The sequence below is a fragment of the Sorghum bicolor genome, chromosome 5 (genome assembly GCF_000003195.3).
Source record: "Sorghum bicolor cultivar BTx623 chromosome 5, Sorghum_bicolor_NCBIv3, whole genome shotgun sequence".
Taxonomy (NCBI): domain Eukaryota; kingdom Viridiplantae; phylum Streptophyta; class Magnoliopsida; order Poales; family Poaceae; genus Sorghum; species Sorghum bicolor.
Window position 1 is genome coordinate 69,435,870 of NC_012874.2, and position 72,089 is coordinate 69,507,958.

The 72,089-nt window shown below is 40.6% G+C and overlaps 4 protein-coding genes and 3 long non-coding RNA genes across 21 annotated transcripts; 5 read left to right on the plus strand and 2 right to left on the minus strand.

Annotated features, from left to right (window-relative positions):
* LOC8082077 (putative disease resistance RPP13-like protein 3) lies at positions 3,740-8,233 on the minus strand. Its single transcript, XM_002451188.2, has 3 exons — positions 7,252-8,233; positions 4,701-6,729; positions 3,740-4,224 (listed from the first exon to the last, which is right to left on the minus strand). Exons 1-3 carry the CDS (start codon positions 8,082-8,084, stop codon positions 4,123-4,125), a joined length of 2,964 nt encoding a protein of 987 aa, XP_002451233.2. The 5' UTR covers positions 8,085-8,233; the 3' UTR covers positions 3,740-4,122.
* Positions 8,750-9,296, plus strand: LOC8082078 (platelet glycoprotein Ib alpha chain). Its single transcript, XM_002449905.2, has 2 exons — positions 8,750-9,133; positions 9,237-9,296. Exons 1-2 carry the CDS (start codon positions 8,750-8,752, stop codon positions 9,294-9,296), a joined length of 444 nt encoding a protein of 147 aa, XP_002449950.2.
* Positions 14,982-27,762, plus strand: LOC8070195 (protein NSP-INTERACTING KINASE 3). Its single transcript, XM_021461803.1, has 8 exons — positions 14,982-15,247; positions 15,389-15,880; positions 18,579-18,640; positions 18,837-18,934; positions 20,286-20,550; positions 20,638-20,854; positions 20,927-21,080; positions 27,284-27,762. The coding sequence occupies exons 2-8, from the start codon at positions 15,738-15,740 to the stop codon at positions 27,494-27,496; spliced, it is 1,152 nt and encodes a 383-aa protein (XP_021317478.1). The 5' UTR covers positions 14,982-15,247; positions 15,389-15,737; the 3' UTR covers positions 27,497-27,762.
* LOC8070196 lies at positions 35,132-41,072 on the minus strand. Of its 5 annotated transcripts, XR_002453445.1 has the most exons (9): positions 40,564-41,072; positions 40,145-40,457; positions 39,462-39,546; positions 38,617-38,759; positions 38,399-38,481; positions 38,187-38,322; positions 37,085-37,152; positions 36,524-36,571; positions 35,132-35,447 (listed from the first exon to the last, which is right to left on the minus strand). It is a non-coding gene; the product is annotated as an uncharacterized LOC8070196 (long non-coding RNA). The 5 variants fall into 5 exon arrangements; XR_002453443.1 differs by lacking the exon at positions 36,524-36,571 and having other exon boundaries at positions 40,183-40,457; XR_002453441.1 differs by lacking the exon at positions 36,524-36,571.
* On the plus strand, positions 48,725-53,153 carry LOC110435667. 11 transcript variants are annotated; one of them, XR_002453476.1, is made up of 6 exons: positions 48,730-49,221; positions 49,288-49,426; positions 49,549-49,667; positions 49,801-49,855; positions 50,430-51,169; positions 52,702-53,153. XR_002453476.1 is itself a non-coding variant. In XM_021461510.1 (6 exons), the coding sequence occupies exons 1-5, from the start codon at positions 49,398-49,400 to the stop codon at positions 51,139-51,141; spliced, it is 354 nt and encodes a 117-aa protein (XP_021317185.1). In that variant the 5' UTR covers positions 48,735-49,397; the 3' UTR covers positions 51,142-51,169; positions 52,702-53,153. The 11 variants fall into 11 exon arrangements, 1 of the variants encoding a protein (XP_021317185.1); XM_021461510.1 differs by having other exon boundaries at positions 48,735-49,426; positions 50,508-50,584; positions 51,068-51,169; XR_002453482.1 differs by having other exon boundaries at positions 48,744-49,221; positions 49,316-49,426; positions 51,068-51,169.
* LOC110435714 lies at positions 56,801-57,558 on the plus strand. Its single transcript, XR_002453560.1, has 2 exons — positions 56,801-57,020; positions 57,171-57,558. It is a non-coding gene; the product is annotated as an uncharacterized LOC110435714 (long non-coding RNA).
* On the plus strand, positions 64,946-69,025 carry LOC110435558. Its single transcript, XR_002453293.1, has 4 exons — positions 64,946-67,880; positions 67,974-68,149; positions 68,236-68,343; positions 68,782-69,025. It is a non-coding gene; the product is annotated as an uncharacterized LOC110435558 (long non-coding RNA).

The window sequence follows — 72,089 nt, forward strand, 5'->3', positions numbered from 1 at the left end:
TGGAAAACTTGAAACCCTTGGTGATGCCAGTAAGCCTTTTGCTTCTTCTTACCTCTGATTCCACAATGGCTAGCTCCTTTCTGTTCCTTTTCTTCAGGGGGAGCTTCTTGCTGCACCCTTCCTCAGCCTTTTGCACCTCCTCCACTGTAGTTGACAAGCATTGGAGGTTAGCATTAGGGCAAGAGGATGGGATGTTAATGTGACAGCAGTCTTCAGGGTTGTCAAGGAGACACACAGGTGCCTTTGAGGAGAGAAATTGTTTTGTCCACACAAAGTTTGAAGGTGATAACAGCAACTTGATGAAGAAAGGGGCCCACTGTTTGGAAATGTTTATTACCAGCTCAGAGCCATTACCTGAGGGGAAGAACTTCCTCATCAGCCTGCCTGTCTCAGCTTCAATGTCATGGGCCATCTCTTGTTGACCAAATGGGCCAGAGCTGATTGAGCCCATTTGGGTTTGAATATTTGAATTCTGGAGTTGGGCCTGAATTCCTCTCTGGGCCAGAATACTCTGAATAAAATCATCCTCTTCAGGGAGATGCATGTGCAGGGCCTGCTGCTGTGCCCTAGAGTGAAGAACCGGGGTAGCTTCAGACTGGGCTTCCAGTTGTTGAACAGAGTTGCCCATCGTCTGGCAAGTGACTGAGAGATTGCATTCTTCTGGCATCTTCTGAAGGAACGAAACAGCTTCATCATTCTGTTGGTGCTGCCCCATTTCTTGCAGTATCAGAGGTGCTGTGACAGTTCTTTCTGAGTCAGAGCTTTGGTGAGCATCACTGACTAACTCCAACTCGTTTACTAGCTGGTCTTCTGGAACTTCTGAACCAAACCAAAAGTTGGCCGATCCATGAAGTGGTGTGGGGAAAAGGTGACCCACGCCATCACTCTAAATCACATTCTCAGCTTCAGCAACCTGGGTGACCTGATGATCAAGATTTTGGACAAAGACCTCTCCATCCTCTTGAAGGAGATACTGAATCTGCTCCTCCTGTCCAGGATAGGCAAAGGGATCCCCAGGCTGGATGGGATGGACGAGAATAGGGTCTAAGTCTTGCTCATCTAGAGGGATATTAAGGTCTGGAATCAGAGGTTCTGGATGCAGGATCTCCACAGGCCCTTGGGCATTTTGCATCAATGCCTCATCATCTGCATTCATCTGCTGAACTTCAGGTGGCCAAGCATCCCAGCCATCTAAATTCTGCCCTTCCTCATCATTGTTCTGCTCAGCTCCCACTGGCCAAGGTTCCCAACCATCCAAATCATTTTGCTGCTGCTCACCTTGAACTAGTTGCAGAGGCTGACCCAAGCCAATGAAATCAAAAGGGACCCCAATCTCAGGATCCAGGTTAACTGGGATCTGCTCCTCCGGTGGTGGTGCATCCCCCTGATGGTTAACTTGAAGGATTTCCACCTGGGTTGTCCAAGACTCATCCAGGGGGGTGTCAGGATCTCCCATGACAATGAACTGCGGGACCAGTCGAGCTTCCTTGATTCGGACCTTCAGAAGTAATCTGGTTTTGTGCTTCGGATTTGCCACAATCAAAAGGATCCTAGCAAACGTCCCAACTGCACTATGTATTAACCTCTCAGTCCAATAGTCATTGGGGAACCCCAAGAGCAGTAGCCAGCATTCCTGATTAAACTCTGATCTACGCCAGTTTCTCCCTTGATTATGCCTAGTGAACGTTAGCAGCACATCCCCAAATACATGCGGGCTCTCAGCGACTAGAACATCTCTGTGATAGGGATGAGTGAGCTGAACCAGGGCTTGCCCGAGACTAGAGGGCTGAATGTCCTCAAAGGGAATATCTCTGACCATTCGCAAGAAATCTCTAATGACTCCCCTGACATTACCAAAGAGCATGGGGTTACCCGGAAGAGGCTCGATGGTGACGATGGCCAGGTCTTCGTTTCTCGGCGGCGGGTGCATGGGAGCCACTGTCCTGACCATAAAGACGCGGTCAGGCACCTCCTCATACTCCATCCTCGTCGGGATGAAGGGGGTTGGATCAGTCCTCTGGAACGCCATGGCAACGCCTTGAGCAGCAACACCTTCTTGAGCTTCCAACGCCGCAGGGTGCTCCAAAGCACGGCGGTTTCTACTGGGGTTTACTGTAGCTGGAGTGGGAGGAGGTGACGAGGAAGACGGGGGGTCGGGAGCAGGAGAGGGGGTAAAAGCCTCCTCAGAAAACCCAGCAGCAATAACAGCCCCTATTGAGTGAGAGGCACCAGCATCGCCCGCTCCCGAGGCGAGCTGGGCCGCCACACCAGCCAGAACGGCTTCCGAAGTAGATGGGCCGGGCTGAGGCGACCCTACGCCAGACGGGGCGGCAGCATCCCCCAAAGGGAAGGGCCTAGAGCGAAGAGAAACCTGCGCCACGGCAGCCTTTCCCTTCCTAGCCCAGACGCTCCCGGGATTTCGGGTAGCCTGCCTAGCTACAGCGCGATCCAGGCCCGCACGATTACCCTGGTCAACCGACCTCTTAGGGGCCGATACGGGAGGATCCTGTCTCCTACCCATGACGACAGGGGCCATGCAAGACGCAGCGACGTGACCAAGAGTGCCGCAGGCTCGACAGCGAATCGGCCAAGAGCACTGAGCGCGGGAGTGGGAAGAAGAAAGGCAGCGAGAGCACGACCTGGGCTGCAGGCCCACCTGCAAGCCAGCGCGGGAGGGAAAGGTCAGGCGGTCGAAGGCAGACCTCCTGGGCGGCAGAGCAGACTTTGAATTGAAAACCAGCAATGGAGGATGGCGGCGGCGAGGCACCCCAACGGGCACGGCATTAGCACCAGAGAGCGGCGGCGAAGATTTGACCACCTCCGCGAAGGTCTTAGAGGTAGCCCGGGACTTGGACGACGCCGGAGTCCAGGACAACTCTTCAACACGGAGGTAGTCCTCAAGCTCGCGCTGCCAGTCAGGGCCGCCATTACCCCAGAAGTTGAAGTGCACCACGAAGGAGGGGCAAGAAAAGTAGCGCAGGCGAGCCACGAAGAACCCCACGGACTTGGAAGAGACCCAGAACTTAAAGGACCGATCATTGAAATGAACGACGGCAAACTGGGCGGCAACACCCCCCAGAGCGGCTTGCAGAAGGAAGCCCACCGAATCAGCAGAGAGCTTGAATTTGGAACGGCCAAAGGAGGCAACCAAGGCGAAAGAGAGGCGGTCGACCGAGCAATGAGTGACAGAGGCACCAAACTTGGCAAGGATCTCCGCCTGGACGTCCCGGCCAGGCGAGAAGGAGAGACCAGGGAACTCCATGGCGAGAACGCAAACAGCATCAAGGGAACGCACCTTGTAGGAGGGCCAAACCCCCGGGCAGGAGAAGGAAGAGCGGCAGCAACTCACACGCCACCCCCCCCCCCCCCCCCGCTAAGATCGGGCGGCGGCGAGGCAGCACCATCGCGCCGCCTTCCGGCGGGGCGGACCAGCGGGGCGCTTCATCCCCCGCAGCCTCTTCTTCCTTGCAATCTTCTTCTGTTTCTTCCTTTCTGATATTATTCGTGTGTTTGTGTTCGGAGATTTTATTTATTGCGGTGTATTAATATAAAGCCGCTAGAATTGTAAATAACATTGTATTACCTGAGATTGTAAATGATCGATGCATTCAATCACGGCTTGTGAGGTTGTCGATTGTCTGCAAAGTATCTGCAGACGGTGTTTACACCCGGTGATTGTCATATACATGCGCTACATTTACACAATTACACTCATACAGTCCATCTAAATGGTACTACGGATTTCTGGGCAATAAAAATATACTGTAATATGGAGTTCCGAACAAATTATATAATCTAGCAAATATACTGTAATATGAAGTTCCAAACAAATTATATAATCTAGCAGCTGTGTGTATGTGTTCAAAATGACACAACCTTATTACAAGCAATACAAGCCACAGATGAGGTAGCCGCCTCAAACGTGGCACAACATAAATATGTTGGGCGCTTATTAGCAAGTAGGAACCACAGAATATGAAAGTGGAGAAAAAAAATGTAGCAGGCTTTGAGCAATGGTACTCCAATATATAGATCGAATAGCTCGGGTGGAGATAAGCCGACACACTAGTCTGTGAAGTCACCATCTGATATAGTCTCCGAAGTCATCATCTGATGCTGTCTCTATAAGTCTTCATCGGGGAACTGTTCAGTCACAAACTTGGCTGGCAGATTCGGCCTGTTCGTCATCTGACGCAGCCGGTTCATTATCTCCAAGTCAACAGGCTGTTGAATCAGAAACATTAGAGTTCATAGATAATTCTTTTTAATACAATCTTCAATTGATACTAATCATCTCACAGACATAAATTATCTCACAGGCATGTTAATTTTCCTAAAGAAGAACCACAAAATTAAGGATATGTTGTAGGTGACAGATTAAACAAAGTAAATGACGACGTATTGCAATCAAACCAAGGAAGCAACCATCAGCGGTCGAGAAAGCACACTACATATATGAAGATAGGAGACTAGAAAACAGAGTCTCCACTGGAGGCCTGAAACAGAGTTGATGCAGCCACTAGGACTACACACGGTTTAGTGCCTATATATATGGCTACGTCTGGTATATGTATAATGGACTAAACTGAAAAGTTAATATCAGCAGGCGTGGTTTGAATTCAAATTTAAATCTCTTTACAAGACACAGGAATAAATAAATAGGGATATATAGGAGTAACTTGAAAGGAGCAAGTACGTACATCATTAATCGTGTACATCTCAAACGTGGGATTGTTGGGATGGAGCTTGCATGCGTTTGTCAGTGCAGCCAACGCAGCATCCACCTCCTTGGCTGACACGCCTTCACAGTTGATAGGCCCACTAAGTTCCCGAATGGAAGGCAGGTACTCCAAGCCAAAACTGCCATAGTCACCATTGTTATCCTTTATAGCCTTCAAAGAGATGTCAAATCGAAGTATTTCAAGATTTGGCATCACTCCACGGGGTACAACAGATTTGTTGTTGTCATTGCTTTTTCTGGAGACGAACGGCATTGCATGTTGTTTACTATAATTCCACATATGGAACGAGACACTACCATCCTTCTCGTTGGGCTGTTCAAACAGCACCATTATTGATTCAGTCAAGAAATACCTCAACTTCTGGAAGAAGCAGCCATCACCGGCATTGATATTGCTTGCTGTCACTGTGGACTCTGTTCTGAGCATGAGAAAACAGAGAGCTGGCAACCTAGCAAGGAGCTTTAGATCCTGCTCATCCATAGTGGTCACAAATAGGTCCAAGTGGAACAGGAAGCGAAGACTTGAGGGATCTATGCATGACGGCATCTTAGAGAATTTAACTGGCAACACCAAATAACAGAGAGACCGTGGAAGCACAAAGCCTGCTGCCTCCCACATGGGTCTATATGCACAAAAACCATCATTCACACCTATATGCTGGATGTTCTTGAGATTGCATAGGGACTCCACGAAATCTCTCTGTATGCCCATCTTCTCAGTAGGAAAAAATTGTAGCACCCTCAGTTCTCGCAGCCTGCCCAGCTCCTTTATAAACCTCTTGGGAATGTCCCACCCACCAGGTCTACGTTTTATTATTAGCTCCTCTAGGGATGTAAGGTTTCCAATCCCGTCTACTGTATCCATTGGTGGAGCACATAGCCGCACTAGCTTTGTTACCTGGAAAATGCTTTCAGGCAACACTGTGTCAACATCAATTGTCTGGAGCAACTTTAGATTTCCTATTTGTTTCGGGATCTTATAACCTCTACCTTGACATCTTTGTATCCCAAGATACCTCAAGTGAAGTAAATCACCAAGATGATCAAGATGGCAACCTTCCTCAAAGCTGCAGTCTACTATGTCTAGCACACGCAGAATTTTAAATCTCAAAAACTGGTCCCGGTTATTAATACAGCACAGGAATGTACTAAATGACCTAACTTTTGTCATCTCAGTAACTGTGGCTTCAGAATTCTTATGTTCAGCTCTTCTATTTTGTTGTACTAACCGACGAACACTGCTTGCTGCATTTGTTGCTTCAACATTATCACTCAGTAGAGCAATAAAGTTTTCTTCAAATGCAAGCTTACGAATCATATCAAGAACCATATCATGAATACGACAGCCTGATACTCTGCCATCCCATGCCTCCACTACCTGGATTAAGCTTCTATTAATGAGATCATTGAAGTATTTTTCTCCAAGCTCAAATAATGTTTTTCCTTTTTCTGGATTGATAAATCCTTCGGCTATCCATTTCCATATCAAAGGATCCTTTTCTATCTCATAGTCTTCAGGATATGTACTTAGATATAGTAAGCATGTCCTCAACTCTGGAGGGAGATCATAGTAGCTAAATGAGAGTATTGTCATAGTATCTTTGACCTCATTATTATCTTCATCATGCACAAAACCAATAGAGTCGAGCAACACTGGCCATTGGTGTTTTTCTTTACCAGCAAACAAACTACCCATTGTGATGATTGCTAATGGTATACCGGCACATTTCTTTAGAATTTTCTCAGAAATGTCATCTGGTTGGTCACCAAGGAACTTTCTGTCTGCACCAAATATCCTTGTATAAAATAAATTCATGGAGTCATCATCGGAAAGTGGTTTTAGGTTGTAAACCTCACCAGATGCTTTGGCAACATCAACACTACGAGTTGTTGTGATGACTCTACTTCCACAATTATTCTCAATGAATGCCACTTTGATTTTTTTCCATTTCTCTACCTCCCATACATCATCAACAACAACGAAATACCTATCCACATGAAAGTGCATGAACCATGGTTAGTAATGATGTTTGGAACTTCTACAGGAGCAATCTGGTAGCATTTAAAAGTAGTCTCTCCATTGCACATCAAACTCATGATCACATTAGTACAATTTAATGTGTTGATGATTCAGAATATTTGTGACTAGCAATCAGAGTTGAAAGTAACTATAGAAGAGTAGATTCAAAAATAAGCTACATGTATTTTGGCATATGAATGAAAACTACACACCAAAGGGTCTATTGGAGATAATGAAGTATGTATTTCAATGCTCTAGCAGATAAAGTAAACCTATTATGTTCGATAAGACTGAATATATCGTTTTTCTTATATGTGTGGATGGGAGAAAATCAGTCTCAAGGAGCAGTCTGGCATAGATGATGCGAAGATAATATTTTTATTATAACCTTTTCCATACAAAAAACTAGAATTATCGACTGACTGTGGAACAACATCGTCTTAAAAGGCACTCGCTAATTAAAATTTACAATTGGGTGTCTGATGTGTACCTCTTCTTCTCCAGGAATTCTCGGACTTCACGGATTAGGAACTCCAGGCCTCTTTTAGTTTCATGAATATCCTTATACTCTTCCTTGTCAAGATCAAAGAGTATGTCCTTGAAAACTTTTACCAAATCAAGATCCCGTCCAACTGAAACGAAAGCCGCACAGTCAAACTGCGACTTTAGGTTCTCATAGACCGCTTTGGCAACAGTGGTCTTACCCAATCCTCCAACTCCAACAATAGAAACCTTCTTGGTGATCTTCTTGTCAGGTGCATCATCATCTGGTTGCAAAAGATTCAGCATAGATATGAGGTCGTCCCTTGACTTGTCGACGCCAATAAGTTGGGACACCTCTTTGTACGTAGCAATAAGGCGAGGATCAATAATAGTGGGTGCTGCTGCAATCTTCTCATCGAGTTTGTACCTCTGCCGCCTTTCAGCTATGTCGTCGAGACGCTTCTTGATATCCTCGATGGCACCTGCAATACTACGGCGTGCCTTGGCCTTGCTGAACACCTTGCCCATCTTCTTCAGGGTACGCTTGAGCCTGCTGGGGTCGGCAGGCGCGCCACCATCAAGCTGCACAAGGAAAGTATCGAGGACATCCTCCATGTCGTAGGATGCTTCCCTGATCTCGCGTGCCCACAACTTGACCAGCTCGTCGAGCCGGTCCCATGGCACTGCCGAGACCTTGCGGAAGAAGGCGTTGATGTTGTCCAGCTCGATTGACACCCATTGCACTTGCTTCTTCACGCCCTTCTGGAGCTTGTATTCGTCGCCAAGCAGCTGAAGAAGCTTTGGGGCCAGGCTTCCCAGTGCCCCGGTCACCACACTCATGCTTCTTCCCTTGCCTGGTTCAGATCTTGCAATGGATTCATAGAACTCGTATGGTGGTTGGTGTTGGTGGTGGCAAGGCGTCTAGCTAGATGGAGGCTGCTGTAGCTAAAGAGTTACTGCAAGCCGGAAGGCCCGGAAGCATTCAGGGCTTCAGGTAGCCATATCCATCGATTGGCCTTGGGTACCTACGCTGCTGCCTGCTGGTAGCACGTGAGTTCACGTGAGACCGCGCATGCATCCATGCGGCTGCACGCCATCCATCCTCGACCTCGATCGATGCATGCACGCCGTGCACTTTGTCTAAATTTTCTAATTCTTTACGATGACCAAAGACTGTGGTCGGTCAAGAGTGTAAGTTCTGAATGCCCTGCATCAAATATTTAAGAAATTTTTCTCGATACCTTTCATCCAAATTTAAAGTCGCGCGCGCGGAAGGTATGGACCACGCGTTCTGCGGATAGAGACGACGAGTGTGGTTTCTCCTTTCCCCTCCCAGCAGCCCCCTTTTTCTCCCTCCGCCGCCGGTCCCCTGTCCTCCTCGGCGTCCTCGCCGGCGGCAGGACAGGTGAGCCGGCCCCCTCCCTTCATCTCCTATTCCCCTCTTCCTCCTTCTTGTAAGATTCTCTAGCCAAATAAAGTCCGTATAGAAGAAGCCTTGGAGAAAGATGGAGAAGAAACCGGCCAACGCGACAACCCCGCCGCCAGCGCCGCCGCCGACGGAGCCCACCCCTCCCATGCCTATGTCGTCCCCCGCAACGCCGCCACCGTTGTCGACCCCCTCCGTCCCGGCTCCCGCGACCACCGTCGTCGACCCCCTCCATCCCGGCTCCTGCGACCACCGCCGCGTCTCTGCCCGCGCCGTCGTCCTCCACCCCGACAACTCCCTCTGCGCCCTCCCCTTCCTCCCTGGGGAAGACGCCCGCCACACCGTCGTCGCCATCGGACACCCCGTCTCCGCCGTCGACGCCTGCAAGCTCCGTTCCATGGCGGTGGTCTACATCTCGAGATCCAGATCTCGTCCGCCGTTCTCAGCTTGCTGCGGGGACCGTGTCCTTCGTCCTTATCTGTACCAACTCCATCTCTTCTCCTTCCTAGTTTATGTTCTTATTTTTCTTTATTTATTACTTTCGTACCACACTTGCATGGCTACAGGTCTTCATTCGGATAGAGACGCTCGGCTCTCTTGTCCCCTTCCTTTTAGTGCCTGCATAGTGTCTGTGGTCCTTGTTACCTATGTTCCATTTAGACAGCTACTTCTTCGGCGTTGGATCGATGATGTTGCCTTCATCTGGGATATCGGTTCAAGCTTCTACCTCCGGCAACGTCAACAACATCATCTTTCGGTTGCTGGAATGTGTCTTCTTCGATGGCTTATCCGTTTCCCCATCAACCGTCGCAATGCGCGGTCAATCCATCTGGGTGCACGTGTCCTGGACGCCTCTGCGTATTCCCCTCGCTGGCTCGCAAGTCTACCTCGACGCCTTAGTCGACGCTGCTGTCTTTATTTCTGGTCACAAGACCTCGTTGTATCAAGGTATCCCTTTGGAAACCTCATTGTATTAAGTCTGCTTTAATATATATGTTATGTTGTTGTCAAAAAAAAAAGTCGGCTTCAGATTGAACACAAGTGCAATATATATACATATATAGTACAGAAGCGTGCATTGCTTGCCAACGGCTACAACAACTCTGTGAGTTTTATTAACCCACAAAATACCAATGTTTTAATAAAAACATATCATAAACTAAATTTCAAAAATTGCCAGATGGGAAGAGACCATGGCAGGACTCACCACTGCGGTCAGGCCATACACTTTAGCATGATTTAATGGACACACTTGCATTTTGGTGAACACTTTCCTATTTACAGTGACCACGGCATCCTAGTTGACTTGACACACACTGCACATCATTTCTTGTCGATCCAAAATAAATGACCTATAGTAATCTCTAAACCTTAATCTTTTACATAGATACTAAAAATCATGGTGGATACATTTTGTTTGGAATATATACCTTTTGTAGTTTCGATTTTTTTTTTTGAGGAATAGCTATAAGTTGTTATCTATCCAAAACGCTGCAGGGACCCCCAAAAATCTTGTAATTTTTTCAAATAAATGCTAAAAGTCAAGCATGATCCATTTTTCTTTTTTTTATCTCACATCATACATTGTGTAGTTTTAAAATTATAATACTTCCTGTAATGCTTTGTTTGGGTTTCAGTTAAGCCGTTTTGATCCAAAATGATTTAAAAACATCTAGAATAAGTGAGTAGCATTATCTTGTCACGTAAATTTGCAGCATGCATGCTCAAGTAAAATCTAAAGATTTTTTTTTCCAATGTGCATGTGCAAAATTAGTTTTTCACATGAAATCAGATTTTACAGAGCTCAAAACCTGCACAAAGAATGAAGCTCTCTAAGCCGAAGACCGAATAGAACAAGGCTTGGTGTGCGCTGTGCGGAGGCAGGGCATGCCAACGGCATTGTCAAACTTAAAGAAAGTTGAAGGTCCAACTTTTATTTAATTGAACTGAGGAAATGGTTAAACAAAAAGTTATAAAACTTTGTAGTTGACAACTTTTTAATTTAAAATTATCTTATCTAGAAAAACTATGTTTGAATTTCTAAAAATTTAAAATTTAAAATTTTTAAACGAGCTCGGATAGATAAATATCAACAACAAAAAGTTGCAGATCTCAAAAATTATGAAATTTTGTAGTTAACAACGTTTTCTTGAAATAATCTTGTCATATAAAACTACGTTTGAATTTCTCAAATTTAAAATTCAAATTTTGTAAAAAGTCTCGGATGGCACTAGTACAAGATTTCTTTTAGGTGGCGTCACCCTTTTTTAAATCGAGGCGGACACCCTTTTTGCCCTCCTCCATTATTTCTAGTCAGCCCCTCCCAAACGGCTGCCTTGGTTAATGTTTAATGGCATGGTTATTATAATCCAACCGCCTTATAAAATCGGTTTATAGAGATGAGCGCTTTAAGACAACCACCTCCAAAAAAAGCCTATTTTAGCCTGTTATTTGAGGTTGGTTGCCTTTATGCGCCCGCCTTCATAATTCTATTTCGGAGGCGGGCTGTCACCTAAAAAGGATGAGGCCCAAAGCCCCCAATCAAGCCTGATAGCCATCTTTAATATAAATAGGTGATGTAAGAGTTTTCCTTCACTCACTCTCTCATCCTCTCCCTCAGCCATCATCCTCAGCCTAGTCTGCGCCCTCTTCCTTTAGCTCTAACTCTGTTCGAGCCCTCCCTCTCCCCCTCCACCTCTCCCTCAGCGCCTCCCTCACCTCACCAGAGCAGCACTCATGCGCGCTCCTCCCATCCTCCTCCCACATAGGAGCCTTTGTTGGCTTCTCCATCCATGTGGTGCTCCTTGCGACATTGCTTGTGTGTGTCGCGTGCCTCTTCAGCACCGGGGAGGCTTCGGGGTGGCATACATGGTGGCGGTGGATCTGGCCCCATCCTTAGTTGTGGTGGTAGATCCGGCCGCCTCCTCGGTGATGGCGGTGGATTCGGCCCCTCAGCGGTGGCGGCAAATCCGGCCCCCCTCTTTGATGGTGGTGGATCCGGTCCCCTCCTTGGCTTCGGTGAATCCGACCCTCTGCTCCTCTTCAGCGACGGATCTATCCCCCTCCTCTTCCCCAATGGCGCTCCTGCGCCCCTCTAGGTGCTCGACGTTGGTGGATCCAGGACAACGGCAGCGAGACCGGGCTTGACATTGGGACCGTATAGACTTGTGTTGGGCTTGGCTTTTTTATTTTAATTTATGGAGACGGGCAAAAGCAACCGCTTCTGTTAATCACGGATTAACCCTAAGCTTTGATTGGAGGCGTTGCAACGCCCGTCACCATTAAGTTTTCTGTACTACTGTTGAGAAACTACCAAACCATAAGTTATAGATCTCGAAAAGTTAGAAAACTTTATAATTAACAAATTTTTCATTTGAACTTGTTTAGAGCCTCAACCAATCAATTTATACTCATATTAGTATAATATATGTGGAACTAAAATCTAATATAAACACAAGTGAATATTCCTATTTTTTATTGCATTTTTGGACTTCCCTAGAAAACCACGTTGAACCGACAGTGATGTCAAAATCTAGAGTAGTGCTGGCCAACTGTGCAAGCACTCAGTGCTGCATGTTGCGCCAAGCTGAGCATCTTTGCTCTTTTCTCTCTCTGCCTTGTTTAGTTCGCAAAATTTTTGGGTTTTGGCTACTGTAGCATTTTGTTTTTATCTGACAAACATTGTCCAATCATGGAGTAACTAGGCTCAAAAAATTCATCTCACAAATTACAGTTAAACTGTGCAATTAGTTTTTATTTTTATTTATATTTAATGCTCCATGCATGGGACCAAAGATTCGATATGACGGAGAATCTTGAAATTTTTTGCGAACTAAACCAGGCATCAAGATTGCGCTGATATGTTGCTATAAACCAAGTGACATGGCATTAGGCCTTGTTCAGTTCGCAAAAACTTTTAGAAAGACACTGTAGCAATTTCATTTTTATTTGACAAATATTTTTCAATTATTGAGTAACTAGGCTTAAAAGATTCGTCTCGTGATTTACGGATGAACTGTGCAAGTAGTTTTTGTTTTCATATATATAATACACCATGCATGTGATAGAGAATCTTGGAAATTTTTGGAACTAAACAAGATACCTGCTCAGTCACCTCACGCCAACATCCCCGACGACTTTCCACCCACACGCTACGCACAGTCTCCAAAATTTTCTCATTCTTTACCATCAACGAACTGGTGGGTCAAAAGTTTAACTTCTGAATGCATGCCCGCATGGAATATTTAAGAAAGTTTTCCCCATACCTTCATCAAACATTGGTTTAACTTTAAACAATATCCATAATATATAGTACAGTACAATGTGATGTTGTGGAAAAACCGTGCGTTGCCAATAATGCCTACCACATCTGTCTCACGGCGCAAAATCTTTGATGAGACAGTTAACACACAAAAATACTAATATTTTAAGGAAAACACATCCGAAACTAAATTTTCATATGAGTTGTTTCAGAAACAATGGCAGGAGTCATCACTACGAACACGCCACATAATTTCGTGTGATTTAATGGACATACTATTGTTTCTGCGAACACTTTCCTGTATATACAGTGAGTCATGCCATCCTAGTTAACATACCCTCCATATCATTTATGGTAGATCCAAACTGAATGACGTAGTTTTTATTTAGTTTTCCTAAAATTGAATGACCTAGTGATCCCTAAAAACCTCATTTTTTTTACATAGATACTAAAAAATGGTGGACACATTTTATTTCAAGCCTGTGTCATATATATTTCATAGTTTGGAATAAAACTCTTTTCGTGGAATGTTATATTTGAGTTTTAAAATAAGGTATATTTTCTTATCTACCAAAAACGACGGATACACAGACCTCAAAAAAATTTATAAATTCTCAAAATATATGCTAAAAATCAAACACAGCTTGTGTCCATGCATTTTGTTTGGAACCCATAAAGTTGCTGTCTCTGATCGAGGCAGAGGTGCAATTTCGTGAGGGACAGAGGGAGGGACATGCTTCTGTCTGTAGCACCTTACCTGACAGTGGTAGTGGTGGTAATATGGCGCAGGATTCTTTTTGTTGATTATTTCTTCGTCTCAAAAAGCCAAGTCAACGTTCAGTCAAAATTTCGTAGGGTACTAAACTATATATCGCTTAGTATTACGTGCCATAGAGTTTTATTGATTTATTAAATATTATATAGGCCAAGTCCATAATATATCTAATAGAGAGTGGTGTTTCATCTAAGTTTCACTTCATTTTAGATGATATGGTAGTCATAGAAATGACATAATGAATCTCTCAACTGAGACCTTGTTTAGTTCATCTCAAAATCAAAAAAAAAAAATTAAGATTCTCTATCACATCGAATCTTGCGGCACATGCATAGAACATTAAATATAAATAAAAATAATAACTAAGGTCACTCACAATGGAGTTTCATTAGAGTTTCGTGCACATTAAATATGTTGATGTGGCATTGTATTCATAAAGAGAGAGTAGAGAGAGTTTTATCCCCATAAAACTCTTATGCACTGTTTCTAAAATATGGATATATTGAAAACTGAACCATGAAACCTCCATTGAGGATGGCCTAATTGCACAGTTTATCTATAATTTGCAAAACGAATCTTTGAAGTCTAGTTAGTCCTTGTTTGAGTAATAATTACTATATACAAATGAAAGTACTATAGTTTCTCAAAATTTTTCGACCTAAGGAACTAAACAAGGTCAGAGAGTTGAGATAAGGTCGTGTCGTGATAAATGCTACACGTCTTACCGGTTCAATAATATTTCAGCTAAGGCCCTGTTTAGTTTCTCATCCAAAATTTTTTCATCTATCCCATCAAATCTTTGGATATATACATGGAACATTAAATGTACATAAAAAAATAAACTAATTACACAGTTTGGTTGAAAATCGCGAGATGAATCTTTTAAGCCTAGTTACTCCATGATTAGCCTTAAGTGCTACAGTAACCCACATGTACTAATGACAGATTAATTATGCTTAATAGATTTGTCTTGTAGTTTCCTGACGAGCTATGTAATTTGTTTTCTTATTAATTTCTAAAAACCCCTCCCGACATTCTTCCGACACATCCGATGTGACACTAACAAATTTTCGTCTTCAATGGCCTAAACTGGCACCGGAGACTAGCAGCCAGGTCTTTGTTTTCAAAATGTTGGTAAGCACTAGAAGACGTACTTTGATGGCTTCTTTTTATTTACTGCTCGTATGTAAGGCGTTGGGAGCAGGTGAAGTGGGCTACATGTGGGGCCCACGTGCAGCGTGCAAAGACGAAGGACCTTATACTTTAGTCCCCTTGACCCATTGTCCATGGTGATCTTCTTCTCTCTCACTCGGACTCAGATCCAAACCAGCGACGCGCTCCATTAGCCGGCCGGCCGATGAATACAGCGTCGGCCGGGGCGGAGCAATTGTGGATTAATCGCTATTTGCTGCTTGATACGCAGTAAGATCGAACAAGACTTGCTGGGTACTGGTCGTCGTCTCGTCTGAGCAAAAACAAGACTTTCCGGAGGGGCAGCAAAAGGGGAAAAATGAACACGGCAAAAAGAGCTCATATATAAGGTCAGTGCCTCTTCAACAATTGCTTTGATCAGCTCATAATAAGGTTGCTTGTCTTATTTATGTTGAAATTAAGCCTCTCATCTCAGCTCACAAGATCACAGCACTTATTTGATGCATTCTTTTTTCCGATTGATTTATCAGAGGAGATCGATTCTAGCTCGGTGTAGTCAGCCAGCAGCAGCAGTCCAAGCGCAAAGATGGCCGACCTTGCGTTTGGCAGCGTGGGTAGGATCATCGACATCGCGCTGAAGATCAAGGAGGCCGTGAAGAACGTGAAGCAGAACGAGAAAGAGTGCCGCGACATCGAGAAGTGCGTGGCGAGAGTCACCGCTCTCATCAAGCGCCTCGACGAGCTGACGGAGGCGATGGAGGAGCGGATGTGACGCGCGACGCGCTGGAAGATTTGGCGGAGAGCCTCCAAGGCGCCCTGGAGCTGGTCACCAAGTGCCAGCGGAAGCACGTCGTCCGCCGCTTCATCGGGGCTGGGGACATGGCCAGGGAGCTGCGCCTGGTGCAGGACGACATCTTGCGCAAAGTCACCATAGGCTCCTTCGCAACCAATGTAGTCCAGCTTGGAATTACCTTGATGACCATTGCACAGGCTAGCGCTCCTGCTCCGCATCCACAAAACAGGTAATACTTTGGAACCGCTACCTTGGATTTCATTATCATCTTGGAGATGCAGATAGGGCCTAGATAGGCATATTTTTGCTATTATGGCGTTTTGGCACGAGCACTAGCAGCACAAAGATGTCAAATGACGAGCAGGACAAATCAACTCATGCCGCCCTGACCTTGGATCTGTTACAAAGTGACTATAGTAAAACATTTTTATGGGATTCGTGGCTGAATTTCAGATGTCTGAATTTTAGTTTTCATTCAGGCTTGTACACTGAAATTACAGTTTTAGTTGGTCGTAGTTTCTCACAATCTGCAGTGTTTGGTTCTAGGAATAAAAAGCCAGTTAGACAAAAACCACGAACCTAACAAAACCTGGTATGTGTTGGCACAAAGAAAACTTAAAACATCGAAATAATTATTATATATAGTTTGACAAGGGCAAAAATTTGAAATGTTATGACAAAAAGACAAATGGTAAATGATAAAATAAACAATTTACTTTTACTAATTCTAGTATAAGATTGTTGCCTCAAATCATCTTAAAATTCAGGCACCCAAAATATATAAAAAGTACATTTTTATATATGGTTTGTGTTTCTTTAACTTAGAATGGAACCCCTACTACAAATGGGAATTTCCTTGACAGTTTTGAATTTTTTGGATGGTTATTGCATATACCGTCAGGGTAATAGTAATTATTTTGACGGATTTTCTATAACACACATGAAAATTAAAAAAAACATAAAAATTCTAAATTAACCAATGAGTACAAGTAACCATCAGTTGGAAACTCACATAATATTGTTGCATTACTATTAGTTTGAAACTCACAGACATACTGGAATCAACAGGTTTCCCTAGAGTTGAAAGCCTAGGGAAATGCTCTAAAACTGTAGGGTAACACATTTCTTAGGAATTTTGGTAAGGAAAGGTCTCTAGGGAGTATTTTGACGTGAAATAATATTACTCTAGGGTTCTTGACGAAAACCTTAGGGAAACAAAGCTTTCCCTAGATATTTTTAATCATAGAGAACCCGTCCGGCTACCGGTACATCCAGCGTGTAAAGTAGTTTTTCCTAGGATTCATTGCCCTAGGGAAACTTATAGTTTTCTTATATAAATTTGAATATACCAATATATTATAGTGCTGATTCATTATTTATTTTTATATAAGTTTGAATCTATTATTGGTTCATGTCCCTCGGATCTCCATTAATTCACACTTCAAACGAATCACAATCGGAAGTAAGTTTTTACAAAACATGGATACAAGTGCATCTTTCATATCTTTATTTACGGAGCATGGATATATCAACACCAAGTTATTGTCACCTGCACCAAAAACAAGAATCATGTTATCGCGATGAAAAAAATAGCTTTTATTTAGATTTTTTGAAGAAATAGTCTACTTCAGACTACAAACATATTTCAAGGCTTTGGCAAAATAGTAGGGATTTTTTATGATGCTCTAATTTTGAAAAGCTAAGAGATTTTTTTTATACAATAAACTCCATAATTATCTTATCTTATTTATTTGCTGAAAACATAGCCTTTCTAGAGTTTTAGAAATCGATTCAGTATCCTTTTTACTCCAAGGTCTTGCATATCTTAACTCGTCTCTCAAACTGAAGTTTAATTCTTCATAAAACAGGGCATCGATCAAAGTTATCACTTAGTAAGTGATAACTTAATAATTTAAATACTAGGTTTGCAATGGAGTATTCACATTGACGTTCACTGATTCACATGTTTTATTTTTGTAGACTATGACAATAATGGCCACGATCTCTTTAATTATCCTCACCTATGCTGTCAGGAAAATGATATATAAAGTAACACTCAAATATACATCTATGTCACCCATCTCTACCACTATAAAATATAATTTACAAATAAACCCCTAAATTACCCCCATCTACCATTATGACTGATAACTTAAAATAAATAACCTCTAAATTTGCATCTAAGTATACCCTCATCCACTATAAAAGATAATTTAAAGTAGTGTCCTATATCTAAACAATCAACCTTAGTAATTAGAAAAATAATGCAAAGTAACACCACTATGTGTAATTAAATTTATCCACATCTTTTGCAATGGACGATGCTATAAAATATCTGTAAAGACAAAATGGACCAATAAGTGGTAAAGACAAACCATCAAACCACCAAACCGCGGTGTAAATCCGCTATACCTCCTCCACTTGCTCGACACGTGTCGTTGTCGTCAAGATCGCTCTATCACCAAGTCCTCCAGCCCGTCGCTTGACATGGTCAACCATCGTCATGACTTAGTCAACACAGTCTACCTAAGCATGTCCTCTTGCTTGTTGATGCCCTCATGTGTCAGCCACCGTGGTCAATCCTTCGGACATCTTGGCTCCTCTGTCCAAGCCTCACATCTATCCTTCACCGCCACAGTCTATCGGCATGACATGTCTCTACTTGACATTCTTCATGCCCATCGACCGTCTCTAAGCTCCACTCCTGCACACCAGCATAGCCAAGCGACATGTTGCACACACATACTCAACCATGGTTAGTCTTCAAACTCAACCAAAGCCAATCATCTCCGACAAACACTCGTCACACACAATGGCACATATCAACCTTGTATTCCCAATCATTCCTTTCATTTGTTAATTGTCAACGTGAGCATCTTTTACGCATAGTTACTGATCGTGTCGATGTTTCAATGGCAACACGGCAGATCCGAGAAAGATAAAACTAAGCTATCAACAGGATGTGGGGTGCCATCTGATCACTTATCTGGTAAGACAACATTTCATTGCATTTTCCAACATTACTCTTGTCCCTTTAAACATGTAGGATAGCAAAATCCATGTGGATCATTTATCAGTATATGCCATTTGGCTCCTTTAAATAGCATAGATTCAAAACTTACAGTTCTTTGCATAATTTCATCAACAACGACATCGGTTATCATTTATTTTCTACCTTACGACAGGGTTAAGGAAATTTAATTTGTCTGAATTGGAGGTTGCTACACAGAACTTTTCTGTGGAAAAATTGATTGGTAGGGGTGGCTACGGTGCTGTTTTCAAGGTACTCGATGTGCTTTACTTCCTATTTTACTTTAGAGATTCCTTTATGACTATACCCACAAGTACAGCAACTTATACTCGTGCATGAGCTCAAAATTAAATTTTAGAATTCATAGACAAATGCAAACTAGCTCATAATATCTTTTGTCTTTCAAATTTGTTTGTATCTAACACGATACTTTTATAGGTACTCTGTACCACTTTTTATTATTATAGACTTTATAACTGGTTACTCTACATATTATTCCATTCCCATTCATAGTTTTTCTCTTCTTATTGCACATCCATGTGTGTTTGACATATACTCCCTCCATTAAAAATTATATCCATATATATAGAAAAAGTTATTTACCAATAAAAATCAAAATGAGTTATAATCTAGAAAAGAGAAAGTACTTAAACCTTGGCTTGAGATATGTGTGTTTGACATGAAAATTGATATGCTTGAGATATGATTTTGTAACAATATTCGAAGCCATTTAAAGGCATTTTTGGAGAGGCTCTTATGGGATCTATTGCATTCATAAATCATAGGGAAGGAACCACTTTATTACAATGACTTTGAAGTTGCCTCTTAAGTTTAGAATGCATGAATTTAACCAACAAACTTACATGTTGCCCTTAAGTTTCTTTCATAATCAAAGAACCGCTTGAAATTTACAAGGAGCAAATGACATATATGAGTTGTTGGAGACAACAACTAATATTAATGTACCAAGCCTAATCACTCTTGTTAAAACAATTTTAGAAGGGTCCCCCTACCTAGGCAAATGGGTCATGGAAAAGTAGGGGTCCTAATTTGCTGGCTGCTGCGGCAGTTGCTCTTATCTCTTCCCAATGAATAGCTCTAAAGGCTCAAGTGAACCAAATCATATAGTCGAACGCTACAACATGTAGTTAGTCCTTCTGTGCAGAAATATAAGGGATCCAAATTTATCCTAAGTTAAAATTTTACTTGGAAAAAAATTATAGGAAGGATGAATATTAATTACGACATAAATTTAGCATATTTGATGTGTTTAGAAGTTAATACTCTTCGCCATAAATTTGATCAGCTTTCCATAGTGTGAGTTGATACAAACTTGGATTCCTTGTATATTTTAGGACAAAGGGCATTTGGGTATAATATATTTACCCGAAATGCCTCCGCTCACATTATTCTTATCTTCTGTTATTATGACTTTCATTTTTTATTAAAATGTTTATGAAAAACCCATAATTAAATGTGAGACAGGAGATCACCCTCGTTCCATAACAGCAGTTCGCGGTGCACCACACTATGCTAGGACTCTAGAAGGTATTCCATCTCACTAGAATGATCAAATTATGCCAGTCGTATTCTTACTTTGCAGGGCGTATTGCGCAATGGACAAGTGGTTGCCATAAAGGATATGAGAATTTCTGTGGTTAATGGTGGAGATGAGGTCCTGCATAATGAAATTAAGATTGGTCGAAAGCTTCAGCACAGAAATGTAGTTAAAACTCTGGGATATTGCATCGACGACCAAATGGTTTCGGTTTGGCATGAGGGCCAAGAAGTGGAAGCAGTAAAACAACGTCGCCTTCTGGTCAATGGATACCTGCCAAACGGAAGTTTGAATCGAACGATTCTACAGGGTATGTTCTCACCTGTGTGGATAATTTTTCGTGTTTTGACAATAATAAATAGTTTGATATAGAAACAACGGTTTCTGTACTTTCCAGGGACACAAGGTATTTGTTGGCCCTTCTGCTTTAGAATACTTCAAGGGATAGCGCAGGGCCTCCATTACCTACATGAGCAGAACATACTCCACCTAGACCCGAAACCAGAAAACATCATCTTCGATTCCGACATGAATCCTGTGATCATTGATTTTGGATTATCAGTTGTGCTGGATAATGAGGATGACATCGTTACACTTGAACCAGTGGGCACATTGTAAGCTCTTTTATATATATATCTTTTCATTATTATCTTTTTCGACCTTATCCTGTTTTCTCATACATCCAGGGGATATATGGCTCCAGAATATATTAACAACGGTGTGGTGTCAAAGAAACAGGACGTGTTTGCTTTTGGTGTCGTCCTCCTTCAGACCATTTTCCGAGGATGCGCTAAAGTTGATTTTCAAGACTACTACTACCGTGATGCGGATAGTAAATGGGTAAGTAACGTATTTACAAACATAGTGCTGCAACTGAATTCTCTACATATCAATCTCTTATGTCATGTTTTGGACACTGAAACGAATTAATGAAGCATCTGAGAAAGATAAAGAAATAATTTGGACCATAAACTGATCGACACAATAAAGGAAGTCCAAAAATGACAAAAATATTCTAACGACCTGGTCTGACATGTTTGTCAGATGGACACTGGCAAAAAAAAAATTGAAGTTGAACACCGTGTTTTCTTATTTGGTCCGAACTGATCCAATGTTTGATGAGATGCAAGAGCAACTTTAATATACTCTCTATATCCTTCATAATTTATATGAATAGAGATTTTGATAAAAAAATATTGTCCAAAAACTTTAAATTAATCTCCAAATACAGACGTCCAATAGATGTTTTGGTAACCAAAGATGAAAAAGCGAGGATGACTCTCTTGTAATGTGTACAAGAAATACGAAAGATGTTGAAGTGTACAAAGATATAGAAAGCAATTTTTACTCGAATGACTATCTTAATGATAATTTAAAGACTATAAATTTTAGAAAGTCTCTCCTTTAACTAGTGGCGACACGTCCCATTTGGTACCCATAACTAATTGAGGGAAAACATGTCCCAATTAAGGCCTTGTCACTCGACGACTACAAATAAATGCAATCATGCTGGGTCAACATGAGTTGCGAGAAAAGGTTTTCAATGACGGCGGTCGCATCATTTGCTTTTGCCACTTAATTTGTGTCGCGCATGTACTCTACCTTGGTGCTGCATCTCATTTTAAAGTTTATAATTAGATTTACAGAAATTATTAATAAATATTTTTATTTCCTAATATGTTATTATGAAATACTAGTCCACACGCACGAGCTATAATTTTAAAACATATACTATTAATTGATTAATAAAAAAACTTATATTTAATTATATGTTTTCTTTTTTTTATTTTGTACTTAATGACCATATACTTATTAATTATTTTTTCGGCAAGGGACTAACTTGTATATTTTTCATGCATATTTATACTTTTACTTTGCATGGCACCTTGTATATCTTAATATGCAATTAGTTTGTTTCCTTGCTACTATGTTGACCCTTGTAGCATGACATATATGAAGTCATGAATCTGAGTTTTCATTTTTTAAAATTTATTTTTATTGACTGTTATAGGTTTTTTCTTAAGTTAAAACTCTAGTGCTTATTGTATCTTTTTCTAACTCTCATTCTGGACTGCTTTAAAATAAGTATTTTAGGTCATATAGTACACCATAAATACTACAATAGCATATGCAATCATTTGAAACATGGATCATGTCACCTAAGGTAAATGATAGGGCTTCAAATGATATCTCTGATGGGCGATAGCAGTATTAACCTCAAGAGAATTTTGAAACTTATTATTAAGCCTTATAATAATCAAATTATTCTAGAGTAATGTTAAAGGGCTAAAAAAATATAGCCATCAGTAGTCTCCCACAATTCATAAGATGATTGAATTTTCATATCAAGGAATTATATGTGCAATTATGCTCATATACTATCAATATAGACATGTAAAACATTTATTTATAATATATAACTATAAATAAAGTAACAACCTATATAAATTATGTCATGGTTACTAACATTGTTTTAGAAAAAATTGTTAGTATCATTAGTATATCAGTTGTTAAGGAAATATGTTGTTGATGAAACATAACATATATATTTATTATCACTCGTGCATGATGGCACAATGTCTATGCTTACATTAATCAAATCTTAATATATTAATATTGTTAGAAGTGGGCAATGTACAAACATCTACATGTTCTATGGTTATTTAAACAATTTTTCATAGAAGATCTTAGTAATGAGATGAGAATTGGGTTACGTAAATTATTTATGTAATAGGAGTATGTGGGTAATTAGATGTCTACTTTAGATCATGTTTCTTAATGGCATGTGTGGGTAGTTTAAATATAGAGCCCTAACTTTTTTTTGTTTGCATTATGTAATAGCAGAGGTGGGTAATTATTTAGAACATATAATAGATCTAGGAACCTAATTTTTTTACTATTTTAGCCTTTTAAAAAAATCCACGTTTACACCTCGGAGCGTCATAATCTCAACTTTGGACCCTTTTCTCGGCGCCATAACTTACGGCGCCGAGATAACACGTCTCGACGTCATAGGTCACGGTGCCGAGGTCGCGGACCGGTTGATGACATGGTGATGATATGGCTCTGATATGGCATAACTCGACGCCATAAATTTCGGCGTCGACCTCGGCGCAGTAGATCTTGGCACCAAGGTCCCAGCCATAAAACACACATATTTTCTGGTCAAAAGCTCCCTCTCACACACGCTAACCAGCCAAGCAGTCTCGTGCCATGTTTTCTCTCTCCTTGGGATTGGCAAAGCCGCTGACACGCTTGGCAATATAACTGTTATTGTTATTGTAGGGCTATGCGCCTATAGTTCTCATATCTCACTTCTCTTTCTTTTTCTCTCTTTTCATAGCCACGCCTATGACATTTAGTTACTCAAAAACCAAAAACTTTTTAAGATTTTCCGTCACATGGAATCTTTCGACACATGTATGGAGCATTAAATATAGATAAAAATAACAAATTACACAATTTACCTGTAATTTGTGAGCCGAATTTTTTGATCCTAGTTAGTCCATAGTTGGATAATATTTATTAAATACAAATGAAAATATTATAGTATCCAAATCCAAAATTTTTCACCAACTAAGGCCTTGTTTAGATGGTAAATTTTTTTGTGAAATGTCACTGTAGCATTTTCATTTGTATTTGATAATTATTGTCTAACTATGAACTAACTAGGCTCAAAAAATTTATCTTGCAAGTTACAGATAAACTGTGTAATTAGTTATTTTTTATCTATATTTAATACTCCATATATGTACCGTAAGATTTAATTTAACGGAGGAAATGTTGGCTATTTTATAAAATGGGTGAGGAAGTAAACACGGATGCATATTGATTTGATGGAGCCATGTAGCTCACCGAGAAGCTGGTCTATAGGGTTGCGTGTCCGTCCAGCTCTCTTTGTCTTGGTCCGTCCAGCACTACAGATGGCCAAACGGGCCGATTTGAACGGGCCGGCACGAGCACAGTACAAGAAAGCACGGTCCGAAAACGGTCCGGCCCGGTCTGCCTCGTGCCCGTGCTGGAAGCCGCACACGACAGCACGGCACGGGCACGACACGCTCCAACAAGCGGCACGACCTCGGCCTGCTCCATCAGCCCGCTCCAGCGCATGGCCGCCGATTTCTTACCGTTACGAGGCCGGCTATATAAGGAGGGGGCGAAACCCTAGCTACACTGTGCTCATTTCCTCTCCTCGCCGCTCGCTCTCTTGTCTCTCCTCTCTCCACCGCTGAGCCGTGAAGGGCGAAACCCTAGCCCTCATCTTCCCTGTGGCCGGCGGCCGTCACAGCCACACGGAGTGACGGAGTGGTGTCCGTCTTCACGCTTCTTCCTCCTTCTTGACCCTCGATGTAGCCTCATCCTCCTTATCTCTTCTGTTCTGTGTGTTCTTTTTTCTTTCTAATTTGTGCTGTGAATTTGGATCTGTGATTTGAAGTTGTGAGCTAGAAAATTTTGAATTGCAAACTGTCAATTTTTACTGTGAATTGTGTGTTTATTCAGTGAACTAGGAACTGGAACGTGCTCGGACCAGCACGGCACGCTCTAGGTCTGGCCGTGTCATGCTCGTGTTGGGAGGCTGACACGGTAGGACGTCTAGCACGGCACGGCAGGCACGCGTGCCAAATCGTGCCCGTGTCGAACCGTGCCCATGTCGCGTCGTGTCGTTCCGTGCTCGTGCCGTGCCGCCCGTTTGTCCATCCGTATCCACCACTGTCTCCAAGAGATATGACATGCATATGCATGGCCATGGGAAGCAGCAATACACTCCCTTTTAATTGTCACTTTTGGTTTTCGTACGATAAGTTTGATTTAATTTGTAAAAAATACGTGTAATATTTGTGTCTCCAAATAAATTTGTTAAAAATCTAGACTTAAAGATCTTTCTAATGATACTAATTATGTATCATAATATTAATATTGTTAATCTATATTTAATTAAAGTTATTTATTGGAAAACGCAAATGATAGTTATTTTGGTTCGAAAGAAGTAGCCGAGTAGGTAACAGAGTAGGCATAGGTTAGGCTAGCGTGTGGGGGGCATAATACGCCGCCTTGTTTAGTCACCCCGAAATCCAAAAAGTTTTCAAAATTCTCCGTCACATCGAATCTTGCGGCACATGCATGAAGCATTAAATATAAACGAAAACAAAAACTAATTATACAGTTTGTCTGTAAATCGCGAGACGAATCTTTTGATCCTACTTAGTTTATAATTGGACAATATTTGTCAAATAAAAACAAAAGTGCTACAGTAGCGAAATCCGAAATTTTTTCGAACTAAACAAGGCCTGCTTCGCGCTGCAGCACATATTCCCATGCAAAAAAGCTGTTGCCTGATTAGCGCGTGTGAGAGGGAGCTTTTGACCAGAAAATGTGTGTTGCATGGGTGGGACCTTGGTGTCAAGATCTATGGTACCGAGGTTGACGTCCAAATTTATGGTGTCAAGTTATGTTATATCAGCACCATGTCATCATCCGGTCCGCGACCTTGGCGTCATGATCTATGGTGTCGACACGTGTTACCTCGACGCCATAAGTTACGGCACCGAGAAAAGGGTAGTTGAGATTATGACGTTGGGAGGTATAAATGTGGATTTTTTAAAAAAAAAATGGGCTAAATAGTAAAAAATTAGGTTATACCAAATTGATGGTTAAATGTTTCAGATCTTTATGAGAAATTTCTATGATCATCTTTTCTTTTCTTATTGTGTCTTGTGAGGATTAAAGTAGAGGCTTCATTAAGGACCTGCAGTTAGCCTTTCTAGTATTTATTTTTTTTGCAGCAAGACATGCATTTTGTTTAAACCAAACCATAAGATTTATAAACTCTTATTGATTCCATTTCACAAATTATGGTTTAGCTTTTGACTTTTAACCAAGTTGTACAATTATTCACATGTTTAGTAGAAACTCTACTATTTTTTTATTTTTTATTCAAAATTCGTTTTAATTAAAAAGAGTTTAGGTCTTAGTAATACTGTTTTCCACATGTTAATTAAGTTGAAACTCATATTGCACCCAAGCACCAAAGTTGTTAAATTGTTATATTACAGAATTATATGCGTAGTATTATTTTATATATCCTAGAGTTGAAAAAATTAAATTATCAGTACTGATATTTTGTAGTATTGCTTTAGTTAAAATGTATAAAGTTATTTAAAACAACTTATAAAGTTCATGATTAGGGAGTATTAATATAATTCAAAGGGAATTGTCAGTGTTATGTTATTGCTACATGATTTGTTAATTAAACATTTCCATGCTTATAAGCTATTAAAATATTTTTTTGCTATAATGTATATATGTTTGCTTAGTATACATGGTCAAACATAGCATTATGGTTATTTAATTTCACAGTTGTACAAGTTTGTATTTTAGAAATATAAATGTGTCGTCTATACTAGTCAAACATAGCATTGTGATTACTTAATTTTATATTTCTAGAAGTTTGTAATTCGAAATATTATATGTCTCATACTTTATGAATATAGATTTTTTGGTAATAGCATATATTATTATTTACAAATATATTTCGGAGAGGTGGGTAATTTAGATGCAATGCGAGGGGGTTATTATGAATTCTGTTTCATAATGACAAAATGGATAATTTAGAAGAAAAAAATTATAGGGTTATTTTAAATTATAATGATAACTATGCGTAATTTATAGGTGCATACATTAAGTATTTTTTTAATGGTAGAGGTGGGTAATTTTTTTATAAATTATAATAGATCCAATGGATATTATTGAAAATGATGATTACAATCTACCAAAGTAAAGACCAGATGTTTCTAATTTCTGGGATTTATCTTTTTTTTCGTAGCGCGTCTAGTGAGAGTTAACGTGGTGTCTCTGTTGTGGCCTGTAATTAGTAATAGTAAGATAAGATATCTATTGGTAATATATTTAATTCCTTATAGAATATTAGTATTTTTTATACATTTATTCATATTTAAAATACTTGACTTTTAAAAATGAGATGTGCTATTTAGGACGAAGATAGTACTATATAGTATATGACAGATCGTTTGTTTTGGCAACAGGATGGCGTACTGCAGCAAGATGTGGACAAAATCAAAGAAATATTCGATCCCACACTCGTTGAAGAATCTGAGTTAGCGGATGTAGCGAGGTGCCTAATGGTAGGGCTGCTGTGCAGAGAGTTTGATCCGGCAGACCGTCCGACAATGGCGGAGGTTCTCGACATGCTAAACGGCGAGAAAGAGGTGCCAGCCCCAAAAGACAAACCAATATAGACTCAAAGCTCCAATAAATATCTGTTCAATTATTAGCTAGTCGTGTTTGCTGACTCATATATATAGTGGGTTATATAACTTGGTCCTTCATATGACAGTTTATACAATGCATGTTTTAATAATTTGCCTCCAGGTTGTAACTTATCTTATTTTGTGCCGCGCTACCCTCATGTTTTGGCAGCAAGTCATGTTTCTTGGGTTTTCTAATGTGTTGCATAATAACTTACTCCTTTATTAGCAGCTTATGTAATTCTTGTTTTGATCCACTGCTCTCGTTTATGGGTTAGTACCTTTATGAAAATACTATATAATAATTTTATTTATATTCCTTTTTTTGAGAGACTCGGTTACAGATGCTCTCATTCACACAGATCCTACCGAGTTGGGTTGGCAAATTTCAACATTGTAAAAGCATGATACCGTTAAATCCTAAAATCTCATTCACGCAGATCCTACCGAGTTGGGTTGGCAAATTTCAAGATTGTAAAAGCATGATACCGTTAAATTCTGAAATCAATTCAGAAAAATATGAGCACCCGTGTCAAGTCGAGAACTTGAACCCGGTGGACAGGTTCCACCACAAAAAACCTAACCAGCTGACCTATGATCCGTTCGAATTTTATTTATATTCTCATGGTAACAATCGATGCCCATACCATTTAGAAACTTTAGTTTTTTTAGAGTAGCAAGTTTAGTATTACATGGTAGCAACTTCTTTCATAATTCTCCTAGCATATTTTTACACATAAATTGCTATTGAAATAAAACTTTTTAAAATATAGTCAAGCGAGGTCTAATTTTATTCGTCTCGTCACGTAGAAGATACCCGTGTAGATTGAATTAAAAACGGATGCCCCACAATTTATAGCTTGTTTTTAAAAAATATATTTTGGTAAACGTGCAAGTTGGTGATAGCATCAACCGTAATCTTTCTTCCAAACGCTGGGGGCACGCCAACATGTTGCACAGCGATGTGTTGTGCACACGTGTCAGCTGTAGAGTGAGGTCACGTGTTTCATGTACGCGCGACGGGTCGCGGGATATGGCAGTCCTTCGCAATGTTTTGAGACCGACACCAACACAACCACCGTTCTTCACAACACGTTGGTGTCTCCGATCGATCCTCGTCTAGCTTCATTCAACAGTATTTTTTTCTTATAATAAATCAGTCAATAGTACTTACGGCTCATCAACCAAACAAATAAGTATATTAGTATTTGATAATTACTATCTAATTATAGACTAATTAGATTCAAAAAATTGTCTCATAAATTATTCCTAACCGTGTGTTTTACTTTTATAAATAATTTATATTTAATATTATGCGCCAACCAAACAGGGTCTAATTACTGGTGCCGCTGTGGTATGTGTGACCACGACGTAGCTGAACTTGCCCACAAGGTTGAGACTTGCTGCCTTGCTGGCCTCTTGTGCGAACGTTATTACCAAGGCCTTCTCCTTACTAAATTTTACCTAGTTAAAATTATTTTAGTTATTTTTAGATGATTAGTGGGACTAAATTATTTTACTGTTTTTTTAGTTAGTGTGTTTGGAACATTAGTTACTAAAGTGACTAAAATTTAGTTGGCTAAAATTTAGAAAGGGGAATCAAACAAGCTATTGTACGATCCTCAGATTGTTTCGCTGTGGCCGGCGAACCGTAAGGCTAGTCTCAATGCATGTTTTATGGGAGTGTCATGCACATTAAATAGGATAACACATAAGCAAAATTGCTGACTTGGCAGAGTCATTAAATGAAGGAGTTTCATGAGATGAGAGAGGAGTTTCATCCTCATGAAACTTATGTGGCTCGGTTACCTAGTTTATAGCCTTGGTAACTGTATCATGAAACTATGCGTTGAGACTGGCCTAATCAAGCAGTGGATTTCACTGTGCCCTTTTGGTATAATAATATTTCCTGGTGCCGCACCGGGTTCCCCTGTATCCGTTCGAGGTCTAATTCCTAGCTTCTTCACCTTGCTAATTGATGTTGGAACAGCGGGTTCCCGCACATGGGTGGTGAGAGAGCCTTGGCTCGGAGATAATGGTGAGACTATGGATAGGAAAAGTTAGGGTTTCATAAATGTATTGATCAACCATATCCCGTCAGTCACATTTACATCCCCTTTTAGAAGGCACTATTCTTGTAATACCCGATTTTAAGGACAAAACCAGATATGCACCATATGTGAGTTTTAGAAGTCAAATCTCACATATAGCTACAAATAAGGGGTAATATCAAAAGACAATGCATAAATATATAACGTACTTAGTATAAAAGAGATAACATTTAGTATCAAACAGCGGATAGACAACTCCAAACTTCGGGTATTAACTCCTCTCCACAGGATCAAATTGACTGGTTGATCACAAGCCCAAAACTTCTCCTGAGGTGTGGGGGAATTGCAAGAGTGAGCACATATCGTACTCAACAAGTATAACCAGGGGTTCATGAGGCTCAATAAGCTGACACTGGTTTGACTGCATTTAGCGTTTATATGTAGATATCATATTTAATCGTTGGATAGCAAATATCAAGGTAGCATATTAAATCCCATAACCACATGATCAATGTATACAAGAATTAAGAATAACACATATAAACAACATGATAAACCATCATTTATTATCATTATTCACGTTCGTCAGTGTCCATCTATTCCATCAGTTTTCCGGGCCGCCCGTATCCGTGGGCACGGCTAGTATACCAGATTTAACACTCTGCACAGGTTGTACATCTTTACCTATGAGTCATGATTTACCCTTTCGCCCGAGGCCCGTCGACCTCTTAACCCACTACCAAGGAAGGTCGGCAGGGTTCACTATGAAGTCTTTCAAAGGTTCGTCTAACAAGTTAGGGCCGCTTGGTTTCATTAGTCAGTCCATGTGATTCACCCGCAGGAATCCACGGTCTGCTATTCCCCAATTGCGCCGCATGGGTAACCGCTAACGAGCTAGAAAAATTACTCATACTTGACTAAAGCCAGAGCCATATAGCCCTCATGGTTGTACGAGTTGTCCCAGCTTTTGCCAAGGGATAAGTCCTTATGGAGGGTCAAGATCAATCTAGCAAAAGCCAGAGTTCTTTCCACCCTTTATATTCAAGTTACTAGAAAGCTTATTTTATTGTTTATTGTATATCCAACATTCATGTTACAAGATCATGGATTATAATCAAGCACTAGCAAGAACTACCCAAATGCATATCCAAATAGGTAACAAGGAATTCAGGATAACAATCATCTATGATTTTGCTAAGGTCATCAAGGTGGACACATGCATATGATAAATGTTATATTAATGGTGTATAGGTAACAAGGATAGTCCCCAGTTATACTTGCCTTGATCAAAGCTCTCCTGAGCCTGCTGGTCTTCAAAGGCTTGATCTTGCTCACCAACGTACGGCTCACCGTCTAATCCCAAACATCAATCAACAACACGCAATCCAATGTAGATAATCATACACGAAGCAAACAAACTATAATTAGAACAATACACCAAACAGTAGTAAAACAAATATAAAAGTTTATCAAAATATTCTACGCAGCGCTACGATCACATAAACGTAAAGTTCACGAAAATCGGAATTAAAACGTGGAAGATATGCATTTCACAAGATTTCCTATAGAGAAATAATTAATTAAATGCTACTGCAGAATTAAAAAGTTTCAAAACAGCAAACTAATACTTCTAACATGTAGAGCTCGTAAATACGAATCTAACGAAATTTGAATGGACAAAAACGGAGTTAAAACGAGTATTTTATGAGCATTATAAAATCAGTGGCAATTCTGTAATTTCTGGAAAGCGTATTCGAAATCAGCCCACAGAGAGTACGTTTTTAAAATTGAAAAGCGTAAACTTGAAAATACGCCATGGACCGCGGGTTGATTACTCAAATCTCCAGGGACTCTTTAGCAAAACTGCAAGTGAAGGGGTATCCTTGTTTCTGGGCCCTTGATCTTGATCTGGACGGCTCGGGCGCGTCTGGAGCGCCAGGCGGCGGCGGGCCGGCCGCCAGGGAGGCCTCCGGTGCGGCGGCGCCATTGCTGCCGCCTCGGAGCTCGCCGTCGACCTCGACTTTCTCGAAAACAAGCACCAAACGCCGATTCAAGGGCTCCGGGAGATGGAGAAAAGCGTCGCGAGCTCACCTAGAGGGTTGGTTCGGCCCGAGAAGGTTCACGGGGCGTGGTTACGCGCGGCAGTGGAGGCCGAGGTCGGCGAGATCGCACTTCGCGAAAGGAGGCGACTAAGGCTTGGTTTTTGCGGCGCAGATGCAAACGGAAACTGCGGCTTTGGAGGAGAAGCTTTATAGGGCGCGGTTTAGATCTTCACACGCGAAAATCCTGGTGAAATCGGGTGCCTTGCCCTCGGGGAGGGGGATTCCCAGCCGGTTACGGAAGGAAGAAGAAAGGAAAAACAGGAAGGGAGACTGTCACGCGGGGCCAGTGCGGCAGAGAGAGAAGAGGCGGGGCCCGGACGTCAGCCGATGGAAGAAGGGAGGAGGAGGTCAGCGCGCGGTTGGGCTGGCTCCTGGGCCGTGCGCTGGGCCAAGGCGGGGGGAAGGGGGAGTGCTGGGCCGGTTGCTGGCTAGAGAGGGGAGGGGTGAGGTCTTCTTTCCCCTTTTTTTCCTTCTTCTTTTATTTCAAAACCTATTTTAAAATCCATTCTAAAATCACTTTGAAATACTTTTGAACTTTGGTAAAACCACTCAGCACAATAAATAAAATGCAGGAGCATGAGTGCACAAAAAATGTTTCTACTCCCTATGATAAATTTTATTTTGATGAAAAATATTTTTTTCCCTATGTTTCATGAGCACAAAAATACAAAATTAAATCATTTTTCACCTATTTCAAAGGTTGCAAATTTTTGGGTGTTACAATTCTCTACATGGTTAATTTACAAAAACCATCCCGTCAGTTGCATTTACATTCCTCCGTCCACGAAAGAATCAATTCCTAGAATCTGTGCGAGTCAAAAAAATTTTAAATTTGACTATCTTTATAGAAAAGAGTAATAACATTTATAACATAAAATACGCATTATACGAAAATATATTCTAAGATGAATCTAATGATACCAATTTGATGCCCTAAATCTTAGCATTTTTTTTTCTAAAAATTTGGTCAAAGTTTAAAATGTTTAACTTAAAACAACTTTAGAAATTGACTCTTTCGTGGACAGAGAAATATCCTAAGAATATTTCTAAGACAAACTTGGAAGCTAGGGGCATCTAGGAAATTCCCATTGCGAACCAGCCTTCAGCAACTCAGGTCGGGGTGCAGGCTCAAGTCCGGCCCACAGTGCCAGCCCACCGGCAACCCAGCTCGCAACCTTGCACCGGCGACCTCCAGCATTCCTCGTCCTTGTTGGGGATCTCCACCTGCGACGCTAGGGCCTTCGCTGGTGCTGGCCGGACCGGCCTCCGCCATGCCTTCATCCGGAAGCGCTCGGATGTTGTCAAGGAAACCTCCGCCGGATTTCTCCTGCACATCACTCAAGACACTTGGCACCCAGTTAGTTGTTTCTCCCGGATTGTGGTGCATGTCATAAAATTAATTATTATTTGGCAAGTTCATATGCAAAGATTCATACATCTAAGCTAAACTTTAAAAAGCGGGATATAATATAACTGAGCTTGGGACAGAAAAGAGACTACGAAAAGCATGCCACAAAGAGAAACTTTTTCAGCCAAATCAAAGGACAACCTTGGTTTCATTGTTGGTGCTCCGACTAGTTTGGAGATTGAATACGTCCGCTTGGAAGGATATGGAATGCATTCTGAGGGTTGCTCTTCGCTTGAGCCTATTAGCCGAATCTATCAGTCATTTAGTAGTGTTTTTCTTTAACAACAAATCAGCGAACAATACTTTCTATTATGGCTTATCAGCCAAACGACGAGAACTATGGTGATGGAGAGGAAGAGAAACACTGTAGCTATTTGTTTGTTGCAGTACTGCCTAACCGAATAGAATTCTGAGGGGCATGCAAAGCAGCGTGCCCTAAATTTGGCTGCCAAATCTTTAGCATGGCAAATTTTGAACGCGAACTAAGTACGCCCTAAATTTGGATGGTTTCTATTAGCTAATGATGTGGATTACTGTGAAATTAGATACACTTTTATTATAGTGGCCTTTTGCTTTATAAGAGATATAGACAGTTGACTTTTTATAATTGAATTATAGATTTAGATTAATAAATTTTTGTGATATTATAGTTTACCTTTTGCACCAGTTATTGTCCTATTTCATTATTTTTCGTCTTTCTTTCTTGCATGGAGGAGCTAGCACATTATTTGTTTTGCCTGTTGCCTTATCTTGACTCTTATCGCTTCTCTACCATGCTGGATGTTTTCTTCGTTGTGTACCATTGGCATCGTCGTGGTGATGGTACTGGTCTCTGACAACTGGTGGGATCCTTGGCCGGGTGTGGTTATCTTGTCACCTGTCTGCATATATAGCTACACTGTGGCTGTCACGAGATGAAGGTGTAATGTATATATGTTGAGCTCTATGCAACGAGGACAGCTGGAAGGGACAGTGACCTTATCACCAAGCTCCTAGCATCTGAGAAATAATTAAGCCAATGAGGGGCATCTTGTAGTTAATATATAGAGTAAAATACACTGACGGCCCTTTAACTTGTCAGCATGTGCCATTTTGGTCCATGAACTTGTAAACTCGAAAAAGTGACCCATGAACTTGTTCATCTATGCCACTTTGGTCCATAAACTTGCAAACGCAAAACAGTGGCCCCTGAACTTGTCGGCCTGTGCCACTTTGGTTCATGCGTGTAAAGGCTCTTTCAACGCGTCAACAAATATTTGTTTATTTCATAACTAATTATTAGTGAAATACTAAATTCATGAAATGTTTTGTGTAGCCTCTCATGATGTACTCTACCTAGGAAAAATATGAAACCTAGAAAACGAATAATTTTTGCTTGTTCTAAAATTATCTCTTTTAATTAATAAATGCAACGAATTGATATATTATTTGATATATTTGACGCTATGAATAAAAATATATCAATTTCGTAAATTAAAAAAGAAGTGCTGACATCATCGCTGATGTCAACACCATAAACGGTGTCATGCATGGCCTACCAAAGGCGGCCACGTGGCAGAACAGTGTCATGCAGCTAGTGTTGTTATTTTTGTATTTGCATGTTCATGGACCAAGGTGGCACAGGTCGACAAGTTCAGAGGACACTTTTTCACGTTTGCAAGTTCATGGACCAAAGTGGCACAGGCGGACAAGTTCAGGGGTCACTTTTTCGGGTTTGCAAGTTCATAGACCAAAGTGGCACAGGCTGACAAGCTAAAGGACCGCCAGTGTATTTTACTCTAATATATGTATATGTAGTTGTAGTGTATGGCGACTTGGTAAGTTGGTAGTGGCACGATACATGTTAGCTTTCTGCAATCTGCACCACTGCCTAATAATTAACCAAACAGGAACAACGTTGGTGTGGATTTCGTGTTGAGGGATAGTATGTAGTATATACTAGTAGATTGCGCGCGCCCTCGCGCGCGTACCGGTATGAAATACATCAAATTTTTTATATGGAAATAGGCTCGCGCGCGTACCGGTATAGAATACATCAAATTTTTAATATGGAAATAGGCTCAGAGATAGGAATTTAATATATATGTCATACAAAGGAACTGAATATTTTATTTATTTTTACATAGGTCAGAATAGAATATATATACACACACAGACAAGGTCAGGAATTTGCTTCAGGAAACCTTTTTATTTTATGGATAAGCACTATAGCAAAGGCTGTGTTGCAGTCATCTGTAAAGATAACACCACTAAAACAATGCATAACTAAGGTATGGGTACTAAGAGCAAAAGAAGACAAAGTAACCCAAAACAGCTGACCAGAGCAGGTAAGAACCCCCGCCGATGACCAAAGGAATGCAGAATACGCCACCGTAACATACCTGAAGTCACGTGGATAGAAAAGGTTACCAAGAAAACTGGAGATGACATAGTTTTGATGAGAGCACATGTGAAGTAGATGGAAGCTTATGTATGTAGCAACTGGAACTGCCAAAAATAATAAAAGAATTAAAGACAAATCAATAGATCATCAAATACGATAACACGAACAAAGAAACATATCATAGGGACCATAGTCACCCTCTACTTTGCTGTGGATTCTGAAAATTCTCTCAATTCTCAGACAAATGCTAATACAGCTCATACAACTAAGACAATTGTGATCTATGTTTTAGTCAACTTAAAATCATAAGCATGTGAAGAGCTCGCTAAAAAAACCTTAATGTTAATGTCACTAACCGTATCTTGAAACTCATGGTTTACCTAGCAAACGAGAGATTGAAGTTGAGGGTCACTGAACCATAGAGTAGAAATAAAATAAAGTGATTGGTTCCTATAATTAGCGGTTGAACGCAAGCTCTTTTCAATAAACTGCAAGTACTCCCAGTAGATTTGTTGTATTTCACATTAAAAGATTTTCAATTAAAAGATGTCAAAGAGCAAATATTTGACCTATAGGCATTGGCAAAAAACAGAAAAGATTTAGGAAAGAAATGAAGGGACGACATGGAAACAAACCCATATGTCTAATAGGAATCATAGAGCATGAGTCCTTCATCCTATCTGGTACTCTTCTTTATCACTAATGGTCTACAACTTTCTCTTATTTTTAAATAATAATTACAATTAGCAGGCGCATATATCTATGAAAGAAGTAGGCAAGTAAATAGGGGAGTTCTAAACAAGGAAAAAATAATCTAAATAATTGACATATAGTTGCTGAGCTTTCCAATGTTTTTAACTGAACCAAATTAACAGAAGAAATATGCAGTACATTGCAATTCTCGGAATAGTATTTAAACAATTATCACTCTAACATACATGATGCATCACTGGCCGATGTAAAATAGCATCACTTGGAAATAAATAAAACAAAAATGGTATGACAACCTTTAGAGAAGACATGTAACGAACACATGGACACAATATATGTCAAAAGCTAATTTTGCAAACATACACTAGAGGTTCAACCACATGGCCTTCCTCTGTTGCTGTGAATTTAATCCTGACAAATTGTTGTAAACGAAAACCACATGAATAAAACAAATGGCTTAAAATTTAGAACCTAGCATCTGCAGTAGCAGCACATAGTTTATCTTTGCAACACTGAATACTATCAATCAATCAAGTTTATCTTTGCAAAAACAATACATAGAGAAGATAGAAGAGCTATTCCATGCTTGCGATCCCTGGAACTAAATAGTGCAGGATGTCTCTAAGCATATCCTTTGCAGCCAGAGGAAGACCATTTTGGTGAATAAATAAACTATTACATGATTAGATTTATATTTTTTTGAAAGAATAAAAAATATAGACCTTTGCTGGAAGGCATCCAAATGGCTCCACAGATGGAATGTAGGTTAACAAAGTCAAACGAACATGCATCTAATGACATGGCATGAATAAGCAAACTCTTTTTCATAATTGTTCGCATCCATACGTACAAACAGAACATGACCAAAATCTAAAGGAGCAGTAGCCAGGACACTTAAAGAGGCAGTGAGATGTAGAAGCTCACCAAAGGTTGAGCGCTACATATTAGCTGACACCCTAAGATGATGGACAAAGGATAAGCCATCTCACTCCCTGCCAAAAAAAATTCCACGAAAGCATCAGAACCGACCAAAAGAAATAGCAACAAAATAGCAATGAACAAAGTTGAATTTTAGCTTATCTGAACTCTTGAGTTTAAAAAATGCAATCATATTGTAGCAGTAAGGCTAAATCTAACCCCAAAGCTATTTTCACGTGTCCTGAAACACCAAATGGCGATATTGAAGGGTTGTATTAAATCAGAATTCGTATGACATGTGCAAAAATATATTAAATTAAACCATTTCATTTCATACTTGAAATAGGAGAGAAGACGTCAGCTCAAGCATTGTATTTATTAAACCATTGGTAAACATTTGGACATGGCACAACAATACATTTGTATATAGAAACTAAAAAATAGACCATTATTCAAGAAGTTAGCCGACAATGACAAATTAGATCCTAAGAAAGCACTGGGCACTGACCTAGGCATTGACCAATACAGTGCAAAGCGCTAGATAAATAATAGCAACGAGGGTGGAGGAGGGAGTAATGGAGGTGCCATCGCGCAGCCTTGGCCTGACCACACGAGCTGGAAGCAGCGCCCGCCACCGCATCGGAAGGGCAGGGGAGAGAGAGAGGAAGGGAAGGGGAGAGACAGGAGGAGGAGGGCGGCGATGGCATGTCGCTGGCACCTGGCGCCGTTGTCGTCGCCCCTGCTGGTGTCGGGGGGACGAAGGAGGGAGCGAAGAGAGAGGAGGCGAGTTGGAGAAAGGAGAGGATGAAGAAACAGACGTGGATGTGTTTTTTTTCTTCAACAATAAACCTGCTGATGTGGCTGGCCTCTCCTGCCATAAAATTCCCTCAGGATTGAAGAGAATTCCTAGTGACATTTCTCTGTAACCCAACATGTTCTTTTAAAGGTTTGCAAAAATGTCTATCACACTAATGGAGAAGGTAAGGATTTTTTTGAATAAAAACATGATTTTTAGATGCCTCCAAAACATGACAATGAAAAACAGACCTTGAGCTAACTAAGTAAAATGAGAGGCGACATGTAGACACAATCAATGGAGAGCACACACCTTGCATTTCTGGACCTTCACTTTATTGTTACGAAATCCTGCAGCAGACCACTAGGTGGAACCTAATTTTGCTTTAGCCCCAAATTAGAGAAGGTAGTGATACAGTGTCAATAAAGGGCAGTCGTAACTGTTTAACCTGCATATAGTAATCTTTCTTGTCAAAATCAACCAAAGCATTAGGCAGATCTCAATCATTAACCAAGGGATTTCACCTTATCATACACAAGGACCAAAGCCTGTGTAGTGCCATCCTCATTAATACTCAATCAATGAAAAACAACAGTAAGTATTTAACCTGCATTGCATATATAGTATTTTTTTTGTAAAAACTAACCAAAGCATTTGGCTGATCTCAGACTCAATCAATATTTTTTGTCTATATCTAGTATAAAGTGTATAGCAATATAATATAGTTACATGAGAAAAATACCTGTATCCAGTCCATAGTGCATTGGAGATGGAAGGTGCATGTTAGGAGTTTGACTTCACGTTGTAAAAATGTCTCACAGGCAAAGCCATTGTTTACCATAAAGATGGAAGCTTCATATCCGGAGTGACCATTCCGAATAATACCTTCACCGAGAATTCCAAAGGCCAAAGATTTTTCTTAGATCATCAGGTAAATTCAATGTATATACTCAGATTTTGCACAATATTATAGAATTTAAAAGCTGTAGCATAAAAACTCTATCCATAAAATGGGACATCTGAAAGTTAAAACTGATACACTCTAATAAAAACGGACAAATCTGTATCCAACAATAAACTATTACTCAGGTAACAACGCCTGCCCTGCTTGTGGCTTGTGCACGAGGTTGAGCAAGGGGGGTGCACATGAGGTTATTATAGATCATTAACAATATAGTAGTAATGATAACAAAGCAATTTTATGACATGCCTCGTGCGCTACTTAGCTGAGTTGCAATAAGGTTGGGGGCTAAGATATTTTACCGGGAAGCTAGAGAGAAACCTACGTTGGGTCAAGCAATGAGCTAACTACATTAAAGCTGAGTAGTTACCAGAAAATGGAATCACCCATCAAAATGAAAACAACCCAAAAAAAAGACTTATGGTTTTGTTTTTTTTCATGTTACAAAAACACAGCAAGGAAACTGAAGAAAAGGCACTACTTCCTGACACTCAATGTAGATAGAATCAATAATCATTGTTAGCTTCTAAATGAAGTCAATCTGTAGCTTCTAATTAGATAAGTTCCTGTGATATGACAATTAAAACTAACTACCCCATAAAGATAACATGACTGATGAGAGGTACCTGGAATATTGTCTTTAAAGGTTGCCATCTCCATAGAAATATTGGATGTCCTTGGTCTCTCTGTAAAGGTCAATAAAGACCAATGCTGCATAAACAAATGGAGTTCAGTACTGAATCTATGTCATGCCAAATTTTGAAGGACTAATTGTACATACACAATAATGTTTTGGGAAAGAAAGACAAGAGCTCAGAAGAACTGTACAAATTATTTAGCCTCAGTGACGCCTACTTTATATTTTTAGGACATCAAAACACATACTTTGACAAAATTATTTCCTAAGATAGGTTAGCTCCAGTTCAATGTGGCAGCAGGCAATATGGATAGACAACCAAAAGTGTGGAACATCACTAATTGAACAAGGTGCAGGCAGTATATATAGCCAAAAGCCTGAAACATTGGAACATCACTAACTAAGAAGCTGAAGGCAATATATATAACCCAAAGTCAGCGCTAGTCCTGATGCAAGCTGCATTAGATGAAAACCAATTTAACGTACATAGATGACAGCTGCATCATGGAAAATAAGAGCACAGAAAAATCGTAGTTGAGCTATGAACAACAAAGCTAAATTAATAGATGAGGGCAGCTCATTATTTTGTGCAAAATATGGAAAAACAAAATCTGCAATCTAGAGGGCAAATCAAACATGCCTGAAATTATTACTTTGGGCGATAATATACACCTCAAATTTGGAGGAAGTGTCGATCGAAAAAATCTTACACAAGGAACCTCTGTTTCCAATGATATGTGAACATGGCTCACAGAAAGATGCTTGTATGCACATCTTACAAATGTACCTGCACAGGTAATAGGCATCCTGCCCCTACACCTACTGCAATAGAACACATAGCAAAATTGCGGTACAACAAGATGAGCGTAAAAATGAGAAGTGAACTAAGGAAAAGCACAATAGCTGTATGACGCAAGGCAAGCCTAAAAATGAGAAGTGATCTGAGTAAAAGCACAATAGCCGTATGACGTAACGCAAGGCAATCCTGGAAAGTGAAAAAAGCCACTAATTAGTAATACCTATAGCAAGCTACAAATGATAGATACAGCAACCATGAGACCGAGAAGGAGAATAATAAAGGGGTGAAATACCTCTATAGCTGATTCAAGAGTAGAGCTGAACCGCTGTGGTTGCTGCTGGCGAGGAAGAAGGCACTCGCAGGCGTGGTCACCCGTGTACGGCACAAGAGCTAGGGTTTCGGTGAGCAGGGAAGGCATGAACCGCAGGAAGGAGGCAGTGCCGGGGGGCAAGCAAGTCGGTGGGAGAGGACGTGAGGGTGGGGGAGGGGGCGGCAGAGGCACCGGCGTGCCGCCTCGGGCCGACCGCACGACCTGGCCGCGCCGCCCGCCGCCGCATCGGGAGGGCATGGGAGAGAGAAGAAGGGGAGGCGATAGAGGAGCAGGAGGAGGAGGAGGGGGAGGAGATGGAGGAAGAGGAGGAGGGCGGCCACGGCGCGCCGCTGGCACCAGTCACCGTCGCCCCTGCTAGCATCGAGAGGATGAAAACTGTCGAGGGGAAGGTGGAGGAAGCGACGAGAAGAGTCAGGGAAAGGAGAGAGGAGAAGAGCCAGAGGAAAAGAAAGGATGCGGAGGAGAGTTTTTTTTTTTTGGTGAACAGTAAACCGGGATGACGTGGCTAGCCTCATGTCCCAGAGAATATGTTGTGTTTGGTCGAAGATAGGAAATTTTGTGTGGTACATGATGTTAGCACGCTCTCATTTGTTGGAATCTGTTGTTCAATTCCACTCGGCTGTTTGTTTTGTTTTGTTGGCGGTCATTGTGACTGAATATTATTTGATGGGATTCGGCAGACAATGGCTGTTATGCATGCTCTTCTAGTGCTAAGATCATTACTGTATGAGTTTTTACCCATGTTATGGAAGTTGGTTGGAGGCTAGCTATTGTTTGAGTGTTAGTTACGTAACTAAAATTTTCAGGAAGAGATCCATGGATGCATTGCATTTCCATCGGCAGAAATATTTCCTTTTGGTACAGAAATTATATGCTTCTTGATCTGAATATGCATCTCAATATTTTATTTGGCTGTAAATGTAAGCGTCTGTATGTTAGATTTGAGACTTTTAAAGATGATTTTTCTTCTGTGTGTTGTACATGCCCTTTTAGATGCTTGATGTGGTTGTTGAATTGTTCTTGGGAGCCCATTAGCCCATACGGTTGATGACATTCATGCCTCGCCTTTAGAAGGTTGTCCGAAGGCCAAAGGGTAAGAGCATCTATAGCTGGTTACCAAAACTCGAGCCCAACTCTATATTTGAGTACTGAGAATCTCTAACGGGAATCCTAAATGTCCCCTACTCTATCTTTTGGGGTAAAGGGAAAAAAACTCAATCCAACTTGGGCTCTCACTTTCTAGAGCCTCCAAATCTCCTACCTCAGCCCATCTCTAATGGGTGTAGAGAGTTCTCTACATCTTTCTCGATATTTTTTCACTGTTGACTCAATGTTCTCGTCATTTTATTTTATTTTTGGTTTGCCATTCTTACGCGCCGCTATCCATTCTCATCTGCATGGCTCCCGACGAAGCCCTCCGTCCAGCACAGCTCCCCTTCCAGCAATCATCATGTTTCTTAGCGGCTTCCCTTCTCGGCACCAGTACTATCATCGGGCACTCGACCCCAGCGTGACTCTTATCTGGTGCTCCTCGCCCTCGGAGAGAAACTCTACCCTGTCATGCTGTCTCCTGTGGGCGGAAAAACAAGGACAAGCCTCCATATACTCTCTCTCTCTCTCTCTCTCTCTCTCTCTCTCTATATATATATATATATATATATATATATATATATATATATATATATATATATATATATATATATATATATATATATATATAGCTCCGTAAAGTGTAAAAGCATTTGGTATGTACTTCCTCCATCTCAAATTATAAGTTATTTTAAAAATTTTAGAAAGTTAAAGCATCTCAAGTTTTATCAAAATTATATAAGAATATAATAATATTTAAGATAACAACTAAATAGATAATTTTTTTATTATATATTTATATTTGATGTTATAAACCGTTGTAATACTCTATAATTTTAGTCAAACTTCTAGTTTCCGAAGAGAAGGCAGGTACTCCAAGCCAATATTCACAGTCATTGTTGTTATCCCCTAGGGCCTTCAAAGGGATATTATCATCGACTCCGGTGGTGGCGGCGAGCGGCACCAGCCTTGGCAGCATGGCCCCTATGGCGGCACAAGCTCTGATGGACATAGCCCCTATGGCGTGGCCCCGACGAGCTCCTCCAGTTGAGCCACCTTTGTCATCATCGACTCTGGTGGGTATAGATTTCCAAACGGGCCAAATCTAGCGGGCTGGCACGGGCACGGCACGAAAAAGCCCGATCCGAAAACGGCCCGGCACGGCCCGGCACGGCCTGCCTTGTGCCCGTGCCAAGCACGGCCCGGCACCGTGCCCGTGCTTGGGCCGCGATGGCAGCACGGTGACACGGCCCGCTTAAACGGTCGGCACGGGGTCGGCACTATATAAGCCGCGCGCCGCGGCCGCCCCTCCCCAACTGAAACCCTAAATCATTCCCCCCCCTCGGCCGGCCTCTCGCCCTCTCCTCTTCCACTCGCTCTCGATGCGGCGTCTCCTCCCCGGCTGAAACCCTAAATCCACCTTCTTCTTCCCTTCGTCCGGTGAGAAGCAGAGGGCCACGGCGGCTGATTGACACACGGATCTACATCCCCCACCCCCCTTCTTCCTTGCTCCAAGTCAATGTGAACGTAACCTCGTCCATCTCCTCTTATCCTCTCTCTCTCGTCTCCGTCGTCGCCGCCGCCGTTGCCGGACTCCGGCAGGTTCGGTGCTCCGCTTTGATGCGTTGAGGTACCAGGGTGCCGGATCTTGGCGACGACGTCCTCACCGTTGTCTCTGGTGCTCCGTCAAGCAAGGTGAGTCGTAACCCTAGATCTCGTTAGGGTTTGGATGTTCGTTAGGGTTTAGATCTCGTCAAGCAACGATTTTAATTCTCTCTTTTGTTTTGATGTTGATTAGGGTTTGGCGTTGAGGGACCGGAGACGGACGAGATGTTAGAAGAGGATGAGATCGTCGAGATGACTGGAGACGATGAGGACGATCTCTTTGGGGATGACGAGGAGCTCTTGGGCTGTCGTGCTGCCGAGGAGCTCTTCGAGGGTTCTGCTGCCCACCCACATCCCGTCGACGACGATGTGGCCCCAATCGAGGTCCATGCTGCTGACGGTGCTGCTAACGGCAACGCCGGTGCTGCTGACAGCCACGCCGGTGGTGCTGACGACAACGCCGGTGCTGCTGATGCCTCCAGCATTAGGGGTAAACGCCCTTCTACCTCAAAATGCTGGGAGGATTTTGAGAAGCTCTTCAAGAAGGTAGATGGTAAGGAGGTCAGGTATGGCGCTTGTTGTCTTCATTGTCGTAAAGAATACACTGGGTATTCTAGATTTGGGACTGGCCACCTCCTACTTCATATGGACGTTTGTGAGAAGAAAAAGGAGAAGTCTCGCCTTACTCAGTCCCACATTACTTTCACTAAAGATGGTGTTGCTCGTAACTGGGAGTATTCTTCTGAGGTAGCTCGTGTTCAGCTTGTTCGTTTGCTTGCTAGACTAGACCTTCCTCTTAGACTTGGGGAAACTGAGGCATGGGAAGAATACATACGCATTGCACATAACCCTAGATTTAAAGTTGTTTCTAAGCAAACTACTGGTAGAGATTTACTTAAGTATTTCAATGGTAAGCGTGTTGCTCTGATAGAAACTATGAAGAGTAGTTCTATTTCTTCTGTTGCTATTACTTCTGATATCTGGTCTGGAAATGCTAAACAAGATTACTTGTCTGTTGTTGCTCATTATATTAATGTTCATTGGCAACTTGAAAAAAAGGGTGCTTGGTTTAAGGCTTATTGATGTGTCACATAATGCTGAGAACATTGTTGATCGTATTAATGTTGTGCTTAATGATTATGGCATACAAAACAAAGTTTTTTCTGTAACTTTAGACAATGCTTCTGCTAACACTAAAGCCATTGATGCACTAAAACCTATACTTAAGGAGTACTTGGGTGCTGATTTGTTTTTGCAACAACGCTGTGTTTGTCATATCATAAACCTGATAGTGAAGGAGGCTCTTGTTCTTGTTACTCCTATGCTTGATGCTCTTAGAACTGCAATATCATGGCTTAATGCTTCTAACCAAAGAATTGCTGCATACAAAAGTTACTGCATGGCTTCTTCTGTTAGACCTAGGACTTTTGGATTGGACATGGATGTCAGGTGGAACTGTACATATCTGATGATGAAACATTTGATGCCTCACAAGGAAATTTTCCATACTTTCATTGAGTCTAATTATCCTAGAGCTAGAAATGCTCCCTTTCTTTTGACTCATGATCATTGGGCTATGGCAACTAAAATATTGGCATTCCTTGAACTGTTTTATGACTCAACAGTTGCTTTGTCTGGTGTGTACTATCCTACTGCTCCACTTATGGTTCATCATATTGTTAAGATTGCTTTACACATGCATAAGTATCAAAATGATGAACATATTAGATGTGTTGTGCAACCTATGATTGATAAGTACAATAAATACTGGAGAACCATACCTCATCTGTATTGCATTGCATTTATCTTGGATCCTAGAGCTAAAATTAAAGGTTTCAATGCTGTGCTTAGGAAGTTACATTTGCTTACTGATGCTGATTATGGTAATAAGTTGGCTGAAACTAGAACCCTGCTTTTCAAACTATATCATAAATATGATGATCTGTATGGTTCTGTTAGGGAGAAAAGGGCTGCCCCTCCAAGCCTATCTGGTAAGAAAAAAACAGCCTGGGCTGATATATATATGATGATGATGTACTTCCTCCTAATTTTGATATGTCCAGGAGTATTCCTGCTACTACCTTGCTTCATGTAGCAACTGCTTCTTCATCTACTAGATCTGAACTCACATCCTATCTGGATTGTGACACTGTCAGTCAGTATGATAATGACTTCAACCTCTTGCATTGGTGGCATCAGCATAAACTAACTTATCCTGTTCTTTCTACCACAAGTGGTAGGATCCTTGAAGAACGACGGCGAAGGTTGAATCCTGAGACTGTGGAGGCACTAGCATGCATCAAGGATTGGGAAGCTGCTGAATCAAGGCTACAACATATGGTGGAGGACAAGGAACTGGAGGCTGCCTTTGAAGAGCTTTATCTTGATTAGTCATTTCATTTATGTAATGGTTCTGTAATCTTAAAACTCTGGATGTGGATGCTTTGGACCTTGGTTGATGTAATGAACAATTAATCTGGGGCTGGCTGCACTCTTTTTCCCTGTCTAGGGTTTCTCACAAGGGTGAGTTTTACCTAGACAGGTTTTTAATGAGGCAGCCATTGCACAGCCCCCTTCTTTTGTTATGTTTGTGTCTTTGAGATCTCTGCCTGTTTTTCTGTTTTCAAATTCTGAGAAGTTCATTGAATTTGCTATTTTTTATGAGTTTTTTTTGTATGTTTTTGTAGTGTTAGTGTCTGGGCACGACACTACACTAATGTTCACTGGCGGGCTGCCGTGCCCTTGGGCACGGCACGACACTAATTCTCGCCCTTAGTGTAGTGCCCATGCCTGGAGCTCAGCACGGCAGCCCTACTCGGCACGGCACGGCTGGTACGCGTGCCTGATTGGGCCGTGCCTGTTAGTGTCGTGCTAGCACTGTGCTAGTGCCGTGTAGTGCCGTGCCGCCCGTTTGGAAAACTATACTGGTAGGCAACCGCGGCCTCGGTGGCGGCAAGCACAGTTTCAGTCTTGACGACATCCATGGTCACCTCTACACATTGTGTTTGACAGATGGGGTCAGACGACACATGTGGTCCGCTGATAATAGCTTTTCCAAGAAGCCATAGTTGTTCAATCAAGGCCTTGTTTAGTTGCAAAATATTTTGTAAAATGTGAATAGTATCAATTTCGTTTGTATTTGATAAATATTGTCCAATCACGGACTAACTAGACTCAAACTATTCGTCTCGTCAATTCCGACCAAACTGTGTAATTAATTTTTATTTTCATCTATATTTAATACTTCATGCATACGTCTAAAGATTCGATGTGATGTAAAATCTAAAAAATTTTGCAAAATTTTCTGGGAACTAAACAAGGCCCAAATAGCTCTGAGTTTTCTCACAGCACACAAACCTACAATAACTTTTATATAACCCACAGCTCACAGCAACTTTTTCAGAAGGCGTGGGTCAACCAAACAGGCTGTAAATCGACGGCACCTAGATCCTGCTGAAACCAACGCTGACCGTGGCAAAATTTTACTGCCAGTAGGGCTTTGTTTAGTTAAAAAAAATTTGCAAAATTTTTCAGATTTTCCGTCACATCAAAACTTTAGACACTTGCATAGATTATTAAATATAGATAAAAATAAAAACTAATTACACAGTTTGGTCGGAATTGACGAGACGAATCTTTTGAGCCTAGTTAGTTCATGATTGGACAATATTTGTCAAATATAAACGGAAGTGCTACTATTTCTATTTTGAAAAAAAATTTGGAACTAAACAAGGCCTAGATTATAAAAAATCTGACCAATAGACTGTTCAGGTCCTGGACGACTACTGCCAATGGACGAGCTCGTGATGAGAGCCTATTTATTTGCTGATGTGTGGTAGCATTTGGATCAGTTTTTAGTCCGCTCACATACGAGAAGGATAATAGGTGCCGGCAGGTACAACACCAAGGAGAGAAGAGACGAAATGGTCTTTGTCGCAGTCCGTTCACGTGCTAGAGGGAGAAGGTACCGGTAGGTACAACACCGAGGAGAGAAGAGAAGAAATGGTCTTTTTTTTTACAACGGCGACATTTATATAACACTAAAGCACGGTACAACAGTGTGGTAAAAGCATTCTCAAATTACAGAGCAAGTTCAAGTAAAAAGGAACTGCAGATCTTCAACGACGAGAAATGGTCTTTGTTGCATCGAAGAAGGTAGAGAGAAAGACACTAGGTGGTGACGTGACTTGATAAGTTCTATTTAGATAAAGCAGAACATATAGTAGATAGCAGATTGGCACCACCACAACACTTTATTAAATAAAAAGAGTAATTTTGTAATTTTTTGACATATAGTAGATAGTAGATTGGCATTTAACTTTGTGAACAGCACTAGAGTACAAATTTGTAATTTTTGTATTACATGAATCTGATAAAACCAGATAACCAATTAACAATTAACCAATGAACACAAATTCATACTCATGGATAGGACGAAAGGTCACATGATATTACAATGATAATAGCAGAGAGCTATGTACTCATGATCTAGCAGACATATATACTGTACATAGTGAACATGATCTCTCTAGAAAGCACCGCCGCCACCGCCACCAAAGCCGCCGCCTCCGCCACCACCACCACCATCACCACCACCGCCACCAAAGCCGGCGCCGCCACCACCACCACCATCGCCGCCACCGCCACCAAAGCCGCCGCCTCCGCCACCACCATCACCACCACCGCCACCAAAGCCGCCACCACCACCACCATCGCCGCCACCACCACCAAAGTCGCCACCAACACCACCATCACCCCCACCCGCACCGCCAAACCAGTCGCCCCCGCCTCCACCATCACCACCTCCACCGTCTTCAAGGTCACCACCACCACCACCATCCATACCGCCTCCACCGTGACCCCCTCCTCCTCCATGCCCACCTCCACCTCCGCTGTAGCCACACAAGAACCTTTGGATCATCGCAATGACTACCAGTAACACCATCCCGGCTATCGCAATGCCAAAAATGGCACCAGGACTAAGACCACTCATGTTGTGACGAACACGTTGAGTACAGACAGAGAGAAGGCAGCAGGACTATTCGGTAGGCTGGCAGCAGCTGGAAATAATGTATACCGAACAGGTATATATATTGCTGGTCCGGACGCGTTCGCGGAGCCAGACTCAGTCAAAAGTCAAAGCCATGAGGCCGGTTGATCTAGACCCGTGTCAAAATTAGCGACCAAACAACATATTTATACTGTGACCATCGTCATATATTACGTGTGCTGAGTGGCTATGTTGTACTGTTGTGCACCGAGCAAAGCAGCGACGACAGGAACACGCAACATACGGACGACGACGACCACCACCACGCCGGGTTTAATTTCTTGTGGCCGTACGTTTCTACTAGATATTCTGATACAGGGATCGATCGGTTCGATCTCCCAATCCAACGGACCAATCATCTCCCACGAGATTCTGTTACTGTGGACTTCTGATTTTACTGTGCTAGATTCTCTGCTTCTTGCCCGTTCCCTTCTGTTTGAAGCTGATATTACTGGCTTCTGCTATTCGGTAACAAAGGTCCACCGTATAGACTAGGATTCCTGCTTTTAACATCTCTTCTCCACTCTTCTCGTGGTTTCCGTCCTCGTCCAATCGTCCTCCGCCGCTGTCGCGAGCCCTCCGTCTCTCCCCTACACCGCTCCTCCCTCTCGTCTCTCTCCTTCCCTCTCCCACTCGGATCTCCCTCAGCACTCGCAGAGGCTCGCTGCGATGGGGCCCATGGCGGGGCTCCATGCCCTCGCCCACCTTTCCCTACGCATGGCGGCGGCGCTGTCGCCGCTCGCAGTGACTGGGCTTTCACCGTCGTCTTTGCCGTACTCGCTGTACTCCTCTCCACTGGCGACCTACCTCTGCATAGCTTCAGCCACTACCTCACTAATGACTGGATCCGCGGCGTCTTCGCGGGGCGTCCATAGGTATGTTTTGTTCTACATCCTATCTCTGTCTCCCTCATGTTCTCTTCCAGATCTCAAAGGCTACAGGTTAAAGCTCCAAGGTAGCGACACACAGGGTCTTCACTTTCCTGTCCACTCGAAGGCGAAGCTGACCCAGTCTGCTGGTGTATGGCCTGAGGGCCTTCCTTCAAATCTAAATGGTGGGAAATCCGATTGTTGATTTGAGGTAACAGGATCTCGATTTTGGGTTGGGGATTTCGATGTTGGTTTCAGAATCTCGATTCTGGGCTTGTGGATTTCGATTTGGACAATGACAAGTTCAATTTTGATTTTGCCTTTCCTCTTCAGGTCTGTCGAGTGGGACAACGAGCTGGGAGTTGTGAATTTGTGCCTTAACCAAGTTCCGTATTCAGGATTGTTGGTAGCAGCTGGTAGCCTGGCAACTTCTGCTAATCTTGAACATGAAGGTCACGGTCTAGCTTTGAAAACATACTGACTAATTAACAAAATATTTTGTGTGTCCAATTAAAATGAGGAAATTGGTAGGCATTTCCATCAAATGACTAAGTGGTATTCCTTTGGTCTGTATGTTGACCACAGTGACAAGTCGCAAAAAACGAGCCCAAGGACGGAGGCCTGAAGCCATTTCCAACAGGTTAGTGGCCTGGATAGTATGCCGGTATCTGTGTGTTATTTTGGTGTGTACTAATCCCAAAATGGTCCTGTACCAATAGAAAAAGGAATACACATTAATACTAAATATTTAACAAGTCTTGGTGATGGTAAATACTGATGAAATACTGTACCAAAGCATTGTAATGTGTTACAGTATATGTGTCCATTGTTAAACCTGATGCCTTTGGCTCCTTCTTGGCTTTGTTTCTCTGTTGTCTTGCCTTCTCAAAAGCACCATTTGTTACAATATCTGCTTCCATTGCAGAGGCAGATGCCTTTGGGTCATTCTTGCCATTTTTTCTCTGTTGTGTTGCCTTCTCAAACCCAGCAACTGGTCTCCCGGATCCACAAGTTAATTTCTCCTTAACCTTGACACATTTTGGTTTAATAGCCTGATCTTACTGTTGTATAGCTGGGGAAAAAATTGTTAGAAAACTTGATAACAGTTAGATTATGTTGCATATGTGGATGAGCAGGACTGTCCATATTTGTATCGGATCTTGCTTTTACGCTGGTCTCCACATCTTGTGCTAATTTCTATGCATTATTCACAGGTATGTCTGATCACATTCTACAGGTCGAGCAGCTAAGTGAAGATACATTCTGCTTAAGTCTTTTCTATGTTTTGATAGCTTCGCTTTTGGGTCTTCATGTATCTCAACATTACTCTTTATGAGAAGCACTTTTACATCAATCGTCCATTTGTGTGGTATGTACTGTTTAGGATTTTTTTTGATATTGTTAATATCAAGAATCTTCGATGCATGGCAGCATAGGATTGCAGCAAATTCATACTTATTGTCTCCCAGCTATTTACCTTCCAGTTGTACCCTGCTTATTAGATATTCTATTATCCTAAACCATATTGTATAAGATTTTTAGTTTCTGAGCCTTGCCTACTAAGTCTTTGAGAAAAATTAGATATGCCAATTTGGGATGCAACCAAGTGCTATTATTATGATGGGTGTATATATCTATATGGTACCTCTGTGCTTAGTTCATGTCAAAAGCTTTTTTTGCTGATGCACCGTCAGCTGTCAGCGGTGCAAATGATGAAAATCTGATGAAAATAACATCATGCAGGTAGACAATATAGGCTGATGACCTTGCTCACCTATTAGCGTACTTACCATTATAATTTGTTCCTCGGATTTTGTGTTTATATATGTTTAATAATTTTGTTTTTTTGCAGGTTCTAATTTCTATGATTGCTCTTGTTATACAATATATTCAGTACAGACTCATGCCCTATCTGGTTGTATGTAACTATCAGGACCGCATCATCGTACAAGAGGTAACTATTTTTTGGCATGCCTTGCAAAGTTCAACCACTTCTTGTCAGTTTCTAGGCATAGGATTATTGTATAAGTCTGAAGCCATGTCATCACGGTTCTGAAATCACATAAACTGTGGTTAACTAAAACGCTGCACTCTATATGTTCTAATAGGTGTGACACATATCCTGCTGAGAGCTTCTACCATCTTTTCTTCCCGCACATAGTCCTCTAATATAGCACATAGTTAGCTCTGAACCAGGTGAAAAATGTTGTGCTCTGTTCTCCTATTTTTTGCCAACTATCGCCTCTTCAGATGCTACATAACCCATACAGCCTGAACAATAATAATGGAAAATAAAAAGAAAATATTCATCTCAAGATACCTTCCTAGGAAGCAGAAAAAAAGAAAAAACAAGATTGTATACTATCAGGCTCTCCTATCAAACATTTATAGCCTAAAACATCCTCTATGCCTTCCTCTTCATAAGAAATCCTACACTATAAAGCATAAATATTTATAGTTTATTAATATTGATCCATCCATATAAGTCTTTTTCAAAATAAACACAATCCACATCAACCTTGCACTATTCTTTACCATAATTAACAGGGCCCTCATAGAGATCAGAATCACCCAACCCACCTATCGTGAACCATTTTCAATTTTGTTTTAAAAAAGACAAATCATGACGAAAAAAAGAAAGGAATGACTTCTGCTTGGTTAGGAATGTTTCACCATGGCATTTAAATCGTTTAGAAATAAGAAACCATCTGCATTATTCCATGATCTGGGATTGTGGCTACAATACAAAGATATGCAGCTCTCTTGCGTGTTACAAAAAAAGAGCCATATCAATTTCATTAGATTTTTTATAAATATAAATAGCTTTTTTCTTCAGAGCTTCAACCTGACTCGAGTCATTTCATCGTCACTGAGTGTAACACAAAAGTAATTTATTTTTGTTGTTTCTCACATGAATTTCACCATTACATTTAGTCAGATTTAGAAAGTTGCACCGATGAGAAAGTATAATTCTAACATATCAACCTGTAATGCTTTTGACAGAAAAATAAGGAAATTTTATAATTTACTGTCACACAAAACTTCACTAATCTTCATTTGCTTACCTTTACTTAATAGTTTAATATACTAAAACTTAATTGCCTGCTTGTTGTATAGCATAATAGCCAATCAGACATAGCTGCTTCTACTTAGTAATATTACATTCCACTGAGATAAGACCTTTACTTTGTAGTGGAATAGGTTTTCTTCACCAGGCCATACCAATAATGCACTGTTCCTACTACCTACCAGAAGTACCGATAAATTTTCTAATTTCTTAGATTCCACACTTCCTATTCAACAATGATAGAACTCATTCTATATGTACTTATCCCTGTGCAGGAGGAGACTTATAGCCGTATTATTGACCTACTCTACAAAAGCCTAATCTCTAAATTTAGTTTGTACAGCCTAAGCGTTGCTGTAACCGTTTACTTATCAACACCATCAGCCTCACAAGCATAATACATGTTTACATTTGTGCAGATACTTTTAACAACTCCTCAATGGACACCTCAGACAATGACAATCAAGGTTGAGAATCCGACCACCACAGCAATGTTCCATTGATCGTTTGTACAACTACATCCAAATGTACAAGATGCTCCAATCAAGTTGCTACTAACCTTGTATACTATCTGTACCTAGCACTCTGAAATACTTTTCCATAGTTACTACAAGCCCCACTAGACGCCGCTGCATCTACTTGCTCCTAGCCCTGTATTATATTTTGACCCGATGAACCGTAGTGCTTTGGTATGCCTACTGTACTTCATGGTTTTATCAAACTAGGTTTTTATTTGTATATATGTAGACCAAAAAACATGTGCCGTCAAACTCCTGCCAAGTACTAATTACCTCCATGTATAGTATCTGTATAATTATTGCTTGAACCTGCTACTATATTAGTCCATATTATGTGTGCCATGCAATACCGAGCATACATTTCTGTGTCTTCGAATTTGTGCCTGCATTTGCGCGCGATGGCGCGCGCCTTGCCACTAGTATATATATATGCAAAGGCAGCGTCGTCGGTGCAGACGGCCCTGTGTCACGCAACGTACGTATGTGAGTTTCTTCGTGTTTGCCTCGTCCCGAAGAAAAGATTAATTCTTAGCCATGTTTGAACGCGAAAGCATCGCACAGTGCCTTCTTCTCTGCAGAGTTTGATGCCTACACGGTGCGTAGCTTTGTCCTTATATATATATATATATATATATATATAGAGGGTGAGTTTTCTATACTCACGGGAGTAACTACTCCCACCGACAGAATACTCGTCAAGCAGGACTCAGGGTAAGTTAACGGACGTGATAACATGGACCCGTTTGTATTGTTGGCGGTAGATACATGGCGTCCGTATTTATCTGGATGTATATACATCAATTTTAAAAGGCCGGTGTCCATTTAATTACCGGCAAAAACGGATCTAGGCAAAAGTGGCATGCTTGTATATGGAGGCTGGTTTGTTCGTTATAATTAGTATGTCTCCATATGTTCGGCTTTAGGTTGGCGAACGTGATCAGTTTAGTTGGCGGTGGCTGGAGTAGTATTCATCTGGCCGTATATATATATATATATATATGGGATTTTTTGTTTTAAAAAATGATGGCTAGATAACTCCCGTGAAAACTGCATAAGACTTTTTTAATGAATTGACCGGTTGCGTATAGATAATAGGACGTACGTCTTTGGCCTGTTATATACAATATATGCTTTTGTAGATGAATAAAGTATAAATGCATACTTTTTGCATAAGGAGTACATATTCATACTTTTTGAAGAGAAGTATATACGCATACTTTTTTGACGCGGTTAATTAGAGCATGTGTGCATACATTCACATATAGGTTGTCGACACTGGCAACGAAGACTGGTTGTATTATCTTTGGATTTTTTTACTAATAATTTGATTTCTACATATGAGTATTACGTCAGTGTAATTTTGTCAACAGAAGTATATATACATGCGTACTCTATTATCATAGAAGTATGCACATATATTTTATTCCCAAACAAAAAAGTATGAATACATACTCTCATTGTTATGTATATCTCCATATGTGAATGTATGCACACATACTCTAGCCGCGTTGTTTATTTAAATCTGGGCGTATGTATACATATTGGAAAAAGTAGTATGTATACATACTCCTTCCAAAAAAGTATAAATAAGTATTCCTCTCAAAAAAATATGTGTATATACTTCTTTTCAGAAAGTATGAATATGTACTCCTTATGCAAAAAGTATGCATTCATACTTTATTCATATACAAAAGCATATGTGCATATAACAGGCCAAAGACGACGTACGTCCTAGTATATATACGCAACCGGCCAATTCATTAAAAAATCTTATCCAGTTTACGGGTAGCGCACAAATGGGTCACGTTTTGTTTAACCTTTAACTCCGCTAAATCATCGGGTGGCCTCGCTCGACTGCTTGTGGATGCCTAATTAAGTGGGGGAGTAAATACTCTCCGGGAGTAGAAAAAATTTACCATATATATATATATATATATATATATATATATATATATATATATATATATATATATATATATATATATATATATATATATATCAATCTGTCCCATCGTGTCTGGAATCCTACCTGCGCGGGCCTAGGCCTGTGGCCCTGCATGAACCGGCGCCTCGGGTTGGTGCAGCCACGGCGGGCACTCGGGGTCACGAGATAGCACGAAGAGGCCGCGTAGGGGTCCCTCATCATCGGAGTCAGGGGGTGGGCACAGTGGGGGAGGAGCGCTTGCCGCGGCGGGTGGAGAGGGCGCAGAGGTAAGGAGAGGCCGAGGAAGGGTCAGTGTGGAGGCGGAGGCGAGCGCCGAGGCGGGAGATGGCGCCGCGGAGCATCGCAGGCTTGTAGGCAACAGCGGCGGGCAGCGGGCGGTGGGCGGCGGCGTCAGGACTCAGGAGCGTCGCGGTCCGAGGTCTTGGGTCCACCAGTTGGCCAAATCACGTGCGTCCTTTGATCAGTTTTGATCGTTTTTTATTTTTTTTAAGTTTGCTCTTTATAGGCCTTATTTAGTTTCAAAATTTTTGGCAAAATGTGAATAGTACCAATTTCGTTTGTATTTAACAAATATTGTCCAATCATGGACTAACTAGGCTCAAAAAATTCGTCTCGTCAATTCCGACCAAACTGTGTAATTAGTTTTTATTTTCGTCTATATTTAATACTTCATGCATACCTCTAAAGATTCGATGTGACGGAGAATCTGAAAAATTTTACAAAATTTTTAGGAACTAAACAAGGCCATAGTTGCTTCGCAAAAGAATATAATTCTCAGATTTTGAGGAATCAAACATTTAACTAAATCTATCCTCCCTAATAATCGCGTGCGTCTTTTGGATCAGTTTTGGTTGTTTTTATTTTTTTTTAAGTTTGCTCTCTCTAGTTGCTTCGCGAAAGAATATAACTCTCAGATTTTGAGGAATCAAACAATTTAACTAAATCTATCCTCCTTAATATTTAATTATAAAAATTTCAATCTGTCTATTTTTGTGTCCGGCACCCACGCCAGCCTATGGTCTGCTTCCACACCGCGTCCTGGTCTCCTGGACCTTGAGTGTCCTGATGACGACGACCCCATTCAGCGACAGCGACGCGGCACGACGGCGCCCCGCCACCAGCTTGTGAGGCGGCACCCAGTCCACAACGTCCTCATCGTCGTCGAGCTCCGACCAGTTCCCGTCACCTATATATATATATATAGGATGCATTTTCTATACTCCCGGGAGTAATTACTCCCATCTTCAATAAAAACCATATTACGTACTTGTTTATCGGTTTGAGTATATTCATATACTTATATTAAGATACTCTAGATCTTACCATGCGAAAAATTTTCAAAGAAATTTATATTTTTTAATATATTAGTATAATGCCACTACTGTAGTATATATAATAAGTATAACCACATACTTTATGTATGCATGCATACTTAACATATATACTACCTTAGATGGTTTAGTATGATCATATACTTCGTCTACATACACTTCATTGGGCCATATACGTCCTAAATTTAGAGATATACACATGGGAGTAATTACTACTTGGAGTAAAAAAGAATTATCCTATATATATATATATATATATAATAGAGATATATATAGCTTTTTTCTCTCCCGTTGCAACGTACTCGTACGTTGCAACGGAAGAAAATATATAGCATCATCCAAAGTCTTAACATCTACATATTGTTTTGTCTTGAAAGCTATAGTTTTTATTTATATCATTATATTTTTATTGCACTTGAATGTACATAAATAATGTTTAGTTAATATACTTTTTTTAATTAAATAATCAATTGCATCCATGACATAGTGTAGGGACTCTCTTAGAAACACGAAGGGATAGAGGTGCACGTTTTCACATCCACTTCTAATTATAACATCAATCAAAGAAATCAATAGATGTAATTAAACATATTGCACACCAGTGAATTTACATATAAGCATAAACACTTTATCATACAACTTTTCTTAAAAAGCCGAGACCCATAACAATGAGTACTCTAGTAAATCGTAGATTATGTTTGGAAAAACACTATAACTTTTGTTTTGAGGGAAAGAAAAAAATAGTACCATACCTCAGTCATCCGGTGGTCTATAAACGACCTCACACCTTTCTTCCCCATGGACTTTTCTTCCCCTCTTCTCGCCTGCTCCCATGCCCCCTTTCTATCCCGCGGCGCCGACTCACCTCCACGAGAACCGCCGACTCCCAACGCCTGCTGCCCCGGTCTCCGTTGGGGTCGCCGGCAACGAGCTTCCACCAGGAGGTATGCCCAAGCCTTCTCCCTCCTCTCCCCTCCCCTCCCCTCCCCTCCCCTTCCCTTCCTGCTTGCGCGAGACCGAGCACCCAAACCCTAGCGCAAGCCATCTGTATTCGGATCTGATCTAATCGCCGCGTGCGTACGTGCGCCCCGTAGACAGGCGGCCATGGCCACCTTCGAGCTGTACCGGAGGTCCACCATCGGCATGTGCCTCACCGAGATGCTAGACGAGATGATCTCCAACGGCACCCACCCCGGAGCTCGCAATTCAGGTCCTCGTCCAGTTCAACAAGGTGGAAATGCTCCTCGTCTAATTTTATCTCGGTGTGTGGTTTTCCAATTTGGCTAGCTAATGGCATAGTCCTATACGGACTGGAGATGTAAAGTGGTGGCAGATGTCGGTTTGGCTAGTTCTATACGGACCGGAGATGTAATCAGTTTGGAAGTGGTGGAAAGTGACGGCCAAGAAGAAAGATCGACTGAAATTTTGGCTCTTTATATAATACTAGCAAAAATGCCCGTGCATTCCAACGGAAAAAAAAAAGCTATCAAATCTATATCTATATCTCTATTAACTAATTGTACATATATCTATATCTACCTAATAATAAAGAGGTAAAATTTTAGACTCTTCTTTTGTCCATCTATTTTTTTATGTCTTTCTCTAACTATATATATATATATATATATATATATATATATACGGTAATTCCGTTGTACACTTACGAGTATTTACACCGATCTAAGATGGCAACTATCGTCGTGCGCAGGAAACGGAACAGAGACGTCGGGGTGTGAGGTAACGTAGGAAACAGAGATTGTGGAGGGTGCGGTTCGGCCCGTATACTCTCCTAACGGCTATATTATTTTAAGGCAAGTATAATACATATATATTTTTTTAGGCAAGTATACGTGCATGCTGATAATTACCATAAAAAACGGATTTGGTTTAAATTGTTTCCTTTTGACGTTGGGCTGGGCACCTGTCTTTTTGAAATATATGTGTATTAAATAGTAGTATATGTATATACCAAATTTTTAAAAGTATGGTTGCATACTTTAATAAGGACAATAGGTATTTTTATTAATATTAATTTATATTGTTTTACGTGAATAAGTATGGACACATACTTTAATAAGAAAATTAAGTATATTTATATACTTATAGAATTTGAGAGTATATCCATATAGATGATCATTTTAATGTTTATTTTTAGAGTATGTACCAAATTTTTAAAAGTATGGTTGCATACTTTAATAAGGACAATAGGTATTTTTTTAATATTAATTTATAGTGTTTTATGTGAATAAGTATGGACGCATACTTTAATAAGAAAATTAAGTATATGTATATACTTATAGAATTTGAGAGTATATCCATATAGATGATCATTTTAATGTTTATTTTTAGAGTATGTACTTTCGTCCATATTTTTTTAGTAGTGTAGTATATACTCGAGCATCTTAGAAGGTATGTACATGTGAGTATGTACTTTCGTCCATATTTTTTTAGTAGTGTAGTATATACTCGAGCATCTTAGAAGGTATGTACATGTGAGTACAATTTTGAAACGAGCTAGACATGGCAGCTGCCGGCTAGTCGTAATTCACGGGATCTGTTAACAGCGTATCGTTATATTTTTGAATTACTGTATATATGGGTACGTCCGCATACTCAGGTGCAATTGGATTATATCCAAACCCGTGGAGACATCACCGACCCACCTAGGTCCGGGCGCGACCCCCTCGCGTGTGTGCGTGTAGTTACTCGTACGTGTAAAAGAAACTCATCCTATATATATATATATATATATATATATATATATATATATATATATATATATATATATATATATATACACACACGGTAGCGCTATTCTACACCCTAGGTGTAGAATATTATTCTACACCGCAAGTCAAAACTGAGTAGAAAAAATACTGAACAGTACTGGAGAGTGTTCAGTATCAACTTGTCCAACACTCAAGACCATGAAATACTGAACAATACTGAAACACGAATACTGAGCGATACTAAATTTTGCTCAGTATAACAGTTCGGTGTAAAATAGTATTCTACACCTAGGATGTAGAATAGCACACTCTATAGCTGGCTACAAAATATGGTATTCTATAGCCAGGTCTATTTAGGTTGGTCCTGTCGGTGCGTGGCGAGAGCCCCTCGCAGCATGCACACAGGAGCCGCTTCAGCCTATGCATGAGCCGAGCGTTCAGGAGGAGCCAGAGTAATTAGCGGTAATTATATTGTGGCCAATAATGATGCAACATAAATAGCGGTGATTATGGCCATTAATCATAGTTTTGCCTTACCGTACACTCACATGTTACGAGAAGTACATGCGTTGATATGGTTACGAAAATACATACTACTCGGTCAATTTACGAGAATAATATTGGTCCTGAACTATAGTATATATGCCAGCACAAAAGTCAAGCAATTTCGAGTAACTAGTTACTATAATGTTAGGATCAGTTTATCATAGAACGTGGTTACTATAATTTCAGCATAACTAGTTACTATATTTTTTGGTCAGGATATAACTTGTAGTATTTACGAGAATTCAGACATATTTACGAGAATTCAAACTAAGAAATATTTATGAAATTTTTCTTAAACAAATATCTACGAGAATCTTTTTTGAGAGGACATTTACGTGAATCTGCATAAGTATTCACGAGAATCTACATTAATAATATTTACGAGAATCTACACTAAGAAATATTTGTGAGAATCTGCAATTAGAAACATTTACAACAAATTATATTATACTAATCCAACTTAATTTAAATAAACAATACAAAACACGTGGTACAGTACAAAACACGTCATCCTTACATATTGTGGAACTACATGTCATCTCAAAGGTAACTGAACATTACAGGATCTAAGTTTAGTTGCTTTTCTTGCACATTCTCTATTTGGCACTACTCCAACATGTGCATCCCAGTGCCTGACTAGTGGTCGGATTGAGATCAATCAATAGGTCTTGTCTGTTTACTGCTTAACCAACTGCTATGTGAAGTCTCGTTGCCTGAAATCGTAAAAAATAAGAACAATCGTAAATAATATAATGCTTTAACGGGAACATGTATGAGAATTATGTGGAATAAAATTATGAATTAACCAGTTGAAGGCTTGTCAGCAACCTGCATCTTGTTAGCCGAGTGACGGCAATAGAAAATCACGCCCAGCAACCAGGAGGCATTGCTGAAGAATTGAAGTCGTTAGGATAGTAATCTCTAATCTGTTGGGTGCTTGAGGGCAAAACTAAAAACTGGTTTTTTATTCAATATTGATGAATAGCAATAAAAATCGCAAGATCAAAGTGGGATAGGTCATAGATGCATGTAGCCTAGGTGTCCTAAGACTCACGCATAGGCAACGAGGAATTTTCATCAAGATCTACTCAAAACGTAACAAATCGAAACGTATAAAGGATTGTGATTAATGCACAACACAACACAATTGGTCAGGATAGAAAACAATTGGTCAGTTCCGGTTGTTGATCACTAAGACAAAAAAAATCTGAACGCAAAACCATATAGCCTGAAACATAGTATGTGTATAGAAACTACAACAGTTTTATTTTATCTAGAAAAGCCTTTCAAACAGGTCTATATATATATATATATATAAATTCCTTTGTACACGTACGTGTAGTTACTCTCATCTTCAATAAACTACATTGTGTATGTATTCATACTTGTTTATGGGTTTGAGTATGTTTATATACTTATATTAAGATACTCTAGATCTTACCACGCGAAAATTTTTCAAAAAAAATTATATTTTAAATATATTACTAAAATGCCACTACTATATTATATACAATAAGTATAACCATATACTCTATGTATGTATGCATACTTAACATACATATCACTCTAGATGGTCTAGTATGATCATATACTTTGTCTATATACATTTCGTCCGGTCATATACACCTTAAATCTAGAGATATAGAGATGAGAGTAATTACACGCGCGTGTAAAAGAAACGCGTCCTATATATATATATATATATATATATATATATATATATATATATATATATATATATATATATAGACACACGACACGTTTTGTTTACTCGTGCGAGTAGCTACTCGCAGGCACACGGTGCAGGTAGTCCGCGCGAACCTATGTTAATGGGCTGGTGCTGGAGCTAACGGGTTGGAACCGAATGCGGAGCATGCGTGTATCTACAGGAAATTTTAAAAAAGGAGGCGCTAATCACGGGATTCTTTCTTGGCCGTAGACCGTAGTTCCCCTTTTTAATATGTACGTATATGAGTTTTTTTAAATAAAGTATTATTCATGCATACTTCTTGTGGTGATTGCTATATGTATTTATACTTTGTTTAATAGAGTATTTGTACACTTTTTGAAATGTTGTATCTGTACATATACTAGTTTTATAAAATGATGTATGCATTCATACTGAGTATATACATATACTTTACGTGACAAAAGGGTATTTGTACTAGTTTTTAAAAGGATATATGTATTCATACTGAGTAAATGATATATACTTTACGTGACAAGGGAGTATATCTACATACTATTTTAATACTTTGATAAATACACTTATTGTTTAGAGAAGATGGTACGTGCATATACCAATTTTCAATAAGGGTATGTGTATACTATATGAGTTCTTTTTTTTTAAAAAAAAGAGTACCCTTGCATACCTTCTACACGTACGGGAGTACCTGTACAAATTTTTGACACAAATTTTTGACAGTATGCTTACATACCTATATACTCTGCAAGCTAGTATATACACATACTATGTTCTAAAAGGGAGTACTTGTACAAATTTTTGAGACAAATTTTTAACAGAGTGCTTACATACCTATATACTCTGCAAGCTAGATAGTATACACATACTATGTTTCAGGCTATACAAAACATTTAATTACAAAATCCCTCCCTGAAAAACTTAAAAAAAAGTGTATGTCCAAAACATACTCCCAACAGTATGGTGAGTCTTTCCGACAGGCATATTCAAAAAACAATTATCTGAAAATTATTGTGACAAATTAGTCCAAGAGAAACTTCATTTATTTTTATTCATACATAACATGATGTATGCAGCCAGCAATTTGGCCACGGTAACGATTCTTCCTGCTCCTGCATATACATATTGGAAAACCATTATCTCTCCAAGGGCTTTGCAAACAAACTTTGAATTGCCCTATTTGCAAAAAAGAGTAGAAAATACCCCTCCAATGGTTTTGCAAATAAGGTTTGTAATTTGGTTAACTTTGCAAATAGAGGTTGAGGCTTTGCATATATGCAAACGTTCCCACCACTTTGCATCTACAATTTCGGTCTTCCACGTCGGACTCTGTCCCCCCCCACCCTGCGCTACGCCCGTCCGCCCTCCCTGCCGCGCGCGCCCGCCCTCCCTACCGCGCGCGCCCGCCCTACAGCTGCCGCGCGTGCCCGCCGTCCCTCCAGCTGCCGTGCGTGCTCGCCGTCCCTCCAGCTGCCGTGCGCGCCCGCCCCATTGGAGGAGGACGGAGGTGGACGGAGCCGAACTGACGCGAACGACGATGGTGACGAACGCGGCCTGAGTTGGGCGGAGATTGGCACGAAGACCTGGGCTGGGCGGCAACTGGCGGCGACCTGGCCTGGGCGGCGACTGGCACGCACGACGTACGTCAAAATGGCGCGAAGGGAAAAAACACGGGCGCGATCGGTGAAAAAAATTCAGATGTGGGGTCCACACTTTGGGTTTGCCAAGTCTAAATGCAAAGTCCCTTGGAGTTGGACTATTTTTAGACTTTGCAAATGAGTTTGGGACTTTGCAAACAACACCAAATGCAAAAATCATTTGCAAAGTCCCTTGGAGATGACAAGTATCAACTGATACTCTAATTAGTGAAGAAGTATTCAATAATACACTTATTGAAAATGTATGCAGAGATACTAGCTATTTTCTAAAAGATAACCTGAAAATACCAAAACATCAGTTGGACCTTATTATATGTATATGAACTGTTCACTGAGCACGAACAGATTGAGAACCCGACTTGAAATTTAAAGGAAACAGGAAATTATATTATATGGAATGCACTCATACTTGCCTTGCATACGGCCATACCTCAATGTCAAAATCACATCGATTAATCGATACAACTTCCGTGGCCAAACACACATGCTGTCTCACATTGCATTGCGCTAACTGTCACAAACACATCGAACTTGCCGTCGCCGTGTATGAAGAAGATTAGAGAAAAAAAATTCCCCAGAGCAGGACATGCCCTGCAAATGCAAGATTGATGAACAGGACCAACCGACCAAGACTAGTAACAAATCCACGAGCTTCAACAAGGAGGAAAGCCATGCCGGCGTCAGAGTGCCGTGCGCTCACTGGGAAGGGCCCGCCGTCAACCACATAGCACCGCTCTCTCTACAATGCTGATTGGGAGGGGACCCCACTGCCAGACCTAGGAGCGAGCGCCACCGGATCTGCCATCGGGGACGATGCAGGCAGCGCCGGATCTTGAGTGGCATGGCGACGCCGAACTCCGGCAAGGTGCTGCTCAGTAGGGGCTGAGAATCTTGCGTGCTTGCGCAGGCCGCTCGATGGAGGAGGTAGTTGCAGCGCCGGCGGTGCCATAAGATCGAGAGGAGGAAGGGAAGAGGTGGTGGTGGCGGCGGCTACTGGGAGAGGCTCAAGAGGGCCTCCGATGCAGGATGTTGTATACGGAGTATATGAATATATGGTCTAACGGGTGAGGATCTCCTACTAAACCCAATAAGCCATAGAAGGGGGCAATTTCTATGGAGAACAGGTCCGCATCGGTGGTGGGCGACGACTGGGAAAGGAATCGGAGTAGCTACACGTACGTGTAGAAAGAAGTTTCCATATATATATATATATATATATATATATATATATATATAGGGAAATTCCTTTGTACACGTACGTGTAGTTACTCTGATCTTCATAAACTACATTGTGTATGTATTCATACTTGTTTATTAGTTTGAGTATGTTTATATACTCATATTAAGATACTCAGGATCTTACCACGCGAAAATTTTTCAAAAAAAATTATATTTTAAATATATTACTAAAATGCCACTACTATATTATATACAATAAGTATAACCATATACTCTATGTATGTATGCATACTTAACATACATATCACTCTAGATGGTCTAATATGATCATATACTTTGTCTATATACATTTCGTCCGGTCATATACACCTTAAATCTAGAGATACATAGATGAGAGTAACTACACGCGCGTGTAAAAGAAACGCGTATATATATATATATATATATATATATATATATATATATATATATATATATATATATATATATATATATATATATATATATATATATATATATATATATATATATATATATATATATATATATATATATATATATATATATATATATATATATATATATATATATATATATATATATATATATATATATATATATATATATATATATATATATATATATATATATATATATATATATATATATATATATATATATATATATATATATATATATATATATATATATATATATATATATATATATATATATATATATATATATATATATATATATATATATATATATATATATATATATATATATATATATATATATAAGTAGATGAGTAGATGTAACTTAATATGAATGTCATATGACTCATTGTATATATATGTATATATGTATATATTTATTTATTTATATGCCTCAATAGATGTATATATTTCTCTATATATTTCAATAGATATATGTATATGAATGATGATATATGTATAAATAGATGTAACTTGATATGAATGTCATATGACTCATTATATATATAGACACATCTTTTATATATTTGTATAGTTTTTTATATACCTTAAATATATATAGACAATGGCCGATCCGAGGGATCAACAAATCGATGATGAGGCCATCATGATGAATCTCATCGCCGGTGGTGAAGAACAAATCGAGGGTGATGATGATGGTAGTCAGTACTTGCGGGCAGATTACGAGGAGATCATGCAGGGATCCTCCCTGCCACCTAATGAGCAACAAATTGTCGAGCAAGCCAATACTGGCGAGGTATATTAATTATACATGTTTATTAGGGATTAGATTTAGACTTTAGGGTATATTGCATCTTGTATTAATTTCAACTTCATGTCTTTATATATATGTAGCCCTCTGGATCGACATCTACGACCAGGAAGAGCAGAGCCGTTCGAGGGCCAAGGAGGCCGTTGGAGGGTTGTCTCGTAATCTCTGAATTCGACGAGGCTACAGGCCAACCACTAGGACCGCATGCAAAGACATATGCCAGTCATTGTGGTTACCTAGTGAGGGACAGGATAGCGATCAGTGCTCGAGAATGGAAGATGAAGCCAAGTGCTCCTCACATCAGCTTTGTCTCCAATCGTGATAAGGCCGACATGTGGACTGACATCAGACATCATTTCACGTTCGACACGAACGGTGACGAGCTGAAGGAGAGAATCCGAGAGTGGACAATAAAGAAGATGGCAACACTTTTTCAGGCTTAGAAGAAGAACTTGTACACCAAGTTTGTGAAGAAGAACGAGACGCCAAATTTCAGCACCAAGGCGTATGTCAAGCTAAGACCCTTTTGGGATGAATTCGTGCAGTACAAAACGTCAAAAGAGAGCAAAGCTATTATCAGAAGGAACAAAGAGAATGCTGCAAAGAAGAAATACCACCATCATCTGGGATCAGGTGGCTATATGAGTGTCATTCCAAAGTGGGAGAGAATGGAACGGAAGATGATTGCCAGGAGGGTAGTACCTTAGACAATACAGGAGAATTGGGGTGAATGCTCGAAGCAATGGTTATACGGTCATGGGGGAACCGTAGATCCCGTAACTGGGTTGCTAGATTGGGGCCCAAAAATCTCAAGAGCAACAGAGAGGCTAGTTCGTGCACGAGCAGAGGTTGCATCTAGTCTCTTCAAGCCCAATAGAGAGAACGATGAACTCACGTACGCCCTTGAAAATCTAGAATACGGCGGGCATACGAGAGGGTATGGGGCAGTTCCATGGTACCATTCCTTCTCAGCTGATCAAGGGACTTATAGAAGCCGCTAGAGAAAGAAGGAGGAGGAGGCAGAGCGGATTTGCAAGTTGGAGGAGTTTGTGCATAGCTCGAAAGAGTGTGAAAGAAGTCGAGAAGAATGGATGCAGGAGGAGATCAAGAGGCAAGTGCAAGCAGCAATTGGTTCCTTGACAAGAGGGGGGGCTACATCATCACAACTGTTAGTTGAAGAGCAGCTGCGCGCCTGCGCCTCCACGGAAGTACCAACCGCCCAAGCTGACGTGAAGCTACAGTTCCCCGTGGATGACCTCACAGAACCAGTTAATGTGAGCTACACATTTCAAAAGGAACCGGGACGAAGAAGGTGGTGGTCGGTGTTGTAAATGCTATCAACCGGACGAGAACACCAAGAATCCATGGTCAACCGGTACCAGAAGGATATGCTCGTGTATCGGTGGATAGGGTGGAGAGAGGTTGTGCCAGCGTGCCTCTCGACATTGAAGGGGGAGATGGGGAGAAGACTCTAGGTGAGGCGGAGAAGACATTCATTTGTTGGCGTAAGCGCTTCATCATCATTCCTGGAGTCTCACCGACGCCACCTCGTCTTACTGATGATCAAGATCCTCAGCATAGGTGCGTGGATTCAAAAACAATTTAACTTATTCGCTAACATCCTATTCAAAAACAATTTATTCGCTCACAACACTCGTTTTCCTAGCAGGGACTTCAGTCCAAGTATTCATTCCTCAGTGCATCATAGTGTTGTGGGTGGTGAAGATGCATTGGAGGACGCAACTGCTACCCCATCTCCTCCACGACGGTCTCCAACGCCGCCACGGGCCACACCCACCCCGCCACCGCCTTCACCACCGCCTTGAACACGGTCTCCAACGCCGCCACGGGCCGCACCGTTCCCTCCACCGCCACCGCCTCAAGCCAGTAAGAAGAGGTCCGCCCCAGCACCAAAGGCTTCAGTCCCACATCCTAGAAAGAAGCAGGCTCAGGATCCCTCTGGCTCTTAAGCAGCCAGTGAAAAGTTTCCTTATGAGAAGACTGACGAGGAGATAATTGCATCCGTTGCTTCTGATATGAAAGCACACTTTGAAAAATGTAAAAAAATTGAAGCGAAGTGGAACCCTGAAAAGTCATACCTCTACTTACCAAAAGGGGAGCTCAGGAAGAGGGTGGAAGAGCACAACTGGAAAATGCGCGAAGCTCGAAAGCCTTCGTCAAAGTTAGACTATGAACGCTAACTAATAAAAGTTGTAAGAGCTCAATCCGCCCAGAAGAAAGCAGGAAAGGGTGTTCCACAGCTTGGGGACACATCAAGACCTTTATCCCCGTTAATTGTGGCAGATCAGTATGGTTCAAATGTGGGCGTAGTACAAAGGAAATCCGGAGAGCCCACTTCATCTGAGATGGACTCACTTGAAAATTATTTCATTGAGAGTGGTCTCCCGTACTCCACGATTCAAAATATTGCTGCTGGGCTAGAGTTTTCACAAGCGGAAGTAGTTGATGAATGGAGGAGAAATTTTGCACCGGACAGGAGTCTAATGAACCCCAAGCACCTACATGTACTCGGTACGCAGATGTTTGCAATCAACAATTGGTGCATGGAGGCTTCTAAAGGCGGAGTTGATTGGATTTCTATTCGAATTCAAAACCATCACTACTTCCGTGGTGATGACCTTATCTTAGTCCAGATGAGCGAATTACACCAGCTATGCCACATGGACGCTCTGGACAATCACTCATTAGCTGCTTTTGTTCGTAAGTATTTCTTTGTTTTTATTAAACTCTCCAGCATGTCTATATAGTAGCAATCCTTACACACGTACTTATCGATGGACTCACTATATGCAGGCTCCAAATGACTAAGCTCAGATCCAAAAACGATAATACTCTTGGATTTGTTGATCCTTACGTCGTTTTCAAGGAGCCAAACCCTTCGGCGACTTGGATCAATGACATGTGTATGAATCTTATGAGGTTCTTCGTGAACCAAAAAGACAAAAAATACTCTTCCCCTACAACTTCAAGTAAGTTATACATATATAGTTAACATGCAAGTGTGCACCTTTAATTTTACATAACCCTAATCTACGACTCATGTCTCTATGAACAGCTTTCACTAGATACTCACCATCGATCTTGCTGAAAGTAACTTTGTAATCTATGACTCAATGAAGAAACCGCAACAAGATTACCAAGATATGATAGACATCATTCAAAGGTAATTTTGATCCATTGCATGCGTAAAGTAGACTAAGCTTGTATATATGCATACTTAATGATCCAACTCTCTTGTTTCAAATATATCATTGGTTTAGGGTTTGGGAAAGATTCATTGTTTAGAAACATCTAACTCAACGTAGGGGCACCACTAAAGATAATACAACTACAAGTAAGTTTATCCTTCGTCAATGTACGTGGTATATCTTATATCTTGTCTTTTTTATGAGATGAATCTTTACATCCTATAATGGATCTTGAAACAAGAACCGGGGAACAACTTATGTGGATACTACGTTTGTGAGTATATTATGGCAGTAACAAATAGAATTCCTGAAGAATACCTCAGATTATGTAACACATGCCTCTTTTCATTTTCTCTGGAATTACTATTGATAATCTTGATATAACTAATACCTTCTTTTAATTCAAATTGAAGACTGAATGGTTGAAGCAAAAACTCATGCAACATGAATAACTCAAAGCAATACAAGAGGCAATAGCAGAATTTCTTCGGGAACAAGTCATAAATCCAAGCGGCGAGTTCCACTATAATCCTAACGAGAAGATGATTCCAAACAATGATGATCATTTGTATGCTTTGTAGATCTTTAGATGATGAAGTACAACTTGTAATAGGTTTAGAGTATTAACTTTGAAGTACAACTTGTGCAGTAATAGATTTGGAGAACAACTTTATATATATATATATATATATATATATATATATATATATATATATATATTTGAAAGCCTCGGTTTTGAATAACATTCAGAGCTCCGACGGAATGCCATCCCCATCCGGCAAGAAAAAGAAACTAGCCTATTTAATGTGTGACACTCCACGTTTATGCTCCTGCGTTTGCATGAGGTAACAATAAATTACATCATGAATTAGATTCTTCACTCACCGTCCCAATTAGGGCCATGATCTACGCCCGCACTTGAGGTCGGTCAAGAACCGTAAAAATCAGGTAGTTTCAAAATATATTAGCAGCAAAGAATACATATTGGAAAACCTATTGTATAAATAAACAAAACTAAAGAAACAGAATTGAAAAGAAAAGAAAAAAAACAAAGAGCCCCTTTAGTCCCGGGCAGTACTACCAGCCATACTAAAGGATGCTGCTGCGTGGCATCGCTGGCAACACCATTTAATCACGCCTGGTAATACCGCCCGGAACTAAAGGGTGAGACTTTGGCCCTGGTGCACAGAGCCAAGACTAAAGGTGAGGCGTGAGGCTTTTAGTCTCAGAAGCGTAGTCCCGGCTCGGAATCCGAGGCTAAAGCCCCTTCCTAACCAAGACTAAAGACCGATTCTGTAGCAGCACCGAAAGACTAAAACTAAGCCAGCAGATATGTCATCCCTATAGATACACGCATACATAGTGAGCCTGGGCCTTGTTTACTTCCAAAATATTTTGCAAAATAGGAATAGTACCACTTTCGTTTGTATTTGACAAATATTATTCAATTATAGATTAACTAGGCTCAAAAGATTCGTCTCGTCAATTCCGACCAAACTGTGTAATTAGTTTTTATTTTCATCTATATTTAATACTCCATACATACGTCTAAACTTTCGATGTGACAGGGAATCTGAAAAATTTTGCAAAATTTCTGGGAACTAAACAAGGCTATATGGAGGTGCTCCTAGGTAAGCGTGTATGTGTATATGTATGAGTGATTTTGCAAAAAAGAAAAAATATATAATTGGAATAAACCAAAAACGTCACATGTTATTGACATGGTCATGACGGATGAGTCGTGATCATGTCAACTTCCCAATACAGCATTTACCAGTCTATCCCATAAGTGTATACCACTGCTCCTGACTCACAACACTGTATATTAACAGTGCCAGCGCCGGATCCTTCGGCTCATCGCTGCCGGTCGGGCTCTGCCCCACACGCGTCCCGCCACCGCCCTGCCTCCTCATGCCAACGATAAGGATTGCCCCAACGATTAAAAAAAGGCAGCGACAGGGATTGAAAAAAAGCAAAAAAGAAAAAAAACAAAGAAAGAAAGAGAACCGACGTTGGGGTGCTTAAATATAAAAGTCTGCCTTCCATCGTCCTTTTCCATGCATGTTGCACAAAACCTGAATAGTAAACTATTTTAAGGCCTTGTGTACTTCTATTAAAAACCCAAAATTTTTCAAAATTCCTCGTCACATCAAATCTTTAGACACATGCATGGAGTATTAAATATAGACAAAAATAAAAACTAATTGTACAGTTTGGTCAAAATTTACGAGACGAATCTTTTGAGCCTGGTTAGTCCATGGTTGGACAATAATTACCACAAACAAACGAAAGTATTACAGTGTCACGAAATTTTTTTCCTTCGCAAACTAAACACGGCCTAAACCTATTTCCTTCATCAAATTCTTTCTTCAATTCGCGGCAATTTTGACGAAATAGAATGAAAAGCATCAACGTACCAGATATGTGGTATGTGCCAATTCGAAATTCACTTTGGTATTTTCCTTTAACACGAAAATTTTACTTATATCATGTACTCCCTTCATCTCAAATTGTAAGTCATTCTAAGAATCTTAGAGAGTTAAAGCATTTTCACGTTTAACTAAAATTATAGAAAAAATACTAAGATTTATAACGTAAAGTAAGTATACTATAAAAATATAATTAAAGAAGAATCTAATAATACTTAGTTAGTATTATAATAATAATTATTTTATCATATAAATTTGATTAAATTTAGAAAAAATTGACTCTCAAGTATTTTTGAAATGATTTATTATAATTTAGGATAGAGGTAGCACTTTCTTGCCCGCACTTGGCGCGGGGTTGCTCACAAGTGTCATATATAGTAGTTGGGTGAGCGACTGAGCGTGAGCCACCCGACTTGTTGCGCTCCGGCCCAGACGTGTTCAGTTGTAAAGCATGTGGTGCACCGTGCACGCAGCACGCGCATGAAAGGCCCCTGGCAGACTTTTCTGCGGCTTGGCTGCCCACGGCGCGACGACCGACGACCTGGCCGGCCTCGGGCTGCACGGCCAGCTAGCATCCGTATCACTCACTGTATGGCTAGCTGGTCACGCTGCTTTCGAATGAGACATTTCGAATGGGCTTTGGTACAACAGACAAATATAATAGGCCTACAAGGTTGTTGATTATTGATACGTGCTCAGGCCTTTTTAGGCCTTGGCCTTGTTTAGTTCACCCCGAAATTTAAAAAGTTTTCAATATTTCTGTCACATCAAATTTTGTGGCATACGTATGAAGCATTAAATATAGAAAAAAACAAAAACTAATCACACAGTTTGACTGTAAATCGTGAGATAAATCTTTTGACCCTAGTTAATCTATAATTGGACAATATTTACCACAAACAAACGAAAGTACTACAGTAGCGAAATCCAAAAAAATTTCACATCTAAACAAGTCCTTGTTTAGTTTATTCCGAAAACTAAAAACTTTTTAAGATTCCCCGTCACATCAAATCTTGGAACACATGTATGAAGCATTAGATATAGACGAAAATAAAAACTAATTGCACAGTTTACCTATAAATCACGAGATGAATATTTTGAGCCTAGTTAGTCTATGATTGGATAATATTTGTCAAATAAAAACGAAAATGCTAGAGTGTCGAAATCCGAAATTTTTTCGAAACTAAACAAGGCCTTAAAATTTTACAAAATTTTTTAGATTCCCTATCGCATCGAATCTCATGGCACATGCATAGAACATTAAAGTAAATATAGATAAAAAAATAACTAAC

Bases quoted from the DNA above. Each gene is read 5' to 3' on its own strand.
- LOC8082077 (XM_002451188.2), bottom strand. From the start codon at position 8,084: ATGAGTGTGGTGACCGGGGCACTGGGAAGCCTGGCCCCAAAGCTTCTT. The intron at 6,730-7,251 runs GTACACATCAGA...TCATGTGGATAG, and splicing joins GAATTCCTGGAGAAGAAGAG to GTATTTCGTTGTTGTTGATG. The intron at 4,225-4,700 runs GTACGTACTTGC...CTGATTCAACAG, and splicing joins AGATGTACACGATTAATGAT to CCTGTTGACTTGGAGATAAT.
- LOC110435667 (XM_021461510.1), top strand. From the start codon at position 49,398: ATGGTGGGAAATCCGATTGTTGATTTGAG. The intron at 49,668-49,800 runs GTCACGGTCTAG...TGTTGACCACAG, and splicing joins TGCTAATCTTGAACATGAAG to TGACAAGTCGCAAAAAACGA. The intron at 49,856-50,507 runs GTTAGTGGCCTG...ATGTTTTGATAG, and splicing joins CCTGAAGCCATTTCCAACAG to CTTCGCTTTTGGGTCTTCAT.
- LOC8070195 (XM_021461803.1), top strand. From the start codon at position 15,738: ATGGCCAGGGAGCTGCGCCTGGTGCAGGACGACATCTTGCGCAAAGTC. The intron at 18,641-18,836 runs GTAAGACAACAT...ACCTTACGACAG, and splicing joins GCCATCTGATCACTTATCTG to GGTTAAGGAAATTTAATTTG. The intron at 21,081-27,283 runs GTAAGTAACGTA...TTTTGGCAACAG, and splicing joins GTGATGCGGATAGTAAATGG to GATGGCGTACTGCAGCAAGA.
- LOC8082078 (XM_002449905.2), top strand. From the start codon at position 8,750: ATGGAGAAGAAACCGGCCAACGCGACAACCCCGCCGCCAGCGCCGCCG. The intron at 9,134-9,236 runs GTCCTTCGTCCT...GCATGGCTACAG, and splicing joins CAGCTTGCTGCGGGGACCGT to GTCTTCATTCGGATAGAGAC.